Below are 70421 nucleotides of genomic sequence, written 5' to 3'. Positions count from 1 at the left end.
GTTGTTCCCTTTGTCATCGGTATGTTACTTGCCCGAGCTTCGATCGTCGGTATCCAATACCTAGTTCAATCTCGTTACCGGCAAGTCTCTTTACTCGTTCTGTAATACATCATCCCACAACTAACTCATTAGTTGCAATGCTTGCAAGGCTTATGTGATGTGCATTACCAAGAGGGCCCAGAGATACCTCTCCGACAATCGGAGTGACAAAACCTAATCTCGAAATACGCCAACCCAACAAGTACCTTTGGAGACACCTGTAGTACTCCTTTATAATCACCCAGTTACGTTGTGACATTTGGTAGTACCCAAAGTGTTCCTCCGGTAAACGGGAGTTGCATAATCTCATAGTTATAGGAACATGTATAAGTCATGAAGAAAGCAATAGCAACATACTAAACGATCGGGTGCTAAGCTAATGGAATGGGTCATGTCAATCAGATCATTCTCTTAATGATGTGATCCCATTAATCAAATAACAACTCATTGTTCATGGTTAGGAAACATAACCATCTTTGATTAACGAGCTAGTCAAGTAGAGGCATACTAGTGACACTTTGTTTGTCTATATATTCACACATGTATTATGTTTCCGGTTAATACAATTCTAGCATGAATAATAAACATTTATCATGATTATAAGGAAATAAATAATAACTTTATTATTGCCTCTAGGGCATATTTTCTTCAGCAGATACAAAGATACGAGTACGGTAAGCCTCTCATCAAAGATGAAAGATCTCTATCAATGATGATGCGAAGATTGCATGATTGGTACTTGAAAATCTGCAGAGACTCTGGGGGGAGGAGTACTTTGTATGTGAAAGTTAAAAAGGAGTATGACCTCGTTGGAATTGAACTGTTGCCTGTTCCATTCGAGGAGTTCTTTCAGTTTTTCAATCAATTGGCCCTCGATAAAACAACGGTCACCTGCTACTATCTGTAAGTAGTACTACTTCTGTCATTAAGTCTCTCTATATAGCTTAGCTCTTTCATTGCATGTATTTATAATCATCCTCAATATATTATGCAGATTGAAGATCGCCGAATTGAAGAAAAGACAAGTCGGTGATATTGGGTTCATTAACACATATCTCATAGATGCAACTTAGGTTAAATTTCATGCCGCAGATACCGAGGCCAACTTGCTACGATCGTTGGTAATAAATGAAAACAAAGATATAATACTCTTTCCTTACAACTTCAAGTGAGTGTTACTGTCTTGTGCGTATTCGGTTTCCCTTATATATTAGTCAAGGTTATAGTAATGTAATTGATGAGTTATGCATGCGTGTGTAGTTACCACTATATTCTTCTAAAGATTAAGCTTGAGCAGGGACTAGTAACCGTCTTAGACTCAAGACAAAAAGATCCCCAGGACTATGCAGACATGACTCAAATGCTCAAGAAGTAAGTTAAATCGATCATTATCCACCATATCAGCAACTTTGTTCATTTCCTGATATATCAAGTAATTGTTTTCTTTGTCTGGCAGGGTTTGGAAAAAATTCTCCAAAAAAGCTCCAGGACTCCCGAAGAAGCTGCAATTTAGACACCCGAAAGTAAGTACTATAGTAGCATGTTCCGTGCATCTCCTATTGATTCAAGCGCTAGTTTCATCAATATCATTTGGCATTCTTGCTTATCAGTTTGATTGACCTCTATTTCTTGTAAAGTGGTTGTGGCAGGAACAAGGGAATGATTTCTGTGGATACTATGTTTGCAAGTCCATCCGCCACACGACCTGTGAGCGGGGCTACACTGACGAACAATATGAAGTACGTAAATAACAACATTCACAATTTTATTTTATTACCATCATTTGTGTTGAGTTTCATTCATTCATATATATATATATGTATTGACCCCCTTCTTCAAATTAGATGTTTCGGAAGCGGGATGAACTCCTAGCACCAGCTCGCATGCGAGCAATTCAAGAGGAATTGGCGGCATTCTTTCTTGACCACGTGATCGCTGAAGACGGAGAATACTATGTGGACCATGAGTCCGTATGATTATATTTGTAAGAGATAATTATTGTATATATGTAGCCGGTAGTGTCGGATAGATATACGAGAACTTGTTGTTCGACCAATCTCTCGGAGAAGGAGAGGTGGTCGATATCACTTCTCTCTATATGCATATATGTTCATGACGATCTTCTGTTTCCTTCGTTTGCTTACTAGCTAGCTAGCGTGTCTAGTCCTCTCTATACGTATGTATAGTACGTAGCGTCGACCAAGCACGGACATAAGAGAGGACACTTCTCTCTATTAATTATAGCTAGCTAACACAATATATGAAACACCTAAATTAACCCTCCAAAACCCCCAACCCCCCCCCCCTTAAAAAGAACAAAAACCCCAGCCACAGAAATGCTGACGCGTGGATGCCTATTGGTCCCGGTTGGTGCCACCAACCGGGACCAAAGGGTCTCCTGCCTGGGCTCCGCGCACAGGCCACGTGGAGGCCCATCAGTCCCGATTCTGGATTGAACCAGGACTAAAGGGACAGGGCATTAGTACCGACCCTTTAGTCCCGGTTCAGGAACCGGGACAAAAGGCCCTTACGAACCGGGACAACAGGCCCTTTTTCTACCAGTGAGTACTAGCATTTATGACACTAAATTAGCATCACTAGATGCATTTTGAAATGTACTTCCATAATATACAAATTTGATGTCATATATGTTATTATTCTTTTGTATATAGTTGGTCAAAATTTTAAAACTTTGACTTAATACGAAAGCTAGAAGTGCACTTATTCGCGGACGGAGGGAGTACATATTTATCTCTAACTATCAAATATTATATCTCTAACAATAGGCCCTTTGGTTGATGTTGACCGCTAGGTTTAGGAGGTAACTAGCGGGTCCATATGAAGCAAGCACAGGACAAGTGCACAACCATGTGGGAATAGGGCAGGAGAAATGACGATGGCCGATTGACAACCAGGACCACCACAAGAACAGTCTTGAGAGCTCAGGGTATCCCATTTCTAGGGAACTTAGTAACCGTAAAGATTACGTGGCCATGCCTGTGGCATTTTCACCTTTCATCTTGCTATATTTAAATCCTAGAGCCCCATATAAGATATAACTTGAGAATGTGTTGGTGATGCATTAAATGGAGCTAACTTTAAAGCTCAAACTGCGAAAATATGGCCATTTTCATTCCTCTCATCATGTCTTGCACTACATGTGCACCATAAATCTCTACCAGGCCAACATTTCACTTTTTGCACACAATATCAGACTGAGATGACCCAAACACCATTCCATTAGACTAGACGGAACCGACAACTCTAATGTCAACGAGTTCTTCATTTCAGACCACAGTGTTCCATATCAAAATGCGACGACCACTTTTCATTCACTTCTCCGAACAAGGTGCAGATGATCTTTGTGTGCTAATGGAGAAAGAAAACGCCTAGAGACCCTACAAAAATAACTTGAAAAGTAAAACAAGAAACCAAGAAGCAACAATTATAAAAATAAAAGGTTGTGTCTCACACATATGATAACCAGTAAAAGACATGCATAAAAGCGGTCGAAACACACAATATTTTTAGGTGCATATTTTGGCCGTCGGACGGCATGCCAGATGTTGGCACTTCTGAGGGCGCTTCCGTATATACTTTGCATTGAAATTTCTAAAAAAAACTTATACTTAGGAATTGATGGAGTATATTTGGCGTGCAAGTAAAGTACTCGTCGATTGATTGTGGTTTTAGGTCGGTTAGGACTCTCATAACTCTAGGCGTCCTCTCCCTTTATAAGGTGAGGCTAGGGGGTAGTTCACTAGATCTGACTCATAGTCATTGTCTCGGTAGCAATCATCACGTCATAGTTGTAACACTCCTCACACAAGGTGTTTCCCACCATTAATCGAAGCAAAGCAGGAGTAGGGAATTACCGGTTGCGCTTTCTACTCAGGGATTGTGCCGGCCGGAGACTGAATCCAGATCGATCTGTAACCATGACCGGCGAGTTCATGCCAGGCTAGAGCTTCAGTTTTGGTTCCATAAAGTTCACTGCCGACGGGGTTGGTAAGCTGTACAATGATATGCCGTCCTCCTCCATCTAAACCGTGTTGTTCAAAAGCACTGGAAAAAAAACAGCACGCTACAGTGTATAGAGAATTGCCTCGCTAAATTGATCAATGTACCATGTCTCGCTAATAGCATGTAAATAGCATATTTTCAGTGGCGGGGCTATTTTGTATGCATGCTATTTTTTTCCTTGTTCAAAAGCCTCTAATGCAAACCTTCATACGTGTAAAGTTTGCAATGCGATAATGTAAAGACATGTGTTTAGGGTTTATAGACGCACCAGGCTTTTGGCAACTTCGTATGGAAACACCGGGCTTTAGGCAACTTCGTATGGAAGCACTTGAGCTTGTGCTCTATGCCCGGATCTTAGATAGCTTGGGAGTGGAGGACGTGGAGATTGTGCCATCGCAGAGATATTGGTGGCGATTATATATTCTACCCTTCTCCTGCCTGCATGACCTCCATCGGATAAAGGAGATGCTGGATCGGATCAGCCTCGAGCCCATGCCTCACTTGGAACGATTTTGTGTACCCCTCAATCATTTTCTTGGCCTGGCAGCTGCAATATGCCTGGCCCAGCTACAATATATATATTGAGCAGAGGCTCGTGAAAGCCATGCAAGACATCACTTTTTCGGCTGAATATACCCTATCTCATCTGGATGATATTTACTTGACGAACAGAAGGAGAACACATAAAACATATATGCAACAAAACAAATATATGCGACTGGATATATTCAGAGGAGGCTCGTGAAGGCCATGTTCTCGAGCTTGACTTTTCTTGACAGAGGGTGAATTTTATCGACTCAAAGTGAAGCATTACGTGCACTCAATCTCTGTATAAATAGGATGCACACAGCCAACACAAGACACACACCAAAAGAAAACACGCCGGCAAATAACATTGCCATACAAGACCAAAGCTTTGCCTAAGCGAGCAAAAATCCCAAGGCGATCGAAACAACGGTCAACCAAATTACACCGAACAAATAAAAGCATTCTCTGATATGCATTTTGGGCTTAATTACCCTTGGTTACCCTTGTTAGGTTCATGGTAGGATATGACTGCATATACAGTCTGCACAATGTCTGCGATGAGGAGCAAGGTGGCGGTGAGGAGGCCAAGGCTGAAGTACCTCCTTCTCCTGACGTACGCGTACGATACACACAGGAACGCGCACACGCGGTTTTTGTATTCCATGTCGTAGGCGCACTCCACGGCTGAACACACGCCCCACGGCCAACTTCCAATAGCTGGGGGGGACGTCGAAGAGACTCACCACGGCGTCGGCGGTGAGGTCATGCTCCAGGATCCCGGTCTTCGCCAGCAGATGCACGTCATTGGCCGAGTCGACGAGGTTACTTGATGAACCAGACATATGCCTTCACATCATTGCCGGTGCCCAACGCCATCATGTTGTGGATCCTACAAGCGGTGGAGTCCTCAAGTTGAACCCTGGGCATGTGGAGCATCCTGTTGTTGTCCACGCTGATGTCGTTGAGGCAGCTCGTGTTGCTGGGCTTGAACCACATTCCTGCCTCCCACAACTTGCATGCCGATGGGTGCACGATTCTCTGCGGACGAGCAACGGGGAAAACCACCTCCTTCATCTCCACGCCTCTGGATTTTGTTTTCAGGGTGCTCATCCGATAGACCTCGAGCGGGTGGAGTCCCAGAGCGGTCCCTTCCGGGACATCTTTCCCTTCCAGGAACTTGAGCACCATGGAGTTTATCAAAGCCGCGTTCTGCATGCATGTTCATCTATCATCATCGATGTTCATACAGACCATCAGGCAAATTAAACGGCCTGTCAGACCAGGTGTCTGTCGTATCTACAGAGTTACAATGATACTATACCCTAGCAGTCAGTAACCTACATACCGGAGATGTGCCGCTCTCTGCGGCCACTATCTTCTCAAGCAACCTGAGTGGCAGCTGGTTTTCGACCAGGAGCATGTCACGCTGGATGAATGGCTTGAATTGCTGGATGCCGTGCGAGCTGAAGACGGTGTCGCCGACCGCATAGTCCTTGGGAATGTACATCCCCCCTAAGGCTGTCCTCGTCACCTCCAGCAGGAAGCAGCCATCAGTAATCATCACCTCGAGGAACTTACCCCTGTTCTCCTCACCCCGCCACTCGTCTCCCAGGTCCATGTAGGCGTCCTCCAGCTCCTCGGTCACCTCCTCAACTGTGGCGATGATGTCGTCAAGGGTGGTCTTGCAGCTGTCCCGGCAGAGGAGGTGACGGATGGCCCTCAGCTTGTGCTCCTCCATGGGTCTCAGCTCCTCGTCGCCATGGTGGAATGGGCCCAAAGACACTGTTTGCGGCTTGTAGATGCTGCCAATCAAATTTGCCCATAAAAACACACCAGCAGCGGCCATGCCCATGATTATAGCTACGAGGTATACGTACGATGCGGGTGGTGAAGCATGCCTCTTAAGTAAGTTCATCAATTACCTGTCGTCAACCATCTTGAGGCGCGATGGGACGCGGAAGATGCAGTGCTTGGGCCATTTCTCCACCTTCACCAGCGGCTCAGCATCCTCGAGCTTCTTCTTCATGTCCACCACCAACGACATCCTGGCCAGTCTGCAATCCTTGTTTAACTAACATAGCTTAGCTACGATCCCCGTGTATATATATATGTACAGGGGAAGAACAGCTAGCAAGACCGGATTTCGATCTTATCAGCATCCCTTCCTCCCTGTATTTCACGTGGTTAAAGCGAGATAATATAATATAATGAATGTTTAAAGGGTGGTGTTACTTGCCAGGTAAGCTTAGCTTCGGCCTTTACCAAAAGGAGCCAAACTAATTAAGGCTTCGGACCATCATCATGCTTAACTTCAGGTATGGTAGTGGTGGTAGAGCTGCTATATATAATGCACTTTAATTTACAATTAACAATGCTAAAGCTAGTTAACCCACGTTACTAACACATGGGTCATCTATGAACGAAGGAAATCTTCATATATCTGATGGTTTTACCATCCGTCAACCCACGACATATGTCAGTAGTCACTTGATCCATAAGGGCGCGCTGGAAAACCACACATGTGATTAGGCGGTGAAGATTTCTTCTAGAACACCCTCGCATTTCTCTCTTTCCAAACCTCCTCGCATTTCTCTCTTTCCAAACCTCCTCGCATTTCTCTCTTTCCAAACCTCCCAGGATACAAGCGATATAAGTGAGGATACGGCCTTTCTCCGGTGCCCACGCTCGAGCACAGTCGTAGCGCGCCACTCCCTGGACCGTTGGGATCCCTGCCCAAGCGATAGTGTCCAGCTTAGGCGCATCCAGCTAGCATCTCATCGCGTTCCATACTCAATCCATAAGGGCGCGCTGGAAAACCACATGTGATTAGACGGTGACGGTGGCTTTGAGGTCAATGATACCGCTCATCATATTCAGATTCTCATAGAGCACTGGGCAGAGGAACTATGACATGCGCATGCAGGTTCCATTTTTCACCCACGTGCGAGTGTGATACATGAACCTCACTAGCGGCTGACATGTCCGTAATAGTACGTGCCGAGTGACACTACAGACAAAACATATTTTGCCTCTGTGTTTTTCGATTCGATATACCGAGCTCTACAATCTGACGGCTATTTAGGCGGCTGTTAACTGGCTTTAACAGATGGATTCGTGTCGGACTGATAGAATCGTGGCCCGACAAATCCGAGTTGTATTGGAATTATTATACCTTAGCTTGGTAGGACTCGGATTGATTGAGGTGTTTCCCTTTTTATATAGGATTATTATACCTTTTTAGGATTTAGGTTTTATATATGGGCAGCGCAAAGACAACGTCTCTTCTCTTTGTACTCGTTATTAAGGAAGACCGGTGGAAAACAGCCGAGGGTTGTTGGTGTCGTTCTCGCTAGGCAGTGACATTGGTCATATACAAATCATCAAGGAAATTCTTCCATGGCAGACAAGGAGGCCGTCTTCGGAGACGAGTTCGTGGCTGACGAGATCCTCGCCCGTCTGCCGTCCCGCTGCGCCGTCCTTTCCAAGCGCTTCCGGCAACTCCTCAGAAGCTCGCACTTCTGGCTTCGCCACCAGCGTCTCGGCGCGCCAGGCCTACAACTCCCGCATGCTGCTTGCTTCTACAAAGATGAGTTCCCTGGTAGGACCTTCTACTTCCAGGTTGTCGGCCGCGCGTTGTCCACCTTGAAGCACACCGTCAACGTCGAGCATTGGTGGGAATACGTCAACACCTGCAACGGGCTAGCCCTCCTCACCGATCAAGAGGAAGGGCAGCAGTCCTCCGTCCACGGTGTTGTTTTCAACCCGGCCACTAAGGAGGAGGTACGCCTGTCCGTGCCATTGCCTCCACCCGCTGGCAACGAGGGCGAGAGCCACCCGCACCGCAGCTTCTTAGGGTTTTCGTACGCGCCATCGAGCAAGGTCTACAAGGCTCTCATCTGTGAGGTGGACCGCTATGGCACAAGGTTGATGGTGGTATCATTGGGATGCCAGCAAGAGCCGAGGACCTTGTTCTCATACGACGAGGTGCCGTTTTGGCCACAATGTCTACACATGGGTGATGGCAAAATCTACATCCTTATAGATAACATGAACGTGTTCAAGCACTACCCGTGGTTTGTGCTTGCTTTCGACGCCGATGACGAGATCATCACCAGAATTGATCTCCCAAAGGAGTCACACACATTCAACCGTATGCTGGTGGTTTGTGGCCGCCCGTGCATCTACGAGAACAAGGGCCAAGACACGGTGCTATGGTTACTCACCCCGGATCACAGGTGGGAGCGGCGCTACATCTTGGTCAAGCAAAGCTCTTATTGTTTGTCAGCCGCCTTGGACTGCGGAGGTGGCCTCCTGTTTGCAAAGTTCGCCTGTGGTGCCTACTTGTACAACCTCAAGGTCGGCGAGACAGTTGGAGAAGAGGAACAGGGAGGCGGTACAAGGCTCACGGCTGTTGGCTCAATGAGAATCCAATATGAAATCCCAGAGTCATTCAAATATACCACTTTTGAGACAAATCTGTGGGATCACCATCCGACACTCATATCACCAGCGAGCATCTTTGGCGATGCTGCCTTGATCTCAGGCCATTGTGAAATTAGTGATGCTGCACCCAACCATGAGTTGGCTGGGACGTTTGTGGAGATGACACACAAGTTGATCATAGATCCGGCGATGCAGATGCTCTCTAGCATCTAGATCAGCAGGCGCCTCATCTGGTCAGCCAGAGTGATGACGAGTGACGTTGTCCGCCATTGGCAGAAGGCAGGCTGAGCGCGACACGATGAACAAGTGGAGAATTGTAGATAGGAGCAGCTGGGAGGGACAGAGAATGTATCCGGCGCACCCGCACTTGTGGTGCTACCGGTGCACCGGATGACATAGAACATTTCAAAAAATCTGAAAAACCACTAGCACATTCATGACATCACAAAATCAAAATTTGAAACATTTTTTGAGATACAAAAATGTCAAATTTAACATCTGTACGATGATGGCCAAATCGAAAGCCCAAGTTATGTTATGTACTTGTTAGTGTTGAGTTTATCTTTTTTGTTTTTCGAATTATCTTTTGAGTTTTGGCTTGAAAATTTATGACAACCTACATCGATGTTGTGTGAATGTTCTAATTTTTTCAGAGATTTTTGAACATTTTAAAAACGCAATGTGAGTTCGGTGCACCAGTAACACCACAAGCTCCGGTGCACGAGATATTTTCCCTAGGGACATATCTAAGATATGAAAAGTCAAAATTGCATATCCATATGTAATTTCGTTCAAATTGAGTTGTCGCAAGACATAGCAAAGTGCCATGAAACACAAATCTAAATAACGTTGAAGAGTCAATGTCAAGTTGAAATCTTTGAACTGTCTTTTGAATTCATCGGTTTCTTTATCGAGATATCTATAGATTTTTAAATAAGTGTTTAGCGGCAGATGCTAAGCAACTCGCGTGAAGTAGGACGATGAATAATTGCAGTTTAAGCTTCTGGTTTTACCTAGCAAGACAAAAAGTAAGTAAAAGTAGAACCTCTGTCCTTGCGTGTGTGGAACACCTAACAGTTCAAACAAAACAGAATGTATGACCTTCTAACTTGCAGTAATCAAATTATGTCTGGTGCGCAAGCATGTGCATGGAGACATAGACCATGCACTCCCCAAACATCAGTTTGAAGAGTTTTTTCTTACCGACAAAACACTTTTTTATATTTGGACAGAAAATGTAATAGGTAATAAAACCGAGCATTTTCTGAAATCTAAACAGGTGAGATTGTTCAGCTATAAGCCAAGATTGCAGTCATTCTACCTTGTTCAGTTTTACATGCAGATGAGTGGTGCCATAGTGCCCCCAAGAAGTACATGTAACAGAATAGTCCGGATCACATAGCTAACGGAAATACAAATCTGAAAAGATAAGGACTGGTCACGTGATGACAATACTGAAATTTCGAGTAAGTGCAATACGGCTTTCTCAAATGCTGACAGATAATCCAAAGACTAGAACCATGGAGGAAATAGAGATGAACTGAATCTTTCCCTTTAAGACTCCCATCAAAACATTTGTAAGAATATGAAAACTGACATGTATCCTTTGTTGTGGTGTGCACACATGTAAAACTGAACACATGTGTTTCCCTTGAAGACTCCCAGCATTATGTTTTGCTGGAACCTGCTAGTTCTGACGGCTGTTCGATACGCTGAGTGCTATAATCTGACGGCTGTTTAGCCGGCTGTTAACTGGCTTTAACAGTGGTATGGATTCAATGTCGGACCGAGAGAGTCGTGGCCTAACAAATCCGAGTTGTGCTGGAATTATTATACCTTAGCTCGGTAGGACTCGGATTGAGGTGTTCTATTTTTTATATAAATATATGTGGGCAGCGCAAAGACAGCGCAGAGCAAGTTGATTCTCTTCTCTTTGTAATAGTAGCAAAAGACAACTCGGATTGAGTTGTTAGTCTCGTTCTCGCTGGGGCTGCCGACCGTACATTGGCATTGGTCACAGGAACCAAAGAAATTCTTCCATGGCAGACAAGGAGGCCGTCTTCGGAGACGAGTTCGTGGCTGACGAGATCCTCGCCCGTCTGCCGGCCCGCTGCGTCGTCCTTTCCAAGCGCTTCCGGCAACTCCTCAGAACCCCACACTTCTGGCTTCGCCACGGGCGTCTCGGCGCCCCAGGCCTAGAACTCCCGCATGCTGCTTGCCTCTACGAACATGGGCTCCTTGATAGTACCTTCTACTTCCATGTTGTCGGCCCCGCGTTGGCCACCTTGAAGCACACCGTCAACGTTGAGCAGTGTTATGAATACATCAACACCTGCAACGGGCTAGTCCTTGTTAGACTATGTATAACTTCTGTACCTATGTACGTATTGTAACACAACCATTATATATAATGAGATAAGCCACCCCTAGAGGGTTGTGCTGGTTCCCAAAACTTATCGTCTTACATGGTATCACGCTAGGTTACGATCGCTTCCGCTTCTAAACCCTAATACCCGCACCGCCGCCGCAGCCGCCGCCGCCTTCACCGCCGCCGCCGCGCCACCGATCGTGCCGCCGCCATGTCGAGCGCCGCCACCACCGGTTCCACTGCTGCGGGCTTCCTCCCGGCCTCTCTTGAGGCTCTGCTCAACCTCCCGCCCGATGCCGTCTCCGTTCCGGCTCCGATCGGGACAAGGAGCATCGGCTCCGTCTTCTCCACGCCGTCGGCGCCCTCGCTCGGGCGTGACCTCGTGGTCCACACCGCGGCGCCGCCGTCCGCTGCGGATTCCGCAGGCGTCGTCCCGCCGCTCCTGCCGCGAGCGGATCACACCGCCCCGCTGGCGGGGTTGGCGGCGTCCGCACCGGCCGCGAGCTTTGCGGCGCCCGCCCTGGCTGCGGTCCCGCCTCCTCCCGCATCGGCTTCGGTGCCTCCGGCTGCCTCCATGGTGTTTGCACCCCAGGCAGCCTCCTCGATGGGATCGTCTTCGCCGCCGCCGTTTCACTTTGGTCATCTCATCACCATCAAGCTCTCCGCAGACAACTACATCTTCTGGCGTGCGCAGGTTCTCCCGCTCTTGGGGAGTCACTACCTGCTAGGCTACGTCGACGGATCGCTTTCCTGCCCACCCGCGCTGGTAGACAGCGTGCACGGTCCGGTCTACAATCCGGCCCATCGCGTCTGGACGGGGCAGGACCAGGTGAACCTCTCCTCCATCCAGGGGTCGCTCTCGCCGGCAGTTGCCGGCCTTGTTGTCTTCGCGAAGACGTCTCATGAGGCATGGACCATCCTTGAGCGCACCTTTGCAGCGCAGTCCCAGGCTCGTGTCTCTGCACTCCGTCGTCAGCTTGGAGAGTGTCAGAAGCTTGACTCCACGGCCACTGAGTTCTACAACAAGGTCAAGGGCCTTGCCGACACATTGGCCTCCATTGGACAGCCCCTCACCGACTCCGAGTTCAACTCGTTTATTGTCAATGGTCTTGATGAGGAGTATGATGCCTTAGTCGAGATCATCAACGAGCGGGGTAACTCGACACCCATGTTGGCACACGAGGTTTTCTCTCGGCTTCTTCTCACTGAGCAACGGGTCGAGACTCGCCGCACCAGGGGCACTGGCTCTCTCTCGGCCAACGTCGCCACCAAGGGTGGCCGCTCTTCTTCATCACCCCGGTCTCCCTTGGGGCTGCCACCGTCGCCCGCCTCGGCCCCCCCACCTACTGCGACCTTACCGGGGGCTGGCGGTCCACGTGTGTGTCAGCTTTGTGGCCGCGATGGGCACTGGGCCTCCAAGTGTCATAAGCGCTTCCAGCGAAGCTTCCTTGGTCTTGGCAATGACGGCAAAGATACACGCAACAATGCCCGTCAGGTCGCCATGGCTGATCGTCCTGCGCCGCAGAAGCACCAGGGACACACTCAGTCCTACTCCATCGATCCACACTGGTACATGGACTCTGGGGCGACAGAGCATCTGACCAGCGAGATGGGGAAGCTTCACACTCGTGAACCCTATCATGGCTCCGACAAGATCCACACCGCCAATGGAGCAGGTATGCACATCTCTCATATTGGTCAAGCATCTCTTCTCACTAGACATGCCAATAGGAGTCTTCAGCTTCGCAATGTTCTTCGCGTTCCATCTGTGACCCGCAATCTTCTTTCAGTTCCTAAACTCACACGTGATAATAATGTGCTTTGTGAATTTCACCCTTTTGATCTTTTTATTAAGGATCGGGGCACGAGGGACATTCTTCTTAGTGGGCGGTTGTGCCAGGGTCTCTACCGTCTGGAGCATCCTGGCGTCGCTCGCGTTTTCAGTGGAGTTCGGGTCTCTCCGTCACAGTGGCATGCTCGTCTTGGTCACCCGGCCACACCTATTGTCCGTCATATTTTGCGTCGTCATGAGCTTCCTAGTTTGTCTAGTAATAAAGATGTAGCAGTGTGTGATGCTTGTCAGCAGGGGAAGAGTCATCAACTTCCTTTTTCGGAGTCCAGTCGTGAGGTGAAACATCCGTTAGAACTTGTGTTTTCAGATGTATGGGGTCCTGCTCAGACTTCTGTCAGTGGTCATAATTACTATATCAGTTTCGTTGATGCTTATAGTCGCTTTACCTGGCTTTACCTTATTAAACGCAAATCTGATGTGTTTGATATTTTTGTTCAGTTTCAAAAACATGTTGAACGTCTTCTCAAGCACAAAATTGTTCATGTCCAGTCGGACTGGGGGGGCAAGTATCGCAACCTCAACTCCTTCTTTCAGTCGCTTGGGATAGCTCATCGTTTAGCATGTCCACATACACATCAGCAGAATGGTTCAGTCGAACGTAAGCATCGTCATATTGTTGAAGCTGGTCTTACTCTTTTGGCCCATGCATCTATTCCGTTTCGGTTTTGGAGTGATGCTTTCACCACTGCATGCTTTCTCATCAATCGTACTCCTACTTGTGTTTTAAACATGAAGACTCCCATTGAGGTTCTCCTTAATGAACAACCTGATTATACCTTTCTCAAGGTATTTGGGTGTGCTTGCTGGCCGCATCTTCGTCCATATAACAAGCGCAAGCTTGAGTTTCGTTCTAAGAAGTGTGTTTTCCTTGGCTATAGCTCTCTTCATAAAGGTTACAAATGTCTTCATGTTCCCACTAATCGTGTCTATATATCTCAAGACGTCGTGTTTGATGAGCATGTTTTTCCCTTTGCCAACCTTCCTGTGTCCACTGTCGAACCACCACCCCTACATTCATCCTCTGTTGCTTCTGACCAATTTGATGATGTTGCATACTCTCCTTTGCTGTTACCTAACCATGGTGCAGGAACCGGACGTGGAGCTCGTTTGGAGCTGTTGGAGGATTCACCATCATCATCGTCGTCTTCTGGTGGGCATGTCGATCGCCCTCTGTTGCATGGCATCGATTCGGGGGCAACGATATATATTCTAGGCCTAGTATAGGTGGGCCGACAAATCAAGTGGGGGCATTCGTCCCCACAACCTTCTACGTAGATTCGCCACTGCTCTCTAGCATCTAGATCAGTAGACGCTTCATCTGGACAGCCCGAGTGATGTTGTCCGCCGTTGGCAAAAGGCAGGCGGAGCGTGACACGGTGAACAAGTGGAGAATTGTATATGGGAGCAGCTAGGGGAGGGGCATGTCTAAGATACGAAAAGTCAAAATTGCACATTCACAGGTAATTTCGTTCAGATTGAGTTGTCGCAAAACATAGCAAAGTGCCATGAAACAAAAATCTAAATAACGTTGAAGAGTCAATGTAGAGTTGAAATCTTTGAACTGTCTTCTAAATTCATCGGTTTCTTTATCGAGATATCTATAGATTTTTACATAAGTCTTTAGCGGCAGATGCTAAGCAACTCGCGTGAAGTAGGACGATGAATGATTGCAGTTTAAGCTTGTGGTGTTACCTAGCAAGACAAATGTAAGTAAAAGTAGTACCTCGATCCGTGCGTGTGTGGAACACCTAACAGTTCAAACAAAACAGAATGTATGGCCTTCTAACTTGCAGTAATCAAATTACGTCTGGTGCGCAAGCATGTGCATGGAGACATAGACCATGCACTCCCCAAACATCAGTTTGAAGAGTTTTCTCTTACCAACGAAACAGTTTTTTTATATTTGGATCGAAAATTGTACTAATAGGTAATGAAGCTGAGCATTTTTCTGTAAATCTAGACAAGTGAGATTGTTCAGGTATAAACCAAGATTGCAGGCGTTCTGGCTTGTTACTAAATAACAGTGTTACGTGCAGATGAGTGATACTATAGTGCCTCCCGAATAATCCAAAGACTAGAACCATTGAGGAAATAGAGATGAACTGAATCTTTCCCTTGAAGATTCCCATCAAAACATTTGTAAGAATATGAAAACTGAGATGTATCCTTTTCACTACTCCCTCCCATTCAGCAAAATGAAAATCTGCTGGCAGCAGTAAACAATAACAGCGTAGCCAGCTGGAGTAAAATTAAGAGTCGCTCCCAAAATCCAATGGTGAGGATGAGGATCTTATATATGGTTTGGTGGTGGAATAAAAGAGTAGTAAAAGTAAAATGCATCAATATGTCGGAAAATAGAGGAGGTAAGATTTGTACATGGTGGCTGTAGATGCTGTAACCATCCCGTGCTTCTGCTTGTCGAGGGCATCCCATTGGCGGTGGGCCCTTGAGCATTATCTACATAAAAAATGCCGAGAAGTGCTATATGGACGATAGCTTCTCCTAATCCAATAAGGAAGGAAGGGAGTCCTACTCCCGATGGGAGAGGCGGCCGGCCAGGAGGAGGCGCGCCAGGAGGATTCCTACTCCTGAGTAGGAATCCTCCTGGCGCGCCTCCTCCTGGCCGGCCGCCTCTCCCTCGTTGCTCCTTTATATACGGGGGCAGGGGGCACCCCACAGACACAACAATTGATCATTGATCTTTTAGCCGTGTGCGGTGCCCCCCTCCATCATAGTCCACCTCGATAATATCGTAGCGGTGCTTAGGCGAAACCCTACGTCGGTAGATAATCATCATCGTCACCACGCCATCGTGCTGACGAAACTCTCCCTCAACACTTGGCTGGATCGGAGTTCGAGGGACGTCATCGAGCTGAACGTGTGCTGAACTCGGAGGTGCCGTGCGTTCGGCACTTGATCGATCGGATCGTGAAGACGTACGACTACATCAATCGCGTTGTGTTAACGCTTCCGCTTTCGGTCTACGAGAGTACGTGGACACACTCTCCCCTTTCGTTGCTATGCATCATCATGATCTTGCGTGTGCGTAGGAATTTTTTTGAAATTACTACGTTCCCCAACATGAATATCATCGTCCTATATATCAATCTTTACCTCTCGATCATTTTGAGACTCCTCGTCATGTCCGTGATATCACTCGGGACTCTGAACTACATTCGTTCACCAAATCATATAACTCATAAAACACTACATCGTCAACAAACAGCGTGCGGACCCTACGGGTTCGAGAACTAGGTAGACATGACCGAAACACCTCTCCGGTCAATAACCAATAGCGGAACGTAGATGCCCATATTGGTTCCTACATATTCTACGAAGATCTTTATTATTTGAACCGTTATGACAACATACGTAATTCCCTTTGTCCATCGGTATGTTACCTGTCCGAGATTCGGTCGTCGGTATCTTCATACCTAGTTCAATCTCGTTACCGGCAAGTCTCTTTACTCATTCCGTGATACATCATCCCGTAACTAACTTATTAGTCATTTGCTTGCAAGGCTTCTTATGATGTGTATTACCGAGAGGGCCCAGAGATACCTCTTCGATACTCGGAGTGACAAATCCTAATCTCGATCTATGCCAACTCAACTAACACCTTCGAAGATAACTGTAGAGCATCTTTACGATCACCCAATTATGATGTCGTGTTTGATAGCACACAAGGTATTCCTCCGGTATTCGGGAGTTGCATAATCTCATAAACGAAGAAATATGTATTTGACATGAAGAAAGTAGTAGCAATAAACTGAACGATCAATATGCTAAGCTAATGGATGAGTCTTGTCCATCACATTATTCTCCTAATGATGTGATCCCGTTATCAAATGAAAACACATGTCTATGGTTAGGAAACCTTAACCATCTTTGATCAACGAGCTAGTCTGGTAGAGGCTTACTAGGGACACGGTATTTGTTTATGTATTCACACATGTATTTAAGTTTCCGATTAATACAATTCTAGCATAAATAATAAACGTCATGTGATTAACACACATAGTTCACATCGCTATGTGACTAACACCCAAAGAGTTTACTAGAGTCAATAATCTAGTTCAAGTCGCCATGTGATTAACACCCAAAGAGTTTACTAGATTGTGATCATGTTTTGCTTGTCAGAGATGTTTTTAGTCAACAGGTTTGCAACATTCAGATCCGTTTGTATTTTGCAAATTTCTATGTCTATAATACTCTGCATGAAGCTACTCTAGCTAATTGCTCTCACGTTCAATACGTATCCAAAAACATAAAGACACAAAGAATTTAGAATAAAAAACAAAAGACACAAAGAAAAACCGAAAAATAAAAACCAAAAAAGAATAAAATAAACCAAAGCAAAAGGAAATAAAAAAAACTAAAGAAACAAATGAAAAAACCCGGAGAAGAAAAAAACAAATGAATACATTTTTTTTGTTTTTTTTTTGAGAAAACCCGGCTTGGCTCCTTCAAGTGCGTCTTGCCCCGCCTAGTAATCACGTCCTGGACCTCACCATAGTGGCTAGCAGCGGGAGCGATATATTTCTGGAGACATCTCTTTCGTGTCGCTGAATGCAAGAAATAGTCGTCGCGGACCTAATATATCTTCGTACGGACAATACATACAGTGAGCGGGCCAACGCAGCAGGGCAACGAAAGCAGCAGCGGCCTGGAATCCCAAGCCAACGGAGCTTACCAGACGTAGAATTAACGTTTTTGATGATGCGATAGAGACAAGAGAGTGCAAATACCGATGTTTATGTATAGTAATCAACGAGTAAAGGTGGTTGAGTTGGTTATTGGGCTTACTTGCTGCATAATAGACCTAGGTTCAACTCCCCTTTTCAGCATAATTATTTCTTCTTCGTATTCTTTAAGGAATGCAGCGAAAAAATCGGTTTAGGGTTGGCACATGCGATTTTCAGCAGAAGGAAAAAAACATTCAGAACGTGTAGGAGGATGATAACGGGTGGAGAACGGTGGATCGAGTGGCTCGTACTAACGTTCCGAACAAGTCCTTCCTTAAATTCTCTCAATGCCCCCCGGTTTTCATCCCTCACACCCCATTAATCCAATCAAAACATGCCACTTGATAACCGGCGGCTGCACCCATTTTTCCAGAGGTGACTCTGGGCAAATAGATAAGCAAGCAGGAGATATCACGCGGCAGCGCTGCCTGCTGTTCGCCTCTTTGTTGCCTGCAGTCTGGATTTTTGGCGGTTTACAAGAAAAAATGCGTCTGTACTATTGATCGGACCGCTACATGATTGCGTTGGTGGCAGAGAAGAACACGTTGAAACCAGGTGATCTAGACGTTTGCTTCGATTTTATTTAACGAAATTGCATACACTGATTTCAAATCAAGAAAAATCTTGTGCGCCTAAAAAAAAAGGAAAAGAGCAAATCTTGTGCATAAGGCTGGTCATAGTGGGGAGTAACTTAGAGTAGTAACATGTATATGTTACTAGCCTATGTTACTACCTTCATAGTGGGTAGTGTCATATGTGTAGTAACATACATGTCTTCATTTATCACTATGTAGACTCATTTTGCATTGGAAAGCGCTATGTGATGGTAACATATTATGTTACTCTATTTGCCTCTCTCCTCATTAACTACTTGTCATCTCATCATTTTTGCTTATGTGGCATCTATGTTACTCCTTAAGTTACTCCCACTATGACCAGCCTAAGGGGCTGTTTGGTTTTAGGACTAACTTTGCCAAAGAGGTTAGGCAAGTTTGACCAACTTAAGTGAGTGTTTGGTTCAAGCACACCTTAGTCAAGCCACACTTGGACCCCACATGGCATACACACAAAAAGTGTGGTAAGATTTCCTTAGGCTTGCCAACTTGTGGCTCTTATTTTGATGAACTAACCTTAGTCAAGTTTGGCAAAAATGTGTGACTAAGTATATCAATGCTAGTCCTAAAACCAAACAGCCCCAATATGTGCTAGTACTAGTATTATTTATGGTGGAGATTTTTTAACGCGTGAAAATGGGCATCACCGTCGTGGACTGGTCTGTACTCTGTACGGGACCGGAGCAAGCTGGAAGCGGGGCTCACATCGCCGGGCGGCCCCACCAAAGAGCGAGCGACCACTGACTCTTCCGTCTTCCTCACCAACAATTAAAATTAAACAACGCCGGAGCGGAGCGGAGAGGGGAAACGAAAGAAAAATCTGGCCTTGCCTTGCTCCTCCGGCCGGGCGATTCCGCTCCGGCGCCGCCAGGTGCTTCGCTTCTTGCCTTGCTCCGGTCCTTCGCCGTCGTCCGTCCGTCCAAGGCTCCAAGAAAGCGAGGTAAAGGAACCAAGGATCCATCTTTCTTTCCCCTGCCCTGCCGCCTGTTCACCCCCTCACCGGATTTCTCTTCTCCTCCCCTTTCTGCAGGCGCCATTCCTGGGCTCCGCCGCTCGATTTCCTCACCCACGCCACGCCACGCCAGGCCAGGACAGGTATCCCCTCCCACCCCCCAGATTTATCTGCGTACAGCCTCTCTGCCCTGACCTGACCACTAGTCCGGAGTAAAATCCATCCCCTTGTTGCTTATCTAGCCCGGATCCCATCAATTTTGCCTTGCTTATGCTGGCTGCGCTACACGCCCGTGATTTGCATCTACTACTAGTTACGTACTACTAATCCTGTGCTCCACCAATTACTCATCCATCATTTGGGTCATTTGGGTGGGTTGCCCACTGCTCCCTCCTCTAGCTGCAGATTTGCTTATACTACGTACTTACTAGTCACTACTAATCCTGACTGAATCATTTTACCTCACTTACTGACAAACATCTTGCTTGAGTTTCTTTCTCTCATTACCTACCTATCTCTAGTCTGTACTAGCACAACATTTAGTTACTCAACTTTTCCTATGTTTTTTTTCTTCTTCATTTTTTACAGGTCAAGTCAAGTGCTATATCAGGGACAATTTCAAGTGTTGAAGGTCACCACTAGCCCATTGGCTCGATGGGCGTCGAGGAGCAAGATGTGCAGCAACCGGACGGCGGTGGAAAGCCTGATACCGCCGCCAAGTCACCAACTCCGGAACACGGTCAGCAAAAACCGAGCAACCCCCGTGTATCAACCTGCAGCACTGACAAGGACGATGGCCTCGCTCTCTGCCGGGTGTGCCACTGCGTGGAGCCTGATCTGAGAGGCGAGTCTGCACTGGGTTTCTTAGGCATCGTACCGCCTTCTCCAGACACCTCGGCCGACAAGGACCCAAGCAATGACACCACCAAAACTTCCACCAGCAAGGATGCTCCCACATTTCTTGAGTTCATAAGCCCCGAGGGGGAAATCTTCAAGTGTGCCACCGACATCGAATCAGGCCATTTGCAACGGCAAGACGACATCGTGAACCTCGGATGCTCTTGCAAGAACGAGCTGGCCCTCGCACACTACGCGTGCGCGCTCAAGTGGTTCATCAGCCACGGGTCCACCGTGTGCGAGATTTGCGGAAACGTCGCCACAAACGTGAGGCCCGAGGATTTCAACATGGTGCTTGCGTCCTTGAAGGACTACGAAGCTCTGAGGGAAAGGACGTCCACCGGGGATCTGTCCTACTTGCACTACCGGGCGGACGCGTTCGTCGATCCGGTCGCCCTCGCGGCAGTACGGAGACAGCGGCTATGCGAGATATCATCATGGTTCAACCCTCACAATACACATTTCGTGTTTTCTGAGAGGCACAACGAAGAAGTGCCAGTCAGCCCAAGTAATAATTCTGTAGACTATAGTGTTACGGCTGCGAGGGCAGCACATGCGAGGCGGAAGTTCGGGAGTAGTGGAGCTTTTGTTGCTATCGCCCTGGGTTTTGTTCTTCTTGCATGGTTTGTTGCTCCACATGTTGGCAAGGTAATTAATCTACCCCTCAAAGCTTCATTCTTATTTCTGTCCATACTGTGGCATTGCAAAGATAAAAATTGGTGCCACTCTTCTGGACAGGATCATTGGAAGTTCTTCTATTTTTTTGTCCACAAGTGCAGAACTGCAGATAGGCATACCTTATATTTGTGTCCAAGTAGTTTTAAATCTTGTGGTTCCTATCAACTTTATCTTGTGAATGTGGTTTGCATCTTAAAATTGCTGTACTGCACCAACTCATGCCATTCAATGCAGTGTAATGATAGACAAACCTTACATGTGTGTTCAAAAAATTACATACATACAATTATTTGGGACGAACATTCAGTTGCCCATCCATTCTAAGATGAACTGATGGCATTTCTAGAGACATAGGGAGCTGTTTTAATCTTGCACTTTCCCCCGACTTTATCTTCTGGATGTGGTGTGCATCTTAAAGTTATCAGTTCCCACTGCTGTTGTGCGCTAATGCATACTTTGTGTATGTAACGATAGGCCTCTTATGTTTTTTTTTTCTTTTCACAAAACGGAGCAGTAGAGTAACGGCCGGTGACATGTCAGAAGTTAATTTGTGTTGTATCTTCTTTATTAAAAAGTTGTGTGAGATCATGGCACTAAACTGTTTGTAGATCTAAGCTAAGCTAGTCTGAACTCTGAAGTACAAAACTTAGATGCAGCCTATGACTCTAGGTTTTAAGCTCATCATGTTTGTAACTGCAAATGTTTTCATTTCTCTGTTATCGTGTATGGTGTTATCTGCTTGCATAAACAATATTCCTGTGGATTTGTTAGTGTGACGCCTTTCCTCTTTTTTGGAATTTCTGTGCAGAGAGCTGCTGCGATCATTCTTCATATGCTTCTGGGAGGCCTCTGCTCACTGACTATAATAATCTCACTAAGATTTGTTAGTAAGCTATGATTTTCTCAAACATACTTAACTGGCATGCTCTGAAATTTTACTGCCAGCACTTGTTCAGATGATACTTCCTCACTGTTTCCGCAATGGTGTGTAATTTGCGCCATCCTGGTACATTTGCAGGTCTTCCCGAGAATCCAGTTTGGGTCGATACGATGCTGGGCGATCCTGTTCGTGTCCTGGTTCCTCGTCTTCGGAGTGTGGGCCTCGCGAACCCGCACCGCCCGCCGCGCTTCATGATGATATCGAGCGTGCCCTCAGTGAGTTGTCGTGAGGAATTAGGACCGCGCGTCGCAAGAGTAGCGTCCACGACAGCGTTAGCTACTGCACCCCCGTCTATATTCGCCGCTAGCTATAGCTATACCATGGACGTACTATTATTTTTTTGTAGCTGGAGTTTGTAAGATGTACTAGATGTTTGGGCAAGAAAACATGGGGAGCTATGTTACCGAGTGTTGTGGGAAGCTGCTTTTGGTTTCAGACATGGCTGGTGTAGTACTGGGCTGGCCAGTGTTGCTAAACAATACAGTAATGTATATATTATATTTAGCTGTTTTTCTTGATTGAAAACATTCATAGCTGGTGGATCTTTCTTCACCAGAATAAGTGATCCGAATGAAGCTGGGCCTTTTTTATATGGTCTAAGGGGCTGTTTGGTTTCCCTGGGATCTGCCTCTGGTCTGTTCTGTTTGGTTTGTGTCCTGACGGTTTCAACGCTGGCCTGGCCTGGCTTGAAGAAGATGAGAACATCATTAGCCAAACAGCCCGAGACGTTCCTGTCGGCTACGAGGCGTCTTTGACGACTTTGTAAAATCTTAAGATGATATGTCGACCTAGCCTTTTGAAAGTGCTCATAGGGGGTAGGATGTGCCTTATATGGCTGAGTGTACGCGTGTGTATATAAGCGTTTGCGTTTGTACTGTGTTTAGAAAAGAAAAGTCAAAGGAACAGCCTGATTTGTTTTACATCAACTATCGAAGATCAACTGTTGAAGATGCTCTCAACATGTTGGTCACATGGGAACAATGATGCTACGGTGAGAATGCAACCAAACAGGTATGAGGATCAAGAAAAATCTTGAGCACAGTGAATGCTGCTACTCCCTTCCTCTTTTTGTAAAGAAATATAAAAGCGTTTGAATCACTAGTACTCCCTCCGTCGAATAAAGGGTGTACGTTTGGCTTCAAAATTTGTCTCAAAAAGAATGTAACTTGTATTTTCTCAATGCACTTTAAAGTAGATAAAAATATTTCTCTCTCATCGCACGGTAATCAAGACCAATAACAATCTACGCATGGTCTTTTTAATTTCTACATGCACTTAGCTCATTGGGGGTTGGTTAATTAAAGAGGAGAGAGATGGTGGCTTGCATTTTTTCAATGTATTTTGTATTTCACTTTATTTATAATTTATCCTAAAATCTCTGCACGTACACTCTTCACCGGGCGGAGGGAGTACAGTTATCTATGCTGGAGATTTTAACGCGTTGAGAAAAAAGAGAGCTTGTCACCGTCGACTGGACTGGACTGGAGTCAAGCTGGAAGCGGGGCCCACATCGCCGCCAGATTCCGGCGGGCCCACGAAACAGACAGCCAGCCAGCGACTGAGCCTTCTCCCCCTGCGTCTTCCGTCTTCCTCCTCCTCACCACGCCTCGCCACCGATTAACGATTAAAATTAAACAACGCCGGAGGGAGCGGAGAGGGGAAAAATCTGGCCTTGCCCTCCGAGAGAGCAGATTCCGCAAGCTCCGGCGCCGCAACAGGCTGCTTCGCTTCGTCTCCTTCTCGCCCCGCCTCCTCGCCGTCGCCGTCGCCACCAGGGCCAGGGTTTCCTGCTCGGCTCCGAGCAAGCCAGGTACTAAAGGATCCGCCTTTCCTCTCCTTCCGTTCGCTCCCCTGCTGCCTGTGGGTTGCCGGCCGTCTCACCGGGTTTCCCTTCCCTTCCCCAGTTCCTCGTCTCCGGCGCCATTCCCCTCCCCCTTGGGCTCCGCCGCCGGATCCAACCCCTCAACCACCACAGGACAGGACAGCGCAGGTACCCCAGATTTGTCGCCTCTGCCCTGTCCGCTCCTCTAGTGTTTCTTCTTGCTTATGCTTATCTAATCTAAGCCGGATCCCATCTAATTTTGCGCCGTCCGTCAGGACTAGATTGCAACACACGCCGGTGAATGAGGTTGGTTGGTTGCTGCCGATTCACCATTTCATCTGGGTCACTGAATAATTTCACCTCACTTACTCACTGACAACCTGCATTCCTTTCTCTCACCATCAACCACCCATCAAGCACACTGCTTGGTTACTCAACTGTTTTTTGTTTCCTTTCCTTTCAGATTCTAGAGGTGGTCCATCAGTTGGCGCAATGGGCGTCGAGGAGCAAGCCGTGCAGCAACCGGACGGTGGCGGCGGAAAGCCTGATGCCGCCAGCGCCAAGCCACCGCCTCCGGAACATGGTCAGCAAACACCACCGAGCAACCCCCGTGCGTCGACCTGCAGCACGGACAAGGACGACGACGGCCACGCCATCTGCCGGGTGTGCCAATGCACGGAGCCTGACCTGACAGGCGCATCTGCTCTGGGTTTCCTAGGCATCGTGCCGCCTTCCCCTCACCCATCCTGCCTCAAGGACCCGGGCAACGACGCCACCAAGAATCCCACCACCAAGGATGCCTCCAACGCTCCAACATTTCTCGAGTTCATAGGCCCCGAGGGGGAGATCTTCAAGTGCGCCACCGACATCGAATCAGGCCATTTCCGCCCGCAGGACGCCATCGTGAACCTCGGATGCTCCTGCAAGAACGAGCTCGCGCTCGCGCACTACGCGTGCGCGCTCAAGTGGTTCATCAGCCATGGGTCCACCGTGTGCGAGATATGCAGTGATGCCGCCACCAACGTGCGGCCCCAGGATTACAACATGGTGCTCGCGTCACTCAAGGACTACCAAGCTCTCAGGGAAAGGACCTCCACCGGGGGTCTCTCCTACTTGCACTACAGGGCGGAGGCGTCCGTCGACCCGGTCGCCCTTGCCGCAGTACGGAGACAGCGGCTCTGCGAGATATCGTCATGGTTCAACCCTCACAATGCACATTTCGTGTTTTCTCACAGTCAGAGGCACAGCAGCTACAACGAAGAGGTGCCAGTTAGCCCAAGTAATAACTCTGCAGACTATAGTGTTTCGGCTTGGGGGCCAGCACACGGGGGGCCGAGTGTCGGGAGTACCGGAGCTTTTGTTGCTATCGCCCTAGCTTTCGTTATTCTTGCATGGTTTGTTGCTCCACACGTTGGCAAGGTAATCAATCTACCCCTCAAAGCTTCATTCTTGTGTCTGTGTATGCTGTGGCATTTCATTACAAAGATAAAACTCCTCTTCTGGAGAGGAGTAGGACCATTCAAATTTCTTCATAATTTTGTTCACAAGCGCAGATAGACAAACCTTATATACGTATATTTGTGTCCAACGGAATCACATACAAATACAATCATTCCAGCTGCACATCCTTCTCGAAGGAACCTGATGATATTGCTAGAGGCATAGAGAGCAGCTTTTATAATCTTGTCTTGTGGTCCCTATCGAATTTATCTTCTGAATGTTGTGTGCATCTTAAAATTATCAGTGCGCGTTGCTGTTATGCACCAACTCATACATTGTCATGGAATAATAGACAAACCTTGCATGTGTGTTCAAACAATTACATACATACAATTATTTGGGATGAACATTCAGTTGCCCATCCATTCTAAGATGAACTGATGGCATTTGTAGAGACGTAGGCAGCTGTTTAAATCTTGCACTTTCCCCCCAACTTTATCTTCTGAATGTGGTATGCATCTTAAAATAAATAAATCAGAACTTTAGCTGTTTGTAGATCTAAGCTAAGATAGTCTGAAGCACAAAACTTAGATGCAGCCAGCCATGACTACATATATATTCCCAGGTTGCAAGCTCATCATGTTTGTGACTGCAAATGTTTTCATTTCTCTGTATTGTGTATGGTGTGATCTGCATGTATAAACCATACTCATTATTGGATTCAAAATATTTGACCATAATAATCTCTGTATTGATTTTGTTTTTTCAAATATCTGTGCAGAGAGCGGCTGCGATCCTTCTTCACATGCTTCTGGGGGGCCTTTGCTCGTTGACGATAATAATCTCACTGAGATTTGTAAGTAAACTAGGATGCTTAACACATATGGTTTGTTCTGAACTTTTTACTGCTAGCACTTATTCAGATGATAGTTGCTGGTGGTGGTGGTGGCACTGTTTCTGCCTACTTATGGTGTAATTCCCGCCGTCCTTTTACATGTGCAGGTCTTCCCGAGAATCCAGTTCGGGTCGATGCGGTACTGGGGGATCCTGTTCGTGTCCTGGTTCCTCGTGTTTGGAGTGTGGGCCTCGCGAACCCGCACCATCCGCCGCAATTCATGATTACATCGAGTGTGTCCTCAGTCAGCCGCTGTGAGGATTTAGGACCGCGGCGTCGCAAGGGTAGCGTCCACGACAGCGTTAGGTATTGCACCCCTGTCTATGTTCGCCGCTAGCTATACCATGGACGTGCTATTTTTTTTAGCTGGAGTATGTGAGATGTACATGTTTGGTCAAGAAGACATGGTTAGAGTACTGCTACTGTTCAGTGTTGCAAAACAAATACAGTGATGTCTATATTTAGCATTTTTATTGATTTATTGAAAACCTCCACAGCATTGGATCTTTCTTCACCAACAGAAGAAGTGAATGAAGCTGGGCTTGTTCCAAGTTGTAAGAGCATTACTGCTGCTCCTTTCTATGGTCTGCTGCTCTGATGTTGCCGCTGCCCTTGCGTGCAAACCGCTCTTGTGTTGTGGCACCACTCTTGCTTTGCTTACCAAGGTAGAGGAGGAAGAGCGTGGCGGCGGTCTTGGCGAGGCTGGCCACGCAGAAGTTCTCCACGTAGCAGAAGATGTCCCACATTGCTGCCATGCCATGGCCGGTGAGGAGAGGTTGGCGGTCAGCAGAAGAAGGGAAACTGAATGAATGAATGAATGTACAAGTAGGTAATGACCTGCATGCCTTGCCGGAGAGGAAGTCGATGGGCTTGCCGGAGAGGAGGTCGGCGCCCTCACCGACGCCACAGCAAGGAGCAGCAGCAATGAGACTGCCATGGAGGACTTGCTCGCGCTCGCCCGCCGGCGCGGCCTCCTCTAGCCACCCACCAGGCAGGAGCCACCCAGCAGCCAGGAGCAGCAATGAGGATGGCTGCCGCCAGGTCCGTCAGTCAGGTACACAAGACAAGAATGAACACCTGCTCTGCTGGTGCTTGGCCATGGCATTCAGTCATGCCTAGGAAGAGAAAGATCTTAATGAATTGTCTCTTTTCTTCCTAAAATCCAGTGCCTGGCTGATGCTCCATGGAATGTACTCTCTCTGTCCTCCCTCGACTTATTAACTGAAAGAAAAGAAAGAGATGGAACAGAGGAGATTTTTCAGGCAACCAATGCCAATTTTCATTCTACTTCTGCAGCAGCAAATGCTGGTTCATTTAGACACGGACACAACCCAACTCTTAACACAGCTCTCCACAATCTCATTAAGCTGCCATGCATACCGTTAGGAATTAATTAATTAAGTTAATCAATATGTTAATCCCTGCTATGTCGGTTGCTTCTTTGACAACTGCCTCTTTTGTAAACCGCCTTTGTACTGGGTATATATGCCCCTAATCTTCAATCAATGAGAAGACTATTCATTCCAATCATTCGCTCTCTCGTTTTACTCTTTCACACATACAACGCTCTGGACCATGTCCATGAAACACACTCATGACTGTTCCAACAAATGAAACATGTCACACACTAACTTGTACGCTTGTGCAACACATAGACACATACTAGTACTTCACAAGACCAGATCAAGGTTTATACTAGTAACATTCTCCCGCCTAAACCTGCTTGTCATCCACCATACCTATCTTCTCCCAAGTTCCGAGAATTTCACTTGCCCAAGAGTCTTGGTTAGACCATCTCTAGCACATCCTACAAAAAGCCCCATCCTGCCGTTTTAGGGTTCCAGAGCAGAAAAACAACCCGAGCAGGTCCCGGAAATAGGCCCAGTCTCGGGAGCGGTATATTCGACCTCGATTGTCGCATATGTCTAGTTTCCGTCGCCATTTGCCGTTTCCCCTATCTCTCGCGCGAGTTGGCGGGAGTGACATTTCAACTCCTTTCTTCCCGGTCGAAACAACACTGCCTCGACTATGAAAAGGCCCGTGCAATAAGCAACCCCCGCGTAGCCTCCCTGGCGGCTCGGGGGAGAAAACCCTAGCCGCAGCAGCTTTCTCCCCCCTCCTCTTCTCGTCCTGCCGCCGCTGGAGTGCGCATCCGAGCGAAGCTCGGGATGGCCCAAGGAAGGTGGCAGCAGGGCAGTTCAGGGCGTGGGTGTGAGGCGCTGGGCCGTAGCGAGGTGCCTCTAGATCTGCGGGCGGCGGTGCCGTGGAAAGGACCCTACGTGGCCGCCCGAAGGACCTGGTCGCGGCGCGTGCGCCGATGTCGCCCGGGTGTCGGCGTCCTGCCCGGTGTCCTGGATCCGGGTCCTCCCTGATCTGAGGCGCGGGGCTGGCATCTAGGTGGGCGCTCGGCCAGGGATGCCCCTTGGTGGTGGTGGCGCGGTCGGGGTGCTGGTGGCTGGGTGCACGGGCGCCGACCTGCGTGGAGGGGCCGTCGGCGCTGCTGCTTCTGAATGGCGCGGTGCTTGCGGCAGGAGGTCTGGCGACTGGCGTGCACACGGAGGTGGTTGGTCAGATGGGATGGCCGGTACTTGGCTTTGGATGGTTGAGGCTGCCGGTGAAAATCGTACTTCGGCTGTGGCCGGAGTCATCGACAGCTGCGCCTTCAGACGTCGTATTCTTGTTGGAAGCTTTGATGTGCAGCCCTCATCCTCCCTCTTGAGGGCATTGTCTTGGAGTTGGATGTGGCCAGAGGGACCCGTGGCTCATGGGTGGAGCGGATGCACGTCGGCCGTCGAGGTTGGGTAGCTTGAGCACCCTTCAAATGCGAGGAGCGCCAGATGTGCTATGTTGGTCGTTTCTCGTGGGATCAGAGCGACATATGTCCGCCTCCTTTCGGGCACGTAGTTTCTCTCCGGTGCTGATGAGGTTGATGAATATGCTCATGGCAGACTTGTTGTTTGCCTTCCCGGTGTCTTGTATGTATTGTGGTACTTTAGGCCTAGGTTGCTAGGTGTGGCTTGCCGTTGTTTAGGTTTTCGCCCGGTTTCCCTCTATAAACCGAGCAGTTCGGGTCCTCGTACCGTCTTCTTCTTACAATGAATATACTCTCTGTTATCGTTCAAAAAAACTCCTTTCTCCCCGCCGCCGCGCCATGATGGCGTTGACCACCCGTAGCCATCGCCCGTTGGTTTTCATGCCTCACTGAACCCATTGATGCTGCCTCAACCTTCCGCGTCTCCCACTGCAACTTCCTCGCCACCGCGCCAATCCCTTCCACCGCCGGGGTGAAACGGAATGACAAGGCAACCACGTCCTCCATGGAGTAAGGACCCTTCCGACCATGGGCGCCACGCTCCCTTCCGCGCACGGTGGTACCATCTCGGGTGCCGGCCCGAGGACGGGTGCTTCCTCCAACCCCTCCTGCAGACGGGCGAAATCAAGCCAAAGGGGCCGAGGAAGGGCAAGGCAACGACGACTCGAGGACGGGCGCCCCCTCCACCCAGTCCGGTGGCCCATGTACCCCATGGTCCCTTCAACTCCACCGGCATCGACAACATGTTCGATCAAATGCGAGAGAGGTAAAATTTCTTGATAAAAAATATGACGTCCATTGGTAGTGAAATACTATTTCATCGATAATCTTGGTCAAACATACATAAGACTTGCACAAAGAGGGGGTACTTGTCAATTTTATGTCTGAAAATAATAGATGTCATTTCACAAAACATACATCATAATAGAAAAGAGATTTCCACACCACCCTTGCCAGAAGAAGCTGACATATAATGATTTTGTATAGTAATAATAGTAGTAAAATGGAAGAAAAACAATCGATCAGATCAGTGACTCAGAGCACAGTGATTCACAGCATACAAGTTGTTGTAGTCAGTACCAAGATGATGAGTAGATAATTATATGACTAACACATCCTAGACTAGACGATACACAACAGTTAGTTTGACATCTTACATAGCCATCTTACTACATGGCTGCGCAATCAACCGAGGAAGAGGTCTGCCTTTTCATTGACAAGCAACGACCAGGCTACGGCAACCTCCACTGTGGCATCCCCAATTGAACACTCGCGCATGCTTATTTGGCAGTGTTGAACATCGAAGTCAATGTGAGCCTTTCGAGCAATCCAGTGTCGAGACTTCCCATATGCTTCGATGGCCACTCTTAGTGTTCCATGTGATTCCACTGAAATCACTTTCCTGGAGAGAGGAAGGTAGTCATCTGATCCTATAGGCATTCCTTTACCACAGTGCTCAAGCAACACAACTTGCCTGTAAGTGGTACGAATATCCTCTGTTGCAGCCAAGGGAGACCACGAGCAGACAACTCGGCATCCACATTTGAAAGGCCACCGTCCTTTTGTCACGCGTACACCCAAGATAGTAGCCTGGAGCGATCTATCGAGCTGCTGAATGTTGAACTCTGCGACACAACGGTCACTGGAGAGCGAGAAAGTGGTGCCATCTTCAACGCGGTGGTCGAGGGTGATCGACACGCTATATTTGTCCACCCCCTCAACCGTGAGTGCAACTTCAAAGTCAACAGGGTCCATAGCAACAATCGCACGAGATGGACCAGTCAAGCATAAAGAACAATCCTGCAAGCATCATATCATCATCATCATTATACTAAAGAAAATTGTAATGGCTTCCTGCAAAAATACTTAATCGTAATGGACTACAAATGTAGGAACAAGAAACAAAGGAGAATGACGAGAAAACTGAACAGAGTACATACTTCTTGGGTGAGTTCTTGGTACTTAGACCTTGATCGAGAGAAGAGAATGTTGCGGTTGCGATCCACGGTGTCTCGAGCAGCGACCGTGCCGTACGCTCTGACTGGCCAGTTGAAGTCTTTCGGAACAGTTATTTTGATGGAGTAGACCTGCAAGGTGGTAGCGGCGACAGCAGCTGGGGATGGGATGACACCGGGTGTGCAGTGTGTAAAGTACATAGGACTCAATGTGGCTGCAGCACCAAAGACAAGTGTTTACTATCAGGATTCTAATATGAATAAGTAAATAAAGTAAGCAAATTAAACATTTCTGCCATCCCCTTGACTTACACAAGGAGAAACATGTATGTATGTATGTATGTATGTATGTATGTATGTTGACTTACTTGCATCTCCGAAGCCACCGCACCTTCCGTCCTTGCTGCCCCATGAATTTTCCCAGAATCTGCGTTCATAGGCCAAGTCTATCCGCTCGGATTCCATCCTCTTTATGAGGTACTCCATTGAGGATTTATCCAGGTGCGCCTGCTCCTCCTCCTCCTTCTTCACGAGCTCGTCGAACGTCATCCCAACCTCCTCGGGATACTCCTCCTGCGCATCCTCTTCCTCTGCAACAACTAGCCGCGCCAGCTCCTTCTCCTTCTCGTAATGCTCAGGAAACTCATAGTACTTGTTGAACATATTTAGAAATCCCGTGGAAAGATTCTCCTCCTCCTCCACAAGCCGCGGGTTGCGCTCATGGTCCTGCTGATCAATGGGGAATTCCTTGGAGATGACCCTGTCTAACCTGGACGTGGTGCAACAGAGCTCCCTGGCCTGGTAGGAGCATATGGAGGGAGCAAATATGTGGCCGTTGGATGTTTTCAGGGAATGTAACATGGATAGCATCCGATGGCCCAGGTTCTCCATGTCTTGCAAGATGAAATCGACGAGTTCCTTGTCGTCGCCCCTGGCAGCAGCGCTGGATTTCGAGGTTGGTTTGATTTTGGATGGGTAGTCCATTATCTTGTCCGTCTGGTCCTCGGATCTTTCCGGCCGGCGCTAGCTTGGATCTCCACGATGGTGTTTCAGATCTTTCCAGCTAGAGAATTTACTCTTGGAAACCTGTGCATGTATATATAGATATACACATCCGGCAACCAAGACTCACGACCACCTCAATCCTACTCCAACTATGAACCATAGACCTACACGCGCGTACGTATACTTGGACAAGTGCTACTTCAAGCCGGAAGCAACCTGATGAGCTAGCAAAACTAATATATCATGGACTCTTGACACTTTCCTAACCGAACCATGCATGTACTACTTGACAAATTAAGTCCTAACCGGACTACGTATGTACATGGCCTCCTGTGTACAACTGCTTCTTCCTTGAATCTCACTCTCCGATCAAAGAGCTTGGTTGAAACTAGAACTGAAGGAGAAGAGCCCACGCCCGCGTCGCTCCCCGTGCGGCCCCCCCAACCCTAGCTAGCGCCGCCGCCGCCGCCCGTCCATCCTCTCTCTGCCGCTGCCGGAGGACGTCGTGGGGCAAAGCCGCGCGGCTGACGGCAGCAGCAGGGATCCTCCTCGCGTCAACGGACGGCTCTCGGACACGGCGGGGGTCACTTGTTGGCCCGCGCGTCGATCTGCGAGCGGGGCCTGGTCCCGGCGGCTTCCGGCTTCAGCGGCGGCGTTGGGGGGCTACGCGCGTGGGCGTGGAGCTGCGAGTGGGTGGATTTGGGCGGTGCCTCGGGCACGGGGGCGCGGGGCTGCTCGCTGGCTCGGCTGCAGCGTCCCGTGGCTGGCCGCGCTGGTGTGGAGGCTGGGGCGTGCGCGGCTGGCCGGGTGACGCGCCGTGCGCGGCCGGTGCTGGCCCTGCTGCCCCGTGTTGCTCCAGATCTGGCGGGCGGCGGCGTTTCTCCTGTATCCCTCACCTCGTTCACGACTGTGCCGTGCTGGTCCTTATGGCAAGCTTCTTATTCTGGCCAGTCTTGCTTGTACGGGGGAATGGGAGGTGGAGGGAGTCCCAGGATCCACGGCGACGGGCTCTCCTCCTTTTCGTGGTAAGTTGGGGGGTGCTCTGCTCCCCTCTCGTGGCCTGCGTCGGCGGCCTTAGGTGTGCCAGGTCTTGGATCTCAGGCGATTTGGTCGTGATTGGCTCCTGGAGAAATCCTTGCAAAAACTGCTGTTGATGCCGGTGACGGCGGCACCATTTTTGGTGTCGTTCACTTTCTTGGAGGCGTTGCTGAGGAGTCCAGTTCACCCAAATCCTTCGAGAGTGTCTCCGGGCGAAAGCCCAAGATCTTGTTTTGCTAGATCGGATGACGATGGCGTCAAGTTCGTCGCTACCTCCTTGGAGGCATCATCTTGGAGACCATGGCTATTGGTGACATCCGGCTTGCGTGGGTGGCGGTTGTCGGTGGGGTGTGGTTGATGTTGATGGTGTTGCGGCCGGCTTGGGGGTCGACGGTGGGTTTGTGTCTTTGGCGATGTTCGTGCTCGAGTGCTTTTTGGTGTGTCTCTGCTAGGCGGTGCCCTGCGATTTCGCCGGTGGCACATAGGTGTCGTGGCGTCGTCTCGGCCTCGTGTGTCCTTTCGAATGTACCCCCGACACAGGTGGTGTTGTGGCGTTGTGCAGTCTCGGATGCACGGTGCCTTTCGATTGCGTCGACGGTGCAGTGCCGTGGTTTGGTCTGCTTGCTGATGCCCCTTGACGACGCCGGTGGCACACAGGTGGTGTGGCGTCGTCTCGGCCTCGTGTGACCCTTCGAATGTGCCCCGTGACGCAGGTGGTGTCGCGTCGTTGTATGGTCTCGGTTGTGTGGAGCCTTTCGATTACATCGACGGTGCAGTGTCTTGGTTTAGTCTCGGCTGGCCGATGCCGTTCGATTACATCGGCGGTGCTCTTTGTTGTGTTGTGTTGTGTTTTCCTCCTTGTTCTCCCCTATTGTGTGTGGCGTCTTGTGTGTCATTGGTATGTTGTGTTTGTTTTATTTTATGTCTCCTCCCTTGTATCCTCTGTATCTCTGGTTCACTTGAACCTATCTTGCGACAGGCTGCAAAGCCTTATAGGTAAATAAATACAATTCAGATGGAGGAGTTCTCTCCCCCCGTGAAAATTCAAAAGAGAAAGAGCTTGGTTGACGTGAGGTCTGTCTGCCACGCATGCAATGGATCAAGACTTTATGCATGCTTTGATCGATCGCTTGTAGTCATACCAAAAACGTTCTGGGTGCCGGCTAGCTAGAGACAGGGTTTGATATTCAATATACCACGGCTGGCTGCATCCGCAAATATATATACTTGGGCTAAAGACCACCACCTCCTGCATTGCATTGAGCTATGCCGATACATCTACATCCAGCTGACCGCCGTCATCGACTTGTACGCTACAAGGCAACATACCTGGTCGGTCGAGCACGTCTCCACGAGAAGTGACTCCGACATACACATCGACTTCTCCGGCATCGACATTTCGCCGCCGCGATTGACGTCTTCATGCAACGCATCATTGTCGACACGTCACTACAATACCAACGCCGATACTTCATCACCAAGGTCTTCATCGACAATTTCGTCAACACGCCGCCGCTGCCGCCTGTCCACATGACGGACATCTCCAGTGTCCTTTGATAGTATAACGACAAGACCTATGCGATTTCGACGGTGGCATCGACCACGTTATCTACAACGGCATGACAGCATTGTCCATCTCAGCTACGACGGCATGACTATATCGACACGGCGTAACTTTAGTGATGGCCCCTTTCACGGTCAAACGGTCTTGGCAAAACTGATATGTGCCCCCGGTGGGTGTCCTCCGGTCCTGAAAAACCGGTGGACTCATCGCCGGTGACACTCTCTGACATCTGCAAGGTGCGTCATCCATGACTGCAGTTTTGTCATCTACAACATAGCGCAATGTTTTTACGCCTTCGGCTTTGTGCGGCTTCATCATCCATAACGACTACACCGCCGACCATGACTACTACATGATTGGATAGGGTAGCTAAGGCGTCTACGCGTTCAGGTGGCGCAACACAGTGCGAAGGCTATAGTGCTACAACGATTTGGTCTGCCGGGGCTCTCCGCCTGGATTTGGCTTCCTTAGTGCACCGGCTTGCCTTAGCCGGCCATTGCACATGGACGTGGTTGCAAATTCTGGACAAAGGCTTGACATAGAGGGATGGTTATGCATTGGCAGTGGTCACATCGCATGTAGTTGCTGGGAGTGCAGAAAAGTGGTGGCGACAATACTTCAGTGACTTTGATGGTGGTGCTACCCAACACCCGGTCTCGAGTTCCGGGGTGAAAGCCTAGGTCCGACCCGAGCTGGTTATACCTGACAATGGCAATATATTTTTACGTCGTTACCTTGTTGAAGGCATTGCTCGGATATGCTTGGATTGATTGTTCAGGGTGAAAATCTAGATTCTGACCTTGGTGGTTGAATCAGGTGACGACGATACTTGAGTGTTGCTCCCGCTGTTGAAGAATCTTGTCGTCCTTGTGGTGTCATGAGATGGTTGTGGTCATTGCTGCAGTTTGTCAATCGCATATCTGACCACTTTAGGGTTTTCTCTTTTCTTCTCGCACACGCATAACTTTGGTCTTATATAACTTGTGCGTGTTGGTGTTGGTTGTGTGCATCTTAACTATGCAGATTCCATATGTGTGCTCATTGTGTTATGTATCTTTTGATGCTCCTTTTGTGCAAATAAAATTCACTCTTTGTCAAAAAATATATGATTGACTACCTAGACATCGACATCCATGGCTACGTCTACGACTACACAACGGCAACAAACTCTAGCCAACAGTGTCCGCCTCGTCACTTATGTCCACGACACTCCTGCTCTGACTGCAGGAGGGAACAGAAGAGAAGACAAGGAAGGCACCAGAAGGGGACACAGTCACCGCCCAAGGCGCCGACTCATCAGTCATTAGAGATGCAGTTGATTATGGTGCACCGAAGAAGACGTCAGACGTAGTCGATTATGGTGCACTGAGAAGACGACAGATGCAATCGATTATGGCGCCCATATGACACATGGATCGGGTGTGAGGCTAGTGCCGCTGCCTTGCCGGAGGCCGTGCGGCCGTGGAAGACATTGCGACGGACGCCGGCGACGTAGAGTCGCACTCCGGTGCCACAACGGGTGACCGGCAACACCTGGCGCCGCAACCGCGTCATGGTGGACGTGTCGGCCTCCCACCACGACGAATCAATCGTCGATCTCACGTCCACCGGAGACGTGTAGGCCAAGAGCTTCGACAAGGAAGAGTAGGGCATGGAAGATGGCGACGCGTCGAATCCCATGAGCCGACGAATGTCCCATGTCCTGTTAGACTTAGAGATATATTTCTGTTGTAATCTCAAACTAACTCTATCTCTTCCACTCCCATAGCTCTTTCTATCTCCTATGTAACTACCGAATCCCCAAGAGATCGGTGAAACCTTGTAAGCCACGGCAGGGGCGTTTCCTGCCTTGATCAATATATACACGCGGCTCCCTCATGAGGGAGTAGGAACGCTTCCACCTAACATGGTATACAGAGCCATCCTCTTCCCATCGATCTAGCCAGCAACCTCCTTCCTCGATTACCCTCGCCATGTCGTCCTCATCCACCGTTTCCCTCAACCTTGGTGCTCTCCCATCTGAAGCTCACCAAGACCAACTTCATCCTATGGAAGGAACATGTCATGCCGGGCTTGCGAGGAGCGCAGGTCACCGGCCTCCTGGACGGATCAGATGCAGCGCCACCGAAGACGGTGCAGCAGCAGCAGGCGGACAAAACCACCGCCACAGAACCCAATCCTCTGTATGCGCAGTGGATATCAAAGGACCAGCAAGTCCTAAGCCGTCTCCTGAATTCTCTGTCAATGGAGATCCTCGCCCAAGTTGCGAGCAAGGAGACGATGTTCGATCTCTGGACTGCCATCACTACCCTATTCGCCTCGCAGTCCCAGTCGCGCATCACCAACCTACGGATCGCCATCACCAACACAAAGAAAGGCTCCATGTCTAGCAGCGCCTATATCTCCAGGATGAAGAGCCTGGGAGATGAGCTTGTAGCGGCAGGTCGCCCGTCTCGGACTATAACACCCTCGATGCGACTATAGCTCCCACATGTCGAGGCACGACTTAGAGACATAATCGCATTGAAGGCATATGTCGCAAGTCAGGCAATCATCACAAACATCCCATGTAATATAGATAATAAAAGGGATAACATAGTTGGCTTACACTCACCACGTCAATCAAGTACATAAATAACATTACATCATCCAAACACTCATGGCCCGACTACGGCGCCAAAATAAAAGATAACCCAACATGCGACACGGTCCCGATCACCCCCAACTGGGCACCACTACTGATCATCAGGAAAAGAAACATAGTATCATTGAGAGTCCTCGTCGAACTCCCACTTGAGCTCGAGCGCGTCACTTGGAGCGGAATCATCAGGCCCTGCATCTGGTGTAATAGTAACCTGTGAGCCATAGGGACTCAGCAATCTCGCACCCTCGCGATCAAGACTATTTAAGCTTAATAGGTAAGGTAAGGTAAATATATGTGGAGCTGCAGCAAGCGTCTAGCATATATGGTGGCTATCCTGTTCGCAAAAGAGAGCGAGAAGAGGAGGCAAAGCGCGAGCGAGAAACTAGAGGACAACCTGCACAAACACTACTCCAACACCATGTCCACTTCCCGGACTCCGCCGAGAAGAGGCCATCACGGTAACACACTCAGTTGATTCATTTTAATTAAGTTAAGGTTCAAGTTATCTACAACCGGACATTAACAAATTCCCATCTGCCCATAACCGCGGGCACGGCTTTCGAAAGATCAAATCCCTGCAGGGGAGTCCCAACTTAGCCCATGACAAGCTCTCATGGTCAACGAAGGAATAGACCTCCTCCCGAGACGTTCCGATCAGACTCGGTATCCCGGTTCTTCAAGACAATTCCGACAATGGTAAAACAAGTCCAGCAACACCACCCGCTGTGCCGACAAATCCCGATAGGAGCTGCACATATCTCGTTCTCAGGGCACACCGGATAAGCTAAGCGTACGGGAGCCAACGTAACCCAAGTTGCCAAGGGACGGCCCCGCACGGTGCTCTAGGTAGGTCCAACACTCAGAGGAGCACTGGCCCCGGGGGGGGGGGGGTTAAAATAAGATGACCCTTGAGTCCGCGAAACCCAAGGGAAAAGGGCTAGGTGGAAAATGGTAAAACCAAGGTTGGGCATTGCTGGAGGAGTTTTATTCAAAACGGACTATCAAGGGGTTCCCATTATAACCCAACCGCGCGAGGAACGCAAAATCCGGGAACATAACACCGATATGACGGAAACTAGGGCGGCAAGAGTGGAACAAAACACTAGGCGAGAGGCCGAGCCTTCCACCCTTTACCAAGTATATAGATGCATTAAGATAACATGGCAATATAATGATATCCCAACAAGTAAATAAATGTTCCAACAAGGAACGGCCTCCAATCTTCACCTGCAACTAGCAACGCTATAAGAGGGGCTGAGCAAAATGGTAACATAGCCAATCAACGGTTTGCTAGGACATAGTGGGTTAGAGGTTTGACATGGCAATTTAGGAGGCTTGAAAGCAAATGGTATGCATCGTAGCATTGGCATAGCAAAAGAGCGAGCAAACTAGCATAGCAAAGATAGTAGTGATTTCGAGGGTATGATCATCTTGCCTGCAAAGTTATCTGAGTTGACTGGATCCTCGAAAGCAAACTCAACGGGCTCCTCGTCAGCGAACTTGTCTCCCTGCTCTACCCAAACAAGACAAACAAGCAACAAGGACACAATCAACCACGTGCAAGGATCAAACAATAAGATGCAATGATGCTATGCTATGCGGGATGCGATGCGGGATGCATATGCAAGATTTGACAAGGTATGCATGAACCTAGCCTCAACTTGGGAATCCAAGTGTGCCACTGGAAAGATGAGATGAAATCGCTTGAAAACGATATAAAGAACGCCGGAATCGGAGTTACGGTTTGGAAATGGCAAGCGATTCAAATATGACACCGGTCTGCGATTTACAGCAAGTAGCCATCTAAATGCAATGAGATGAACATGCTACATCACCCAAACATGACAACAAAATACATGGCAGGGATGCATTCAAGATGCTTAACAAAAGTCTAGCACTGAGCTACGGCCAATTCATCCATTAACAGGTTCAAACAAGCATGGCAAAAATGCATATGGTAAACAGATCTCAGACTTAGTGAAATTAACACTTGTCCGAAATTTCAGATCAGGTAGCACTCTTCGGAGCAACGAAACTACATGCTACAGGATCTGAACATGGCAAAGTAAAACATGGTATGGAGCTACTCAAAAAGCTTAACAAAAGTCCCTTAGTGACCTTGAGCCAAAAGGGATCAGAAAACACATTAGCAAGCCTGTGAACATAGCAAAAGCATAATCAGTTTTCAGACTTTGTGAAAACTGGCACATGCTGAAACATATCTCAAGTAGGCATGTTTACGAGCTCGATGCACTCACTACGGAGCAAGTCATGAAAAACTAAGCATACATCTATCAAGAACACACAAAATGCAAGCTAGACATGGCAAGAACAATAGCATAGCATGCACGGATCAACTACAACAACATCGGCAAAATTGCAAACAAGTTGACAATTTGCCCAGATTCACGAAGTAGCAAAAGTAGAGCTCGATTAACTCAAGCTAGGGTGCTCCATAATTGCAAACAAAGACATGGATGGATAGAGTACTACAAGATTAATAAAACATCCTTACTGATCATCCTCAAAAGAGGCACGGATCACTCGGAAACAACAAGAACATATGGCATCATGAGATAAACAGGTCAAGGACTTAGTGGAAATGCTAAGTCCCTGAAAACAGAGTTACCAAGTGCCTCACTTGGCAAGCTTGTGCTAGTCACCACACACATCACAAAAATACATGGGTTGCACCTCTGGAAAGATGACAAAACCCTTAACAAAACATATGTAGAGCAACAGGGCATATCATGCACACAATAATCGTGGCAAAAATGACAAATGTCTAAATGGAGTAGCAGATCCGACAAATATCTCAAGTAGCCCTCTTCTAACAGCATTTCGGGCATCAAGATGAACTCAAATGAAAATGATGCAATGGAATGAAATGATGTACTCTCTGAGGCGAACATTTTGATATGCTATATGCCCAAATCGGAGCTACGAATGCAAAGTTACGGCACGATGAACAAGGCAACATGAGCTAGGGTTTCGGGAGAAAGTCAACCGAGGAGATATTTTCAGATCTAGATCTGGCGCACGGACTTCGAGGTTCACCGGGATCACTGTAGCTCGCCGGAGGAAGGAAGCTCGCTGGAGTAGAGGAAGGAGATCGGGACGGAGTGGCCGGAGCGGGGCGGCGATGTCGGCGCCGGGGCTTGCGGCGGCGCGGCGGCCGGGTGGCGGCGATGTCGGCGCCGGCCGGCGCGGCGGCGCGGGCGAAGAGGCGCCGGGTGGCGGCGCGAGGGAGCGGGCCGCGGGGGCCGGCTCCGGGCTCCCGGGCCGCGTGGCGGCGGGGACAGGCGATGTGGAGCGAGGGCGGCGCGACCAATGAGAGGACGCCACGTGGAGGCGAACACGGCGGGCGGACACGTCCGTCGGTGGAAGAAATTGTCCGGCGGCGGCGGGGAGAGTTAGGGTAGGTTTTGCACCGCGAATTTTGGAGGGGGAGGTGTATATATAGGCATAGAGGGAGCTAGGAGAGTCCAAATGAGGTGCGGTTTTCGGCCACGGGATCGTGATCGAAAGCTCTAGATGATGGAGCAGGTTTAGGTGGGTTTTGGGCGAAATTGGAGGGGTGTTGGGCTGCAACACACACGAGGCCTTTTCGGTCCCTCGGTTATCCGTTGGAGTATCAAACGAAGTCCAAATGATACGAAACTTGACAGGCGGTGTACCGGTAGTAAACCAAGGCCGCTTGGCAAGTCTCGGGCCAATCTGGAAGTGTTTAAACCCCACACACGAAAGAAAGCTAGAAATGGCCACCGGAGGAGAACGAAGCGCCGGAATGCAAAACGGACAACGGGGAAAATGCTCGAATGCATGAGACGAACACGTATGCAAATGCAATGCACATGATGACATGATATGAGATGCATGACAACGACAACAACACACGGAGACAAAAATCCGAACCCGAGAAAATAAAATAACTTAACGCCGGAAACGGTAAGAGTTGGAGTACAAATTGGGAAATTTACATCCGGGGTGTTACAACACTCCACCACTACGAAAGGATCTCGTCCCGAGATCTAGGACTGAAAGAACATCGGGTACTCGGAACAGAGGTGATCCTCGCGTTCCCAGGTAGCTTCACGGTCGGAATGGTGTGACCACTTGACTTTGAGAAATTTGATTGACTTGTTGCGAGTCTTGCATTCAGTCTCTTCGAGAATAGCAACTGGGTGCTCATGATAAGAGATATCTTCTTGGAGCTCAATGTCCTCGAAGTTGACGGGGCGGTCAGGAGTCTTGAAGCACTTTCAGAGCTGAGAGACATGGAACACATCATGAACATTTGCAAAGTTTGAAGGAAGCTCGAGTTGATAGGCGAGGTCGCCTCTCTTGCTGGCAATCTTGAAAGGTCCCACGTATCTAGGGGCAAGCTTCCCTTTGATACCGAAGCGACGAGTACCTTTCATAGGAGAGACGCGGAGGTAAACATGATCTCCGATCTCGAAAGCCAAATCACGGTGGTTACTATCATAGTAGCTCTTCTGCCTGGATTGGGCTGCTTTGAGGTTATCATGAATGACTTTGCACATTTCCTCTGCCTCTGTGATTAAGTCATTACCCAAAAGCTGACGTTCACCGGTTTCAGACCAGTTGAGAGGGGTACGACACTTCCTGCCATACAGGATTTCAAATGGGGCCTTGCCCGAACTTGCTTGAAAACTGTTGTTGTAGGAGAATTCAGCATATGGAAGACAATCCTCCCACTTCATGCCGAAGGAGATCACACAAGCCCTGAGCATATCTTCAAGAATCTGGTTGACACGCTCGACTTGACCGCTAGTTTGAGGATGGAAAGCTGTGCTGAAGCGGATGTTGGTGCCCATGGCCTTCTGAAAAGAATCCCAAAACTTGGAGGTAAAGATGCTGCCACGGTCTGAAGAGATCACTTGTGGAATACCGTGCAGAGAGACAATTCGAGAGGTATAGAGTTCCGCCAATTGAGCTGCAGTGATTGACTCTTTGATAGGCAGAAAGTGAGCCACTTTAGTGAGTTTGTCGATGACAACGAATATAGCATCATTGCCACGCTTGGAATTTGGAAACCCAGTCACGAAGTCCATTTCAATGTGGTCAAACTTCCATTCTGGAATGGCAAGAGGTTGGAGGAGACCAGCTAGTCTTTGGTGTTCTGCCTGCACTCTTCTGCAGACATCACACTCATTCACGAATTGAGCAATCCCTCGCTTCATTCGAGTCCACCAATAAGCCTGCTTAAGGTCCTGATACATCTTCGTACTCCCAGGGTGGATGGAGAGGAGAGAATTGTGAGCCTCATTCATGATCACTTTACGGAGGTCACCTTTGGGCACAACAATACGATCCTCGAAGAAGAGAGTGTCCTTGTCATCAAGGTGGTAGCACTTGTACTTGGGTTGACTCTTGGCAATCCCAATCTTCACCTTTTTCACCATAGTATCAAGAAGCCGAGCTTGGCGAATCTGGTCTTCCAAGGTAGGAGAGACTTGAAGGTTGGCGAGGAAACCTTGAGGAACAACTTGCAGATTAAGTTTGCGGAAAGCTTCACAAAGCTCGGGTTGATAAGGCTTGAGAATCAGACTGTTGCAATAAGCCTTCCTGCTCAATGCGTCAGCAATCACATTGGCCTTGCCTGGAGTATACTCGATACTCGGATTATACTCTTGAATCATTTCGACCCATCGAGTTTGCCTGAGGTTGAGATTAGGCTGAGTGAAGATGTACTTGAGACTCTTGTGATCAGTGAAAATGTCCACTTTTCTTCCCAATAAGAGATGTGTCCAAGTCAAAAGAGCATGCACAACTGCCGCCAACTCGAGATCATGAGTGGGGTAGTTCTTCTCATTGGGCTTCAACTGGCGAGAGGTATAAGAAACAACTTTCTTCTCTTGCATCAACACTGCGCCAAGACCTTGGAGAGAGGCATCACAAAAGACCTCGTACGGCTTGGATTCATCAGGCGGAGTCAGAACTGGAGCAGTGATCAATTTCTCTTTCGAAGTGTTGAAAGAAATGTCACACTCCGGAGACCAAACGTACTTGACGTGCTTCTGGAGAAGATTTGAGAGAGGCTTCGCGATCTCAGAAAAGTTTTCAACGAATCTTCGACAGTAGCTTGCGAGACCGAGGAAGCTACGGAGTTGCTTCACGTTCTGAGGAGGTTCCCAATTCACAATTGCAGACACCTTCTTAGGATTCACGGCAATGCCCTTGGTAGAGATGATATGACCAAGATAAAGAACCTCATCGAGCCAAAATTCACACTTAGAGAACTTGGCGTAGAACTGGTGTTCTCTGAGTTTATCGAGCACCAAACGCAAGTGCTTGGCATGATCTTCCTTGTTCTTCGAGAAAACCAGAATGTCGTCGAGATAGACCAAAACAAAGTCATTGGTGTAGGCGTTGAAGATGAAGTTCATCATGCGAGAGAAAGTCGGAGGAGCGTTGACGAGGCCAAAAGACATGACAGTGTACTCATATGAACCATAGCTTGTCCTGAAAGCCGTCTTGGGAATATCTTGCTCACTGATTCGAATCTGATGATAACCCATATGGAGATCAAGCTTGGAGAATACTTGGGCACCTTTGAGTTGTTCGAACAACTCGTTGATGTTGGGAAGTGGGTATTTGTTCTTGATGGTCTTCTTGTTCAATGGACGGTAATCAACACAAAGTCGGTCCGTTCCATCCTTCTTCTTCACAAAAGAACACCACAACCCCACGGAGAAGAACTAGGTCGGATGAGACCCATTCTTTCTTGAATATCGAGTTGCTTCTTCAGCTCCTTCAACTCTTCAGGTCCGAGCTTGTAAGGGCGCTTGCACACAGGTTCCGTGCCGGGCTCAAGATCAATGACGAATTCAACTGGCCGGTGCAGAGGCATTCCTGGAAGCTCTTCTGGAAAGACGTCTTGATATTCTCAAACGACTGGAATTTGCGAGATGGCATCGAGTTCACCCTTCTCATTGAGAGAAAATAGACGGATGGTATCGTCATTCGCGGCAAAGACAATTACATCCTCAGACGAATGAGTCAATTGAATCTTCCTGGCTGCACAATCAAGCTGAGCCTTGTGCTTAGAAAGCCAATCCATCCCGAGAATAAGATCAATATCCGAGTTACCAAGGACCACTGGAGAAGCCAGAAACTTGAAATCACCCAACATGATAGAAGCATCCGGGACTATTGAAGTAGCCCTCATAGACTTAGACGGAGAAACCACTCCCATAGGTTTACCCAACATTTGTGAAACGAAGTCATGCTTGGAAGAAAATGATCTTGACATGAAACAATGCGATGCACCAGTGTCAAAAAGAACTTTTGCGGGAAAAGAGTTAACTGGAAAGTTACCCATGATGACATCTGATGAGTCCTCTGCCTGAGCTGCATTCAGCAAGTTGACCTTGGCGTGCTTGGGGTTATGCTTGACCACAGTTGTACTTGCCCATCTCACAGGAGGAGGAGGAGGAGGAAGACGCCTCTGGTTGAGACACTTGTTGGCATAGTGACCCTTCTGTTGGCACTTGTTGCATGTGACCTCTGAAAGCGGACGGTGGTACGGAGCACTCGATCTTCGAGCTTGAGACGAAGTCTTGTTCTGAAAGCCAGGGTTGGGTGGGTGGGAAGAACCACTGCCACCTTTGCTCTTCTGCTGATACGGCTGACGGAACGGAGGAGGAGGAATCCAATACTTCTGCTGCTTGGCCACTTGAGTAGAGGAAGAAGGAGTAACATCTCTGACTCGCTTCTTGGAAGCATCACACCTCAATTGAGCGGCCTCTTGCTTTAGTGCCATGTTGTAGAAGGAGTAACATCTCTGACTCGCTTCTTGGAAGCATCACACCTCAATTGAGCAGCCTCTTGCTTCAGTGCCATGTTGTAGAACTCATCGTACCTCAAGGGCTCAAAGAGAACAAGAGCTAGCTGAATTTCTTCTCTGAGACCACCCCTGAACTGGTATATCATGCTCTTCTCATCAGGTACGTCCTGCTTGGCAAAGCGGGCGAGCTTCTGGAACAACTTGTTGTAGTCATAGACAGACAAAGAGCCTTGCTTCAGGTTGCAGAATTCCTCACGCTTACTTTCGACCATGCTCTGAGGGATATGATGAGCTCTGAAATCTTGACGGAATTCATCCCAAGTGATCACACGTCCACCTCTGGAATCCTTGTACTACTGGAACCATTCTGCAGCTTGGTCTTTGAGTTGGAAGGAAGCGAACTTGACAAAGTCCTCAGGCCTGACGTTACTGCACTCGAAATGCTTGCACAGATCCACGAGCCAATCGTCAGCATCGGTGGCCTCAACACAATTGCTGAAAGTCTTTGGCCCATTAGCAAGGAACTGGTTGAGTGTAGCAAAGTGATTCTGATTGTTGCCTTGGTTCCCTTGGTTGCGTTGATTGCGCTCTTGGAGAATTTGCATGATCAACTGTGTGTTTGCATTGGTTGCGGCCATCACAGCTTGCCATGCCTCCGGAGGAGGGGGAGGTGGTGGCGGATCTTGATTCTGATTCTGATTGGTGCTCTTAGCGGGAGCCATCCTGAAGAGATTGACCACCGTTAGCACATAGACAGATAAATGAAGCTGAATCCAATGGAATGAAAATTGCAACATATAGTCTTCACATCCGAACAAAATGAACGAATGCATTCCTCTTGAAATGGTCACATATCCATAAACTGAGAAGCCACTTAGAATTTAGGTAGAGAAATGAATCAACAAGGTAAGGATCAAGAACGAATAATCGGTAAGAAATCCCAATCTCAAACCAAATATCCGTGGAAGAAGAACTAGAGCTACGAGAATTCCCACCTATGAAACTCCCGAACCTTTCCGGTTATGCAATCATGTGTTGGGGATACAGGGGAAGCATAATATCTCACCCAAATCTAGCAATTCCTACATCCAGCTGTATCCATCCTTCAACACATAACCGAGAAAACTTCGGAAACCATCTACCTCAACCTTCGAAAAGCATCCGTTATACAAGTTATGGCGATACTCCCGAACTCCCGCCCGGGTACTGGGTGGCGTCGAGGTTATCTCACCAACGAACTGCATAAAAGAGATTTTCGATGTCGACGTACTAAACTCAGGTATTCCAGAACTGCAACGATAAAATTATGACGACAACACCTCAGAGCTCAACTCCCCGGGACACTTCCACAAAACCCCTGACAGGAGGCACCAAGACAATGTTCTCGTCATAAAACCATCGGAACGATTCCAAGATACCCGCGTGATCCTAAACTTTTTTTAGTGAAATTTGAGAAGAGAAGAGTCAAAACTCTACGTCAGGATGCCTTACCAGAGCGCTGAGGAGACTGGGAAGTAAAAAGAATTCCTAAACTCTCCGATATATAATTCCTAAATGACTCAAAACATTTTTCTAGACACAACTCGGCTGCTAAAAACGATCAAGCAATGGGGCTCCTAAGGTCGGGGAAGGCTCTGATTACCAACTTATAACACCCTCGATGCGACTATAGCTCCCACGTGTAAAGGCACGACTTAGAGACATAATCGCATTGAAGGCATATGTCGCAAGTCAGGCAATCATCACAAACATCCCATGTAATATAGATAATAAAAGGGATAACATAGTTGGCTTACACTCGCCACGTCAATCAAGTACATAAATAACATTACATCATCCAAACACTCGTGGCCCGACTACGGTGCCAAAATAAAAGATAACCCAACATGCGACACGGTCCCGATAACCCCCAACTGGGCACCACTACTGATCATCAGGAAAAGAAACATAGTATCGTTGAGAGTCCTCGTCGAACTCCCACTTGAGCTCGAGCGCATCACCTGGAGCGGAATCATCAGGCCCTGCATCTGGTGTAATAGTAACCTGTGAGCCACAGGGACTCAACAATCTCGCACCCTCGCGATCAAGACTATTTAAGCTTAATAGGTAAGGTAAGGTAAATATATGTGGAGCTGCAGCAAGCGTCTAGCATATATGGTGGCTATCCTGTTCGCAAAAGAGAGCGAGAAGAGGAGGCAAAGCGCGAGCGAGAAACTAGAGGACAACCTGCGCAAACATTACTCCAACACCGTGTCCACTTCCCGGACTCCGCCGAGAAGAGGCCATCACGGTAACACACTCAGTTGATTCATTTTAATTAAGTTAAGGTTCAAGTTATCTACAACCGGACATTAACAAATTCCCATCTGTCCATAACCGCGGGCACGACTTTCGAAAGTTCAAATCCCTGCAGGGGAGTCCCAACTTAGCCCATGACAAGCTCTCACGGTCAACGAAGGAATAGACCTCCTCCCGAGACGTTCCGACCAGACTCGGTATCCCGGTTCTTCAAGACAACTCCGACAATGGTAAAACAAGTCCAGCAACACCAGCCGATGTGCCGACAAATCCCGATAGGAGCTGCACATATCTCGTTCTCAGGGCACACCGGATAAGCTAAGCGTACGGGAGCCAACGTAACCCAAGTTGCCAAGGGACGGCCCCGCACGGTGCTCTAGGTTGGACCAACACTCAGAGGAGCACTGGCCCGGGGGGGGGGTTAAAATAAGATGACCCTTGAGTCCCCGAAACCCAAGGGAAAAGGGCTAGGTGGAAAATGGTAAAACCAAGGTTGGGCATTGCTGGAGGAGTTTTATTCAAAACGGACTGTCAAGGGGTTCCCATTATAACCCAACCGCGTGAGGAACGCAAAATCCGGGAACATAACACCGATATGAAGGAAACTAGGGCGGCAAGAGTGGAACAAAACACTAGGCGAGAGGCCGAGCCTTCCACCCTTTACCAAGTATATAGATGCATTAAGATAACATGGCAATATAATGGTATCCCAACAAGTAAATAAATGTTCCAACAAGGAACGGCCTCCAATCTTCACCTGCAACTAGCAACGCTATAAGAGGGGCTGAGCAAAATGGTAACATAGCCAATCAACGGTTTGCTAGGACATAGTGGGTTAGAGGTTTGACATGGCAATTTAGGAGGCTTGAAAGCAAATGGTATGCATCGTAGCATTGGCATAGCAAAAGAGCGAGCAAACTAGCATAGCAAAGATAGTAGTGATTTCGAGGGTATGATCATCTTGCCTGCAAAGTTATCAGAGTTGACTGGATCCTCGAAAGCAAACTCAACGGGCTCCTCGTCAGTGAACTCGTCTCCCTGCTCTACCCAAACAAGACAAACAAGCAACAAGGACACAATCAACCACGTGCAAGGATCAAACAATAAGATGCAATGATGCTATGCTATGCGGGATGCCATGCGGGATGCATATGCAAGATTTGACAAGGGATGCATGAACCTGGCCTCAACTTGGGAATCCAAGTGTGCCACTGGAAATATGAGATGAAATCGCTTCAAAACGATATAAAGAACGCCGGAATCGGAGTTACGGTTTGGAAATGGCAAGCGATTCAAATATGACACCGGTCTGCGATTTACAGCAAGTAGCCATCTAAATGCAATGAGATGGACATGCTACAGCACCCAAACATGACAACAAAATACATGGCAGGGATGCATTGAAGATGCTTAACAAAAGTCTAGCACTGAGCTACGGCCAATTCATCCATTAACAGGTTCAAACAAGCATGTCAAAAATGCATATGGTAAACAGATCTCAGACTTAGTGAAATTAACACTTGTCCGAAATTTCAGATCAGGTAGCACTCTTCGGAGCAACGAAACTACATGCTACAGGATCTGAACATGACAAAGTAAAACATGGCATGGAGCTACTCAAAAAGCTTAACAAAAGTCCCTTAGTGGCCTTGAGCCAAAAGGGAACAGAAAACACATTAGCAAGCCTGTGAACATAGCAAAAGCATAATCAGTTTTCAGACTTTGTGAAAACTGGCACATGCTGAAACATATCTCAAGTAGGCATGTTTACGAGCTCGATGCACTCACTACGGAGCAAGTCATGAAAAACTAAGCATACATCTATCAAGAACACACAAAATTCAAGCTAGACATGGCAAGAACAATAACATAGCATGCACGGATCAACTACAACAACATCGGCAAAATTGCAAACAAGTTGACAATCTGCCAAGATTCACGAAGTAGCAAAAGTAGAGCTCGATTGACTCAAGCTAGGGTGCTCCATAATTGCAAACAAAGACATGGATGGATAGAGCACTACAAGATTAATAAAACATCCTTACTGATCATCCTCAAAAGAGGCACGGATCACTCGGAAACAACAAGAACATATGGCATCATGAGATAAACAGGTCAAGGACTTAGTGGAAATGCTAAGTCCCTGAAAACAGAGTTACCAAGTGCCTCACTTGGCAAGCTTGTGCTAGTCACCACACACATCACAAAAATACATGGGTTGCACCTCTGGAAAGATGACAAAACCCTTAACAAAACATATGTAGAGCAACAGGGCATATCATGCACACAATAATCGTGGCAAAAATGACAAATGTCTAAATGGAGTAGCAGATCTGACAAATATCTCAAGTAGCCCTCTTCTAACAGCATTTCGGGCATCAAGATGAACTCAAATGAAAATTATGCAATGGAATGAAATGATGTACTCTCTGAGGCGAACATTTTGATATGCTATATGCCCAAATCGGAGCTACGAATGCAAAGTTACGGCACGATGAAAAAGGCAACATGAGCTAGGGTTTCGGGAGAAAGTCAACCGAGGAGATATTTTCAGATCCAGATCTGGCGCACGGACTTTGAGGTTCGCCGGGATCACTGTAGCTCGCCGGAGGAAGGAAGCTCGCCGGAGTAGAGGAAGGAGACCGGGACGAAGTGGCCGGAGCGGGGCGGCGCTCGCCGGCGCGGGCGGCGGCCGGAACGGGGCGGCGATGTCGGCGCCGGGGCTTGCGGCGGCGCGGCGGCCGGGTGGTGGCGATGTCGGCGCCGGCCGGCGCGGCGGCGCGGGCGAATAGGCGCCGGGCGGCGGCGCGAGGGAGCGGGCCGCGGGGGCCGGCTCCGGGCTCCCGGGCCGCGCGGCGGCGGGGACAGGCGATGTGGGGCGAGGGCGGCACGACCAATGATAGGACGCCACATGGCGGCGAACACGGCGGGCGGACACGTCCGTCGGTGGAAGAAATTGTCCGGCGGCGGCGGGGAGAGTTAGGGTAGGTTGTGCACCGCGAATTTTGGAGGGGGAGGTGTATATATAGGCATAGAGGAAGCTAGGAGAGTCCAAATGAGGTGCAGTTTTCGGCCACGGGATCGTGATCGAACGCTCTAGATGATGGAGCAGGTTTAGGTGGGTTTTGGGCCAAATTGGAGGGGTGTTGGGATGCAACACACACGAGGCCTTTTCGGTCCCTCGGTTATCCGTTGGAGTATCAAACGAAGTCCAAATGATACGGAACTTGACAGGCGGTGTACCGGTAGTAAACCAAGGCCACTTGGCAAGTCTCGGGCCAATCCGGAAGTGTTTAAACCCCACACATGAAAGAAAGCTAGAAATGGCCACCGGAGGAGAACGAAGCGCCGGAATGCAAAACGGACAACTGGGAAATGCTCGAATGCATGAGACGAACACGTATGCAAATGCAATGCACATGATGACATGATATGATATGCATGACAACGACAACAACACACGGAGACAAAAACCCGAACCCGAGAAAATAAAATAACTTAATGCCGGAAACGGCAAGAGTTGGAGTACAAATTGGGAAGGTTACATCCGGGGTGTTACACGGACCCAGAGATGGTGGACTATGTTCTTGCAGGCCTCGACAGAGATTATGACCCCGTTGTGGCGGCTATCGGTGCAGTAAAGAACCAAATCTCAGTGGATGATCTGTTTGCTCAGATTGCAGCATTTAGTCAGCGCATGGAGATGCTTGGCGATGGCCCTGACACCGGCTTCAAAACCTCTGCAAACATGGTGTACAGAGGGCGCGGGCGCGGATATGGCAGAGGACGCAGGCGCAGCAACAGGGGCCGCGGCCATGGAAGGTGCCCTTCCCCAACTCCATCTGTCGGCAGCAGCGGCGGCGGCCAGTTGGAAATATGCCCTAGAGGCAATAATAAAAGCATTATTATTATATTTCCTTGTTCATGATAATTGTGTTTTATTCATGCTATAATTGTGTTATCCGGAAATCGTAATACATGTGTGAATAAATAGACACCAACATGTCCCTAGTAAGCCTCTAGTTGACTAGCTCGTTGATCAACAGATAGTCATGGTTTCCTGACTATGGACATTGGATGTCATTGATAACGAGATCACATCATTAGGAGAATGATGTGATGGACAAGACCCAATCCTAAACATAGCACAAGATCGTATAGTTCGTTTTCTAGAGTTTTTCCAATGTCAGGTATCTTTTCCTTAGACCATGAGATCGTGTAACTCCCGGATACCGTAGGAGTGCTTTGGGTGTACCAAACGTCACAATGTAACTGGGTGACTATAAAGGTATACTACAGGTATCTCCGAAAGTGTCTGTTGGGTTGACACGGATCAAGACTGGGATTTGTCACTCCGTATGATGGAGAGGTATCTGGGCCCACTCGGTAATGCATCATCACAATGAGCTCAAAGTGACCAAGTGTCTGGTCACGGGATCATGCATTACGGTACGAGTAAAGTGACTTGCCAGTAACGAGATTGAACGAGGTATTGGGATACCGACGATCGAATCTCGGGCAAGTAACGTACCGATTGACAAAGGGAATTGTATACGGGGTTGCTTGAATCCTCGACATCGTGGTTCATCCGATGAGATCATCGAGGAGCATGTGGGAGCCAACATGGGTATCCAGATCCCGCTGTTGGTTATTGACCGGAGAGCCATCTCGGTCATGTCTACATGTCTCCCGAACCCGTAGGGTCTACACACTTAAGGTTTGGTGACGCTAGGGTTGTAGGGATATGAATATGCAGTAACCCGAAAGTTGTTCGGAGTCCCGGATGAGATCCCGGACATCACGAGGAGTTCCGGAATGGTCCGGAGGTAAAGAATTATATATAGGAAGTGCTATTTCGGCCATCGGGACAAGTTTCGGGGTCACCGCTATTGTACCGGGACCACCAGAAGGGTCCAGGGGGTCCACCGGGTGGGGCCACCTATCCCGGAGGGCCCCATGGGCTGAAGTGGGAGGGGAACCAGCCCTTAGTGGGCTGGTGCGCCCCCCTTGGGCCTTCCCCCCGCGCCTAGGGTTGGGAACCCTAGGGTGGGGGGGGCGCCCCACTTGCCTTGGGGGGGCACTCCACCCCCCTTGGCCATTGCCCCTTGGGAGATTGGATCTCCAGGGCCGGCGCCCCCCCCCTTGGGGACCCTATATATAGAGGGGGGGGGGAGGGAGGGCAGCCGCACCCATGCCCCTGGTGCCTCCCTCTCCCCTCCAACACCTCCTCCTCCTCCTCCGTAGAGCTCGGCGAAGCCCTGTCGGAGTACTGCTTCTCCACCACCACCACGCCGTCATGCTGCTGCTGGAGCCATCTTCCTCAAGCTCTCCTTCCCCCTTGCTGGATCAAGAAGGAGGAGACGTCACGCTGACCGTACGTGTGTTGAACGCGGAGGTTCCGTCCGTTCGGCGCTAGGATCTTCGGTGATTTGGATCACGTCGAGTACGACTCCCTCATCCCCGTTCTTTGAACGCTTCCGCTCGCGATCTACAAGGTATGTAGATGCATCCAATCACTCGTTGCTAGATGAACTCATAGACGGATCTTGGTGAAACCGTAGGAAAATTTTTGTTTTCTGCAACGTTCCCCAATACGGCCGTGTTCGTCCACAACAAGAGCGTCAGCAACAACCCCAGGATTATCCAGAATGCCAGATATGTTACAAGCACCATCCAGGAGGTGCTCGTGACTGTTGGCACAGGTACGATGAAGATGAACAGGAGGAGAAGGGGGTCAACATGGTCACTGACTCCTATGGCGTCGACACAAATTGGTATGCGGATACCGGGGCTACAAACCACATCACGGGGGAGCTCGACAAGCTGACGATTCGAGACAAGTACTGTGAAGGTGGCCAAGTGCACACTGCAAGTGGTTCTGATATGGATATTACTCATGTTGGTAGTTCAATTGTTAAAACCCCCACAAATTTTTTTCATCTCAATAGAATTCTACATGTGCCCGAAACATCAAAAAGTCTCCTTTCTGTTCATAGATTTACCCTTGATAATCGTGTTCTCATCGAGTTTTATCCTTATTTTTTCTTGGTTAAGGACTTGGACACGAGGAAGGTACTTCTTAGGGGCAAGTGCGTGGGAGGTCTCTATCCAATCATATCTTCATCAACATCATCGAATAAACAAGCCTTTGTTGCTATCAAGCCTTCTTCAGCAAAGTGGCACAGTAGATTAGGCCATCCTTCATCAGTCATTGTTAAGCTTGTTCTTAGTAGAAATAAACTTCCCCATTGTCTTGAGTCTAGCATTGAGTCTGTTTGTGATCCTTGTCAACAATCTAAAATTCATCAGCTACCATATCCTATTTCTATCAGCATTTCCTCTGAACCCCTAAAGCTTGTATTTTCAGATGTTTGGGGGCCAGCTCCTACCTCTGTTGGTAGACACTCATACTATGTAAGCTTCATTGATGACTATAGCAAATTTACTTGGATCTATCTCCTTAAGAAATGATCTGATGTGTTTCAAGTTTTCAAGAATTTTCAAAACCTCGTTGAACGAAAACTAAACACAAAGATCATTGCTACGCAGACTGACTGGGGAGGTGAGTACAAGAACCTTAATTTGTTTTTTAGGAACTTGGCATCTCACACCATGTTTCATGCCCCCATGCACATCAACAGAATGGTTCCGTTGAAAGGAAACACCGTCATGTTGTTGAAGTAGGGCTAGCCCTACTAGAAAATGCATCGATGCCATTAAAGTTCTGGGATGAAGCCTTCTTGACTGCCACATATCTCATAAATTTACTTCCTAGCAAGGTTATCAACTATGAGATTAGGGCTGCAAGAAAAGCTCGAGACTCGTGAGCCGCTCGAGATCGACTCGTTTTTTGGCTTGACTTGAGATCGACTCGAAAAGAAACGAGTTGAGTATGAACACCTTCTGTAGCTCGGTCGAGAAATGAGCCGATCTTTAGCCAGTACTGGCTCGCTCGATTTTAGCTCGATAGCTCGGCGTAATATTATTATGTTAAATCATCATGTCATATATAAAGTGGAAACATGATAATTTATGCCATATATGCCTTTCAGGATTTTTCTCCGTTTTATTTCCAAGCAAGCATGGAAGCTTAATTAGTTGTAGAGAAAATTTAGACCTTAGTATGGTACGTGGTCGGCCGTGCATTAAATATTCTGTTGTTTCTAGCAAAAATTCCCAGCATATACACCTTTGTTTTTAATTTCTTTCATCCACCAAGACCACCATCTATTGGTCCAAGAGAAGATGAGCTGTCCTGACTATGAAGTGATATGGTCGTACCTTCAAATGAAGACCACCATCTGCTTTGTTTTCCCAATTATATATATTTTGTGAATCCTCATTTTATGTCGATGCTAGACATTCGGTCGTGAGAGAATAAGTCAAATTACATCTAAGAAATTTAAATTGTCGTCATTTTGATCGAATAATATTTTTAGTGCTTTTTTAGGTCGTGTTGTGCCTTATCTAGCTGGAATAATAGTCGTAGATTTATATTTTTTTGTAGTCTCATTTAGCTCGAGATCGACTCGAGATCGTTACAAGCTGAGCATGAGTCATGATCTACAGCTCGACCTTGAGCTTCATTTAGTTTGAGCTCGCTCGAATTTTAATATGAATTGAGCCGAGCCATATGCAACTCGCTCGAACTCGACTCGTTTGCAGACCTATATGAGATTCCTCTCACACATCTTTTTGGCAGTACTCCTGATTATAAATCACTACGTGTATTCGGTTGTGCTTGCTGGCCCAACCTTCGTCCATATAATACACGTAAACTTGCGTTTCATTCAAAGAAGTGTGTCTTCCTTGGGTATAGTCCCATCCATAAAGGAGTCAAATGCCTAGATGTTTCCACCGGTAGGGTATGTACTTCTCGAGATGTCGTGTTTGATGAATCCGTATACCCTTTTGAGTCCCTTCATCCGAACGCCGGAGCACTCCTTAGGAAAGAAATTCTTCTCCTTCCACCCAATCTCCAAAACTTAGATCAAGGGGGCGACAATTGCACTAATCCAACTGACGATCCTAGCAGTATTGGTGTTGTATCTACTCCTATGCAGGGCCTTGCAGAAGACACAGCAGAAATCGGTGCAGAAAATGATCCAAATTTTGGTGAAAATGAACCTATATTTCATGGGTTAGAAGAAGACGAAGCTGGCGCTGAACACGAGGGCGATCTGGTGTCACCTAGAACTCCTGTGCGTCAGGATTCCTCAGATCGGGTGCGCGGATCAGCCCTGGATCGCGCGCTGGACAGGATCCGCCCGCGCCAGGCAGGCATCGCCACGTCATCACTTGCCGGGTCCGCCTCGCGCCCCACGCGTGGGCCGGCGAAAGCGACAGCGGCAGAAACCGCGTCGCCCAGCTTGGGATCTCCGCCTCGCATGCATCCATAGATCGGCGCGGGATCTTCTGTGGCAGCCGAGTCGGGTGCAGTCACGTCTTCAGCCACACAGCATGCCACGGGGTCTGATCCAGGATCTGCTGTGCAAAGTAGTTCCAGGATGCCATCAGGATCTTCTACAACAGATTCGTCTACACCATCTCCTGTGCAGAAGCCTACACGTCACATAGTTCAGCCACAACCTGCTCCACGTGTCACAACTCTACTACAAAAAGGTATAAGCAATCCGAAAATCAGAACTGATGGCACTATACGATATGGCATGTTGTGTGTTATAGGGGAACCGACAAGACTAGAGGATGCACTTGGAGATCCAAAGTGGAAAAATGCAATGGATGAAGAGTATTCGGCACTCATGAGGATTAAAACTTGGCATCTTGTGCCTGAGCAAAGAGGTAAAACTGTCATTGATTGTAAATGGGTTTACAGAATCAAGAAGAAGGCAGATGGTTCGATTGACAGATATAAAGCACGTCTAGTTGCAAAAGGCTTTAAACAACGTTATGGTCTAGATTATGAAGATACTTTCAGTCCCTTGTTAAGGCTGCAACTATTAGACTTGTGTTAGCTGTTGCAGTTTCCAGAGCATGGGGCTTGAGACAGCTAGATGTTAAGAACATGTTCTTGCATGGTGTTCTGGAAGAGGAGGTTTACATAAGGCAACCACCTGGGTATGCAAACAAGAAGGTACCTTATTATGTGTGCAAGCTTGATAAGGCTCTTTATGGTTTGAAGCAAGCACCAAGGGCATGGTACTTAAGGCTAAGCTCTCAGTTAAGGTGTCTTGGTTTTGTTGCATCTAAGGCTGACACTTCACTGTTCATCTACAATAAGGCAAACATAACTATATTTGTATTAGTATATGGTGATGATATCATAGTTGCAAGTTCTTTACAAAGTGCCATTAATGCTCTTCTTCATGATTTAAGTTCAGAGTTTGCTTTGAAGGATCTTGGTGATCTACATTTCTTATTGGGCATTGAGGTGAAGAAGATTCAAGATGGCATAACATTGAACCAAGGAAAATATGCCACTGAGCTTCTAGCTCGCATGGGGATGAAAGATTGTAAATCTTCACCCACACCATTATCCTCTTCAGAAAAGCATTCATCCTTTGAAGGTGAGCCACTCAAAGAAGAAGAGATCACGAAATACAGGAGTGCAGTAGGAGCCCTACAGTACTTGACGCTAACAAGACCTGATATTTCCTTTGCTGTTAACAAGGTTTGTCAGTATCTTCATGCACCTACTACTGTACACTGGACAACTGTTAAAGAGGATTGTACGGTACGTAAGATATACTATGAGCTTAGGCCTTCAAGTTAAACGCTCTAACTCCACTCTTGTTAGTGCCTTCCCTGATGTTGACTGGGCAGGATGCAGTGACGACAGGAAGTCAATTGGAGGATTTGTCGTATTCTTTGGTTCCAATCTCATCTCTTGGAGAGCCAGAAAATAAGCCAAAGTATCCAGGTCAAGTACTGAAGCTGAATACAAGTCACTAACTAATGCAACTGCTGAAATCATTTGGGTTGAATCATTGCTAAATGAGTTGGGAATTAAGCAGAGTCGTGTGTCATGTTTGAGGTGTGACAACTTAGGAGCCACGTATCTTTCGGCAAATCCAATGTTTCATGGCAGAACCAAGCACATAGAAATTGACTTTCACTTTGTAAAAGAAAGGGTTGCAGAAAAGAAGTTAGACATACGATTTATCCTCTCCAGAGATCAAGTTGCAGATGGATTCACTAAAGCTTTGCCAGTTAAGCCCTTCGAGGAATTCAAGAGAAATCTTAATATAGGATAGTTGAGATTAAGGAAGGGTGTTAGACTTAGAGATATATTTCTGTTGTAATCTCAAACGAACTCTATCTCTTCCTCTCCCGTAGCTCTTTCTATCTCCTATGTAACTACCGAATCCCCAAGAGATCGGTGCAACCTTGTAAGCCACGGCAGGGGCGTTTCCTGCCTTGATCAATATATACACGCGGCTCCCTCACGAGGGAGTAGGAACGCTTCCACCTAACATGTCCTACTCTACCTCGCCGGCTACCGCACCTTCACTTTGAGGGGCTCAACCTGCCACTAGACATGAACGCGTTCGGAACAAAAAGACGGTCAATGGTGAAAATTTAGAGTAGTTCTATGTTGCATGTAATCGTATGGATTTGATGATTTCAAGATTAGGGCATCTGATTGTGGAAATGAGTTTTTGTATGCTGATCAGGCATTGTCCGCAGACGCGCTTTTATGACTTGTGGTTGTAGATGCTCTTGATTTGATCCAAATTGATTCTACACATAACCAAACCGGACGTGCGATTTTTCTAGATCCGGCACATGCATTAGCACAACAGTTCGGCCTGACCTCGGATTTCTATAGGAAAGGAGGCATTATTCAAGCCCGTTACATATAGGAGTACATAGCTCCTTGCAGCGGCCGGACCAAGAAACACCAATAATCACCAAATAAAAAATCATCATCAAATCAAACAAGAGAAAAGAGCAAGAGAAGAAGATGGGGAAAGAGAAGCAGCAATCCCAATCCCAATCCCTGGTAAATGAAATCATCTCCGTGGAGAGGGAGCGCAGAGATTTGCTTGGCTCACTTACTCCCGCCTTCTCTCTCTGGAAGGAAATCGATTCTCAAACAACGTGGACGATCGCCACAAAGGAGCCTACTACTTCTTCTAGGGACGAGGACGATGAGAATCATCAACTCGCGGACTACTTCAACTTGATGCTCCAGGATATGGAGGACCTGGGCCATCGGATGCTTTCTATGCTATATCTTCTCAACAAATCCATTGACCCCATCTGCTCATACAAGGCCACTGAGCTGTGCAATACAGCAGCCAAATTAAATACGCAAATCTCCAAGGAATTTATCACAAACCAGGAGCCGGAGCCGGAGCCGGAGCCGGGGCAGATCAACTTGCCGAGCCTTTTCAGGAAACATTCTAGATTTCTCGATAATTACGAGAACACGTTGGCCCAGTTTGTCATGGAGGAGGATGAGGAGAACAAGTATGAGGACGTTAAGGTGGAAGAGGAGGAGGAGCAGGAGAAGGACGTATCCACAATGGAGTATCTCAAGGAAAGGGTGGACGTCGAGCAACAATTTTTTGCCTATGATCGGACATACTGGGAAGATGTGTGGGGCAGCAGGATCGGACGGTGCGGTGGATTTATGGATACAAGTAAGTAACTTCCTTTCTCCTTATATGCTCCTGGTATATATTGGTAATATTTTCATGCACCACAATGCTTCTTCATTTCTCAATCATATATTATCAAAATGGTAAATAAATACATCAAACTAATTTGGCATTTATAATCAATAGGCTCGAGGAATCATCACTATCTTTGACAAGTTTATGCTCATGGAAGTCCAACATCCTTTACGTTTCTTGCCTTAATACTTAAAAGGAATTTATTTTCCACATGACACATCTGGTAAGCTATCCAAACAATTCAAAAAAAACTTAAAAGAAGGACTTGGAATAGGAATCCGATCAAAGGAAACTGTTTGGAGATGGCGCAGGGGCGATGATGCGTGGGCGTTTCTTCTTCTTTTTTACATCTTGTGCGTGGGTGTTTGAAGGGGCCAAAGAAGAGGTGGGCATGCGGTGTGACCGGGAGGGCGAAACACGTGTTTAGTGGTAAGTCTGGACCATAGTTTCTGCACTCTAGGGGTCTCATGATATCTTTACTTTGCTTAATTTATTTTTCTTATTATTCATATTAGAATTCTGAAAGTCGACATTTTTCTGTAATGCTGCAGCTGCATTGAGCCCTATGCTCTTTACACACTACACACCCAATACCATCTCATCCCCTGCTGTCGCCGGGAGCAGCTTGCTGGTCTACTCCATCAAAATAAAGAATCTAAAAGGCTTCAACTGGCCCCTCAGAGTGTACGGCAAGGTCGTTGCTCGCGACACTGTGGACCGCAACCGGAACATTCTCTTCTCTCGATCAAGGTCTAAGTACCAAGAACTCACCCGAGAAGTATGTACTCTGTTTTGTTTACACGTCATTTTTCTTTGTTTCTTGTTCCCGCCATTGTAGTCTATTGCGATTAGATATTTTTGTATGAAGCCATTGGAATTTACTATAATGATGATATGATGCTTGGATTATTCTTTATGCTTGACTGGTCCATCTCGTGCGATTGTTGCTCTGGACCCTGTTGACTTTGAAGTTCAACTCCAAACAGTTGAAGGAGCAGAGTTCCAAGATACAATGTTCATCAGTCTTAAACACCGCCTTGAAGATGGCCCATCAAGTGGCTCAGATGGTGATGGTTGTACAATTGTCTCGCTCTCCAACGACTGTTGTATGTTGAGTATATTGTGTACGTGTATATTTGTGTGTAGGGCCCACCTCCTGTTTCCTTTGTATAGTTGAGGTTGTGGCCCATCTCTGTACTTATATATACGTGCCTGGTGCACCGATCAATGTATTGCGATTGCACAGTCTATTCTCGTATTCTACATGGTATCAGTTTTCCCTTCCCGATCCTAAACCTAGCCCGCCGCCGCCGCACCTCTGGTAGCCGCCGCCGCGCCAACCCTCACCTCTGCTCGCCACCGCCCGCGGTCTCCCGATCTCGCCCGCCAACCCGCAGTCGCCAGCCCGCAGCGCCCTCGTCTCCCAATCCCGCCCGCCAACCCGCAGTCGCCAGCCCGCAGCACCCTCGTCCCAATCCAGATCGCTAGCCACCAACCCACCCGCGCGATCGCCAACTCTTCGCGCTGCCCTCGCGATCGCTAAACTCCGCTCGCTGCCCCCGCAATCGCTGACTCCGAGCCGCTCCACCTAGCAGCCGCCGCCGTCTCCCTGTGCCGCCGCCGCCGCTCAGTGTCGTAGCCGCCGCCTTCCCTCTCCCTTCTCGCTGCATCATGAGCTCCTCCTCCACCGTTTCCAGCCCCTTCGCCGGTCCCGATGTCACTCTCGTCCGCGACCTCAACATCCATGAGCGTGTTCCGGTCAAGCTTGATCACACCACCGCCTCCTACTCCGCTTGGAAGCGGTATTTTTTGCTTGTGTTCCGTGAGTACCTCCTGCACGGCCACGTGGACGGCACCGTGGACTCGGCGCTCATGATCAACGACTAGGAGTGGATGATCCTCAACGCCACCATCATCCACTGGTTCTACCTCACCATCTCCAGCGACCTCTTCCACACCGTGGTGAACGACGAGGACGACGCCTATGCGGTCTGGACCAAGCTCAACGGCCTCTTCACCGACAATCGGCTGCAGCGCAAGGTCCTGCTCTGGTGAGTTTTACGGGTGCCAGCAACTTGACTCATCTATCGATGATTTTTGCATGCGCCTCAAGAAGCTCGCCGATGAGCTCCGTGATCTCGGCGAAAAGATCGGCGACGAGCTCCTCATCAGCACCCTCTCCGGCGGCCTCAATGAGGACTTCGGGAACGCCGCCTCCAACCTCACCCTCATCCCGGAGCCCACCTTTTCCAAGGTGGTCGCGTACCTCAAGCTGGAGGAGCGCCGGATGCGGGTGGACCGGACTCGCGCGACCCACACTGCCCTCGTCGCAGGCACCCGCGGGGGTTCGGCCCCGCCACCGCCCCGGATTCCCGCCCGCATCGGCCGCCCCCTTCCCGCCGCCCCAGCCGGCGGCCAATGGGGGGGGGGTCGTCGCGGCGGCCGTCGTGGAGGCCGCAAGCAGGGCGGCGGCGGTGCTCAGGGAGTAGCGCCCCGCCCGCCGCAGCAGGCTTCTCAGCTGGCCCCGTGGTACGACGGCCAGAACCCATGGACCGGCGTTGTACACGCCTACTCCATGCCGATTCCTCGGGCCCCTGCCCCGGGCATTCTCGGCACCCGGCCACAGCCACATCAGGCGTACTACGCCGCGCCGCAGCCTTATGCGGCGCCCTATGGTCAGCAGCCGCCGCTGCTGCCCCTGACGGCCGCGCCACCTCTCCCGCCGGCACCGTGGGACCCGACCTTGTTGGCGGCTCTCCACAACGCTCCCTCTCCGTCCAGCTACACCGGCGGCGGCGACTGGTACATGGATAGCGGCGCCACCGCTCACATGGCGGCGTACCCCGGTAACCTCCATACCGCTCATCCTGTCCACACTTCCAACCGCATCACCGTCGGTGGCGGCTCTTCCCTTCCTATCACTCATATTGGTCATACATATTTTCCGTCTAACTCCACTCCTATATCCATGTCCAATATTCTCGTTTCTCCTGAACTTATTAAAAATCTTATTTCCGTTCGTTCTCTTACACGTGAAAATCCGGTTACCGTTGAATTTGACGAATGTGGTTTTTGTGTTAAGGACGCTCGCACGCGGATGGTGCTCCATCGACGTGACAGCCCCGACGAGCTCTACCCGGTTCACTCCGCCACCTCCACCACTTCCGCCGCCCCCGTCGCCCTCGCCACCGGAGTGGATCTTTGGCATGCTCGCTTGGGTCATCCTAATCCTGCCACCCTTCGCCACATACTTCGTAGTTTTTCTTTCATGTGTAATAAGAACGAGGATCACTCGTGTCATGCATGTCGCCTCGACAAACATGCTCGTCTTCCGTTTAGGGCTTCTTCTTTTGTTGCATCGTACCCGTTTGAGTTAATTCATAGTGATGTTTGGACCTCTCCTGTTGCCAGTAATACGGGCTTTCTTTATTATCTTGTCATACTTGACGATTTTTCGCATTATGTGTGGACCTTCCTGTTGCGCCGCAAGTCGGATGTTATATCCACTCTCGCCGCGTTCTAATCTTATGTTCTCACGCAATTTGGTCGTCCCATTCTCGCGTTGCAGACCGACAACGGGAAGGAGTTTGACAACCTCGCCATTCGTAGTCTTATTACCACACATGGCACGATCTTTCGTCTCACTTGCCCGTACACCTCGCAACAGAACGGTCGTGCTGAGCGCATCCTTCGCACTCTCAATGACTGCGTTCGGACTTTTCTCTTTCATGCCAATGTACCTCCGCGCTATTGGCCCGACGCTCTCTCCACCGCTTCTCTCCTCATCAACATCCGCCCCTGTCGTACTTGCAGGAACTTTACACCTCATCTTCTTCTCCTCGGTGCACCCCCCTCTTATGATGGGCTTCGCATCTTCGGCTGTCTTTGCTACCCTAGCACCGCCGCTACTGCGCCTCATAAGCTTGCACCTCGCTCCGTTGCCTGCGTCTTTCTCGGCTACCCACCCAACACTAAGGGCTATCGCTGTTATGATCCCGTCTCCCATCGTGTTTTCACCTCCCGACATGTTTACTTTGATGAGATGGTGTTTCCGTTTCACCAGCAGGTACCCCTGGTCGTCTCGTCGCCGCCGGCCACCGGCGGCCCCTCGCCGACTCCGTCAGGCGGACGGTCCCGTTCGGCCCGCGGACCGCCTCCGGGCTTTGGCGGTCCTCGCGCCCTCATGCCGGCGCCCGCCCCCTCGGCCGCCCCGGCCGGCGCCCCTCCCTCACCCGCCGCGGTATCAGGCGCGGCCGGCTCGGCCGCTTCTTCAGCCGCCTCGACGCCCGCCGCCTCACCGTCCCCACCGCCGGTCGCCTCGCCGGCCGCCTCGCCGGCTCATTCGCCGGCCCCGACACCGGCTGCCTCGCCGGCTCACTCGCCGGCCCCCTCGCCGGCTTATTCGTCGGCCCCGACGCCGGCCGCTTCGCCGGATCACTCGCCGGCCCCGTCGGCGGCCGCCTCGCCGGCTCACTCGCCGGCCCCGACGCCGGCCGCCTCGCCGGTGGCTCCGCCGGTGCCCTCTGGCCCCATCACCCACGCTCGTACCGGCATTCATCGTCCGAACCTCCGATACACGAGTGACGAGTACGTCCTCGCCGCCTCCACTGCAGAGCCGTTGCCTCTTCCCGTGTCCGCCCGCGCCGCCCTACGTGATCCTCACTGGCTTGCGGCGATGCAGGAAGAGTTCGATGCGCTCCAACGGAACCGTACTTGGACACTGGTTTCCCGGCCTCCTCGCGCCAACGTCATCAGCGGCAAGTGGGTCTTTCGTCATAAGACCCGCTCAGATGGCACTCTCGAGCGCTACAAGGCTCGCTGGGTGGTCCGTGGTTTCCGCCAGCGTGCTGGAGTGGACTTCACCGAGACGTTCGCCCCGGTTGTAAAACCAGGCACGATCCGCATCGTCCTCCAGCTCGCCGTGTCTCGCGGCTGGCCCGTTCATCAGATGGATGTCTCCAACGCCTTTCTCCATGGCCATCTCGAGGAGCAGGTGTATTGTGAGCAACCCATCGGTTTTGTCGACGCCACACTTCCCGGTCATGTGTGTCTGTTGTCCCGCTCTCTTTACGGGCTCAAGCAGGCACCCCGCGTCTGGTACCAGCGGATCGCCGGGTTTCTTCAGACACTGGGCTTCAGCGTTACTCGCTCGGATGCCTCACCGTTTGTCTATCGCCACGGTGACACGACTGCGTATTTGCTGCTTTACGTCGACGACATCATCCTGACGGCCTCCTCCGCAGCTGTTCTTCAGCAGATTACTCTCCGGCTGCGTGACGAGTTTGCTATTAAGGACCTGGGTGCTCTACATTATTTCCTTGGCATTGAGGTCGTTCGGCGCCCGGACGGTTTCTTTCTTCATCAGCAGAAGTATGCCATGAGCTTCTTGAGCGTGCCGGTATGCTCAACTGTCATCCTGTTGCTACTCCTGTTGACACGAAGGCCAAGGTCTCTGCTCTTCAGGGCTCGCCTGCGTCGGATGCTCCTTTCTACCGGTCTATTGTCGGCGCTCTTCAGTACTTGATTCTCACTCGACCGGATGTTCAGTATGCTGTTCAGCAGGTGTGTCTCCACATGCATGCCCCTCGTGACACTCATTGGACTCTCGTGAAGCGGATCCTTCGCTACATCCGCGGCACGATGACCCTTGGGCTGATACTCACGGCGTCTACTTCTCTGGAGATGGTGGCCTACTCCGATGCTGACTGGGTTGGCTGCCCTGACACCCGTCGGTCCACCTCTGGCTACTGCGTCTACCTTGGTCATTCACTCGTCTCGTGGTCGTCTAAGCGACAACCCACTGTTTCGCGCTCCAGCGCGGAGGCTGAGTACCGAGCTGTGGCCAACGCCGTTGCCGAGTGCACCTGGCTACGACAGTTACTGCAGGAGCTGCATCACGATGTGTCCCAGGCTACGGTTGTCTATTGTGACAACGTCTCTGCGGTGTACCTCTCCACCAACCCTGTTCATCATCGCCGGACTAAACACATCGAGCTGGACATTCACTTTGTGCGCGAGCAGGTGGCTCTTGGACGCATGCGGGTTCTCCATGTGCCGACCGCTCTGCAGTTCGCCGATGTGATGACGAAGGGGCTGCCGACTTCTACTTTCGAGGAGTTTCGTTCCAGTCTTTGCGTCACTGGTGCCGTTTCGACTGCGGGGGGTGTTGAGTATATTGTGTACGTGTATATTTGTGTGTAGGGCCCACCTCCTGTTTCCTTTGTATAGTTGAGGTTGTGGCCCACCTCTGTACTTATATATACGTGCCTGGTGCACCGATCAATGTATTGCGATTGCACAGCCTATTCTCGTATTCTACATTGTACAACAGAGTTAACCCTTCAGCAGCTTGATAGATCGCTCCAGGCTACTATCGTGGGTGTACGTGTTACAAAAGGGGATTGGCCATTCAAATTTGGATGTCGAGTTTTTTGCTCTTGGTCTCCCTTTGTTGCGACGGAGGTTATTCCTACCACTTATAGGCCAGTTGTGCTGCTTGACCGCTGTGGTAAAGGATTGCTTAGAGGGTCAGAGAACTACCTTCAACTGTCGAGGAAAGTGGTTTCAGTGGGAATCACAAGGAACGCTGAGAGTGGCCATATAGAAGCCTATGGGATGTCCCATCGCTGGATTGCTCGAAAGGGCCACATCGACTTTCCTGTTCAGCAATGCCAAACAAGCACACGTGATTGTTCAGTTGGCGACGCCACAGTGGAGGTGCTTGTAGCCTGGTCGTTGCTTGTCAAGGAAAAGGTGGACCTCTTGGTTGATTGCCCAGCCATATATGTTTTTTTTTTTGAAAAGGGGGAAACCCCGGTCTCTGCATCAGCATGATGCATACGGCCCTCTTATTAACAAAATAAAGAAGTATCAACATGGTTCCAAAGGTCCTCAAAAGTAAAAAAGCAGCAAAACAAGCTCACACAGAGCTCGGATAAGCTAGATACATCAACTAGCCACATCAATATGCCACAACCGGCTGGGCAAAGTAGGTAGGAATACTAGATGCCTATCCTATTACATGACCGCCATCCAAACCGGTTGAAGATATCCCGAGCTACCATCTCCCAACTGATAGACCCAGTAACCAAATGCTCCCTGGCCTCCGTCTGGGTGAGTAGCGACCACGAACGGATCAGAGCCGTAGTCCAGAATAAAACCTGCAAAAAATGTATACATGATATTCTGTTAAAGATCAAATCATTTCTGCAGTTCCAGATAGTCCACAGCAAAGCACAAACCCCCACCCGAATATGTCTCACTAAGTTAGGCTCAATCCTATTAAGCCATGTCCCAAATAAAGCATTAACAGAATACGGTGGTTTGATGTTGAAAGCAATGTGGACCGTCTGCCATAGTATCTTTGCCGGCGGGCAATCAAAAAAGAGGTGTTGAATAGTCTCATCCCGATCACAGAAACTACACCTAGTAGGTCCTGTCCAATTGCGCTTCATCAAGTTATCCTTAGTTAAAATTACTTGTTTATGAACAAACCACATAAACACTTTTATTTTTAAAGGAACTTTTACATCCCAAACATGTTTGGACGTAGGAATGGAGCTCGAATTAATAACATCAATATACATTGATTTAACCGTGAAGCCTCCAGACTTAGTCAACTTCCAGCGCATTTCATCGGGTTGTTGAGAAAGCTGGATATCCATTAGTCTCCTAACTAGATGGAGCCATTGTTCCCAACGATTGCCCGCTAGCACTCGTCTGAACTGAATATTAAGGGGGGTAGATTAAAAAATCGAAGCAATAAGCACCTCCTTTCGTTGAACAATACGATACAAAGAGGGGTATTGGATGGCCAGGGGTGTGTCGCCGAGCCAAGTGTCCTCCCAGAAACGTGTACTTGTGCCGTTTCCGACAACAAACTTTGTCCTATTAATGAAAGCCTGTTTGACCTTCATGAGACCCTTCCAGAAAGGCGAGTCAGTCGGCCTTACAGAGACCTGTGATAAAGTTTTTGACTGGAGGTACTTGCCGCGAAGGATTTGTGCCCATACAGCATCCGCCTCTGACGAAAGCTTCCATAGCCACTTGCTAAGGAGACATTTATTCTTAATTTTGAGATTCTCAATACCTAGACCCCCTTGGTCCTTCGGTCTACAAATAATGTCCCACTTAGCAAGCCTATATTTTCTTTTAAGCTCATCAACCTGCCAGAAGAACCGCGATCTATAAAAGTCCAGTCTCTTTCTAACACCAACTGGTACCTCAAAGAACGAAAGAAGAAACATCGGCAAACTTGTGAGTACCGAATTAATAAGGATTAACCGGCCTCCATATGATAAGAGCTTGCCCTTCCAGCAGCTCAGTTTCTTCTCAAATCGGTCCTCAATGCACTTCCATTCTCTGTTTGTTAGCCTACGATGGTGGATAGGAATCCCTAAGTATGAGAAAGGTAACTGTCCCAACTCACATCCAAACAATTGCCTATAAGCATCCTGTTCATCTTTGGCCCTGCCAAAACAGAACAGCTCGCTCTTATGAAAGTTTATCTTCAATCCGGTCAATTGTTCAAATAGACATAAAACCAGCTTCATATTTCTAGCCTTAACCAGGTCATGCTCCATAAAGATGATCGTATCATCAGCGTATTGTAGGATAGAGATACCTCCATCAACAAGATGAGGCACCAATCCACCTACTTGACCATTATCCTTAGCCCGTCCTATCAGAACTGCCAACATATCTACCACAATATTAAACAAGATAGGGGACATCGGGTCTCCTTGTCGTAGGCCTTTATGTGTCTGGAAGTAATGACCTATATCATCATTAACTTTAATTCCCACACTACCTTTTTGCGTAAATGATTGCACCTGTCTGCGCCAGGCTTCATCAAACCCTTTCATACGCAAAGATTGTTGGAGAAATGGCCACTTAACCTTATCATACGCTTTCTCGAAATCCACTTTAAAAATCACTCCATCCAATTTTTTGGAGTGGATTTCATGGAGCGTTTCATGCAGGACTACCACCCCTTCTAGGATGTTTCTGTCTGGCATGAACGCGGTTTGGGATTGATGCACCACAGAATGCGCAATCTGTGTGAGCCTGTTGGTCCCGACCTTGGTGAAGATTTTGAAACTAACATTTAGGAGACAGATCGGCCTGAATTGCTCAATTCTGACCGCATCCGTCTTCTTAGGTAGTAGTGTGATAGTCCCAAAATTCAGGTGGAATAATTGAAGCTGTCCAGAGAATAGATCATGAAACATAGGTAGTAAATCCCCCTTAATAATGTGCCAGCACTTCTTATAAAACTCGGCCGGGAAACCATCCGGACCGGGAGCCTTATTATTTTTCATTTGTGCAATTGCCTCAAAAACCTCCTTCTCCGAGAACGGGGCAAGCAGTATCTCATTGTCAGCAGCCGAAAGCTGAGGTACATCCTCAGTTCTGGACTCATCAAGGGACACCGTATTATCCTCCGGTGGACCAAATAACTGCTTATAATACTCGGTGATGTATGTTTTTAGGTTATCCTGACCTAAAATCGTACCCTCGTCCTGCTCGAGCTGAAAGATACGCTTCTTTCTGTACTTGCCATTAGCAATTAAATGAAAGAACTGAGTATTCGCGTCCCCCTGGACCACTCTATGTACCTTAGCACGTAAAGCCCACTTCAGTTCTTCTTTGCGTAGTAGTTCTTTTAACCGCTTTTCCGCCTCATTTTTAACCTGAAGCTCTGCGTGGACTAAAACATTAGACTCGGCTTTAATGTCCAAGTCATGTACAAGAGAAAGGAGTCTATCCTTTTCAATCTTATACACACCGCTAAGGTGCTTAGCCCAACCCCTCAAGAAGCTTCTCAAATTCCTAATCTTATTCTGCCAACGCTCAATGGGTGTTTTACCGCGAACTTCTTTAACCCATTCCCTGGCGATCAAATCTAAGAATCCCTCACGTTCGAACCATGACGTCTCAAATGAGAAGGTGTTCTTATTACCCACGTGGTTCAGCTCCCCTGAGTCCACGAACAGTGGGGTATGATCAGATATTCCCCTCGAAAGGGCTTGCACCGTGACCAACGGGAATTTTTGTTCCCATTCCACGCTTGCAAGAACCCGATCAAGTTTTTCGTATGTTGGATTTGGCATAGCGTTGGCCCATGTAAACTTTCAACCCGAGAGTTCTATCTCTCTCAGGTCCAAGCTTTCAATAATGGTGTTGAACATGAAAGACCATCTGCCGTCAAAGTTGTCATTGTTCTTCTCCTCTCGCCTCCGGATGATATTGAAATCACCTCCAACTAAAATCGGTAGTTGTTCAGACCCACAAATTCGAACGAGGTCTGCTAGAAACTTCGCTTTAAACTCAGGCTGCGCGGCCCCATATACCGCCACCAAAGCCCAGTTAAAGCCATCCATCTTAGACCTAACTCGAAACTTTACCGCAAAGTCACCCATCACCACACTACGGACTTGAAGTGAATCGCATCTCACACCTAGTAAGATACCCCCCGATCTTCCTCGCGGAGGTAAGCAATGCCAATCGAAATCAATACCACCAACTAGTGAGGAGAGAAACTGTGGTGCAAAGTTATCTCTACCCGTCTCTGATAGAGCAACAAAATCTAGCTTCTGCTCAAGAGGTGTCTCAGCCAGGAATCTTCTTTTAGCCAAGTCCTTAAGACCTCTGCTATTCCAAAAAATTCCTCTCATAGTTCATCATGGAATTTTTTTGTATTTCGAATCCTGGCACTCCTACGAACTGCGGAATCGGGATAAATCTTCCGTTTCCACTTACGCTTAGGTTTACTAAGCTCGTTTCCCCGTTCCTCATGACCGGGTTCTGAACTATTGCTAGCGTCATTCTGTAGGGGCACATCCTCTTCGTCAGCCTCATGGTTAGTGGGTGCGAGATCCTCACACAGGCTATCTAGCACTCTAACTCCTAACGCATTTATCTCATCATCATTCCTTGGTTTAACTGCTGCAAGATTACGAATAACCTCTAAAGCCCGTTCCGCTTCCAGGTCTAATATATCATTCACCGATTTGGTAATTTCACTATCCGTAGCACCTAGTGAAACTCCTAATTGGTTTGCATTATTTATAATGTCCTCATTAGAAAAATGCAATAAGGAATTAGACAAGTCAACGGACATACCCGAAGAAAAAGCAGCCTCCTGAAGCTTGGCCGCCCTCATAGCGCACCGCTGCTGCATATCATCAACCTCCGGGATGTCGAGGATGCGAGCACTCATCCGTCTCCCCTCGGAGATAGGATCCGGGATCCCACCAAACGCGATCACCTCCTCCCTAGTATAACCTGGCACCGAAACTCTGACAGGTGGTGCCGAGGTGACTAGCGCAGGCGTCTGCGGGCTCCCGATCCCCTTGGATGAGTGCCCCACACCAGGCAAAGGGGAGGAGTGTAAGACAGGGGCCTCCTGCCCGCTGTCT

The 70421-nt window shown here is 48.6% G+C and overlaps 4 protein-coding genes and 1 pseudogene across 8 annotated transcripts; 3 read left to right on the top strand and 2 right to left on the bottom strand.

Annotated features, from left to right (window-relative positions):
* Window positions 1-5042: 5042 nt before the first annotated feature.
* Window positions 5043-6634, bottom strand: LOC123038334 (UPF0481 protein At3g47200-like; annotated as a pseudogene).
* Window positions 6635-19317: 12683 nt separating this feature from the next.
* Window positions 19318-22604, top strand: LOC123191252 (uncharacterized). 2 transcript variants are annotated; one of them, XM_044604067.1, is made up of 5 exons: window positions 19318-19552; window positions 19643-19707; window positions 20153-21109; window positions 21948-22022; window positions 22158-22604. In XM_044604067.1, the coding sequence occupies exons 3-5, from the start codon at window positions 20219-20221 to the stop codon at window positions 22272-22274; spliced, it is 1083 nt and encodes a 360-aa protein (XP_044460002.1). In that variant the 5' UTR covers window positions 19318-19552; window positions 19643-19707; window positions 20153-20218; the 3' UTR covers window positions 22275-22604. The 2 variants fall into 2 exon arrangements, with proteins under 2 accessions (XP_044460002.1, XP_044460000.1); XM_044604065.1 differs by having other exon boundaries at window positions 21948-22026.
* Window positions 22605-23639: 1035 nt separating this feature from the next.
* LOC123191251 (uncharacterized) lies at window positions 23640-27763 on the top strand. 4 transcript variants are annotated; one of them, XR_006496778.1, is made up of 7 exons: window positions 23640-23889; window positions 23984-24069; window positions 24177-24207; window positions 24365-25320; window positions 26123-26197; window positions 26344-26542; window positions 26734-27763. XR_006496778.1 is itself a non-coding variant. In XM_044604064.1 (6 exons), the coding sequence occupies exons 4-6, from the start codon at window positions 24394-24396 to the stop codon at window positions 26458-26460; spliced, it is 1119 nt and encodes a 372-aa protein (XP_044459999.1). In that variant the 5' UTR covers window positions 23640-23889; window positions 23984-24069; window positions 24177-24207; window positions 24365-24393; the 3' UTR covers window positions 26461-26717. The 4 variants fall into 4 exon arrangements, 2 of the variants coding, with proteins under 2 accessions (XP_044459999.1, XP_044459998.1); XR_006496777.1 differs by having other exon boundaries at window positions 26123-26227; XM_044604064.1 differs by lacking the exon at window positions 26734-27763 and having other exon boundaries at window positions 26344-26717.
* Window positions 27764-30144: 2381 nt separating this feature from the next.
* Window positions 30145-32018, bottom strand: LOC123186785 (uncharacterized). The gene is made up of 3 exons (XM_044598487.1): window positions 31372-32018; window positions 30989-31218; window positions 30145-30848 (listed from the first exon to the last, which is right to left on the bottom strand). The coding sequence occupies exons 1-3, from the start codon at window positions 31985-31987 to the stop codon at window positions 30234-30236; spliced, it is 1461 nt and encodes a 486-aa protein (XP_044454422.1). The 5' UTR covers window positions 31988-32018; the 3' UTR covers window positions 30145-30233.
* An 18915-nt stretch (window positions 32019-50933) lies between these two features.
* On the top strand, window positions 50934-67028 carry LOC123038332 (uncharacterized). Its single transcript, XM_044462176.1, has 10 exons — window positions 50934-51184; window positions 53065-53264; window positions 56347-56456; window positions 56574-57056; window positions 57146-57247; window positions 58266-58968; window positions 59553-59778; window positions 59905-60116; window positions 65333-65766; window positions 66999-67028. Exons 1-10 carry the CDS (start codon window positions 50934-50936, stop codon window positions 67026-67028), a joined length of 2751 nt encoding a protein of 916 aa, XP_044318111.1.
* The last annotated feature ends 3393 nt before the right edge of the window (window positions 67029-70421 follow it).

This window comes from Triticum aestivum, chromosome 2A (assembly GCF_018294505.1).
Source record: "Triticum aestivum cultivar Chinese Spring chromosome 2A, IWGSC CS RefSeq v2.1, whole genome shotgun sequence".
Lineage (NCBI taxonomy): Eukaryota > Viridiplantae > Streptophyta > Magnoliopsida > Poales > Poaceae > Triticum > Triticum aestivum.
Note: the sequence above shows the minus strand (reverse complement) of the source record. Positions and strands in the feature narration are given on the sequence as shown.

Excerpts from the sequence above, each read along its gene's own strand:
- LOC123191252 (XM_044604065.1), top strand. The coding sequence starts at position 20,219 with ATGGGCGTCGAGGAGCAAGATGTGCAGCAACCGGACGGCGGTGGAAAG. Across the intron at positions 21,110-21,947 it reads TTGCTCCACATGTTGGCAAG|AGAGCTGCTGCGATCATTCT; the intron begins GTAATTAATCTA and ends ATTTCTGTGCAG. Across the intron at positions 22,027-22,157 it reads AATCTCACTAAGATTTGTTA|GTCTTCCCGAGAATCCAGTT; the intron begins GTAAGCTATGAT and ends GTACATTTGCAG.
- LOC123191251 (XM_044604063.1), top strand. The coding sequence starts at position 24,394 with ATGGGCGTCGAGGAGCAAGCCGTGCAGCAACCGGACGGTGGCGGCGGA. Across the intron at positions 25,321-26,122 it reads TTGCTCCACACGTTGGCAAG|AGAGCGGCTGCGATCCTTCT; the intron begins GTAATCAATCTA and ends ATATCTGTGCAG. Across the intron at positions 26,228-26,343 it reads TAGGATGCTTAACACATATG|GTCTTCCCGAGAATCCAGTT; the intron begins GTTTGTTCTGAA and ends TTACATGTGCAG.
- LOC123186785 (XM_044598487.1), bottom strand. The coding sequence starts at position 31,987 with ATGGACTACCCATCCAAAATCAAACCAACCTCGAAATCCAGCGCTGCT. Across the intron at positions 31,219-31,371 it reads CGGTGGCTTCGGAGATGCAA|CCACATTGAGTCCTATGTAC; the intron begins GTAAGTCAACAT and ends TTGGTGCTGCAG. Across the intron at positions 30,849-30,988 it reads ACCAAGAACTCACCCAAGAA|GATTGTTCTTTATGCTTGAC; the intron begins GTATGTACTCTG and ends TGATGCTTGCAG.
- LOC123038332 (XM_044462176.1), top strand. The coding sequence starts at position 50,934 with ATGGTGGACTATGTTCTTGCAGGCCTCGACAGAGATTATGACCCCGTT. Across the intron at positions 57,248-58,265 it reads AGCCAAAGTATCCAGGTCAA|AGAAAAGAGCAAGAGAAGAA; the intron begins GTACTGAAGCTG and ends AAATCAAACAAG. Across the intron at positions 65,767-66,998 it reads AGGAAAAGGTGGACCTCTTG|GATTTGTGCCCATACAGCAT; the intron begins GTTGATTGCCCA and ends CTTGCCGCGAAG.